Below are 72,089 nucleotides of genomic sequence, written 5' to 3'. Positions count from 1 at the left end.
TTTGGTAACAGGACTATTTCCTCCTGCCTTTAATTGGCCGAGACCCCACACTGGAGGGAACCCAAGCCTAGGGACCCAGAACCCAGCCAGAGCTGCCTCACGGGAAGGAAAAGCGGGCTTCTCCGGTGGGTGCCACAGACACCCCATGGTCCCTGCATTTCCTGGTAAAGGAAGGTAAAGCAGGAGGCCCAGGCCACACCAGATGGAGTTGCTCCAGCAGGAAGGGGAACCAGCCCCTTTGTAAAGTGCTTTGGGCATAGAGAAGTCCAGTCAGGGTGACATGGGCCCGTGGAGAAAGCCCAGGAGATGGGGAAAGCAGGGGAAATTTCCAGCGTTCTTTTCTTGTCTGGGCAGATCTTATGGCCTGAAGCTCACAGACCTCTGTCCTGTTGGAGAACTGTGGCTACAGAAGGGGAACCCAGCATCCATCCCTGTTACCTCTAGATGACAAAGACAGCTCATTGTCTTTGATTCTCATAGCAATTCTGGGGGCAGGGGCAGGGCAGGGGCCATCATTATCCTGGGTTGGCCGCAGGGTCTTTGGGCTGTTGGAAACTTGTTCAAGATCACACAGTTCATACAAGGCATGTTCAGAGTTTGGAACAGGATCTTCTAACTTCAGAGTAAAATCTCCTTCCTGTACTCAAGCTGCACGGCCCCACATACTCTAGAGAAACCTGGTACACTCTCCCTCTGCATGAGAGGCCCCTGTTCAGAAACAGCTTCATAAGGCCTGGCATCCTTTGGTGAGAGGTGCTGGTTGACTATTGCCACAGTATCTGTTGGGCATACGGGCTTATGGAAGCTCAGAGAAGTTAAACAACTGGGTCAGAGTTACCTGGCAAAGTCAGGGCTCAGTGCAAATATGTTCATCTGCTCTCGAGGATCATGAAGAACATTCTCACAGGGTAAAGGGTTTCACCTGCTTCTGCCTCTGCTTTGTTTATATGACCCCGCTCTGTGTTTTGGTAGGAGCAGCTTAGTTCTGAGAGGCAAAAACAGAAGTAAGGAAGCAAAGTGAGGTAGACAAGCTGGTGGCTGGGAAGGGGCCTCATAGTGGTCATCATGACCCCCAAAGCTGGCAGCTGTGGGCAGGTTTCTATGCCAAGATGCCCTCAAGACCACAGCTTTCTGTGAAGGGAAGGGATGGAAATGACTACCCAGCCCAAAGTCAGGCTAAAGGTGAAAATCTTCAAATATTTTCATTCTCTTAAAGAACAATACAAGACCATTAGACCACTCGGCTTTGCTTATTTTAAATAAAGTAAGCAAGCAGCCGCCTTTAGTATTATTTCTTTAAACTGGAACAAAAGTGACTTGATAAAGCAAAAGTCACTATAAGAACCCCAAAGGGAAGTGAGTCATTACATTATATCCATGGCTGTGGGGTAACATACAAGGTAATCCCTTGAGCACTGGAAGAAGATATGGACTGTGTGATCTTGGACAAGTCACTTAAACTCTCTGGGCCTCAGTGTCGCCACTGTAGACATTGTGCCTTCTTCGTGGAATGATGGTGACAAGCATATAACAAACTGATTCCCCCAGAGGAAAAGGTGAATGCCATCACCAACCACCCAAACTCTTTGTTCATGTGTATAATGTTCTGTTCACCCACAGGCTCTCCTCCTGCTGGGGACCCTACCACCTGCCACACTGTGGTGATCAATGAATGTTTTATGAATGAACAGAGAAACAAACATACTGACAAATCTGAAAAGCACAATGCAGGCTCATTATTAAAAATGCCTTTTTTTTTTTTTTTTTTTTTTTTACATAGAATTTGCAAGTGGGTCACAGAAGCTCATTCTCCAAACTTCTGGTAATAACCAAAAGCCTGAAAGCATGGAACAGTCTTGGGACTGGGGTGGCCTGTAGCATTTCACACTCTTGCTACTTTGGCACAATAAACTTTGGCCCCTGTGAGGTTTTGAGTCCCGCAAAAGCTTCCCGATGCTCAGTTCACCAAGACGCCTTGAATGGGCACTAGGGTGCCAGCTGCTGAGCCCCCAGGCTAGCCCAGGTGGCATGGTCCTTGCCTCTCTATCTCACAGACAGGAAACCGAGGCCTTGGGGGAGCAGCAGCTTGATGCAGTGATAGCTCAGGGTGCCAACAATGCACACAGAGCTCTTTCGACCCCAAACCTGCTTCTCAAAGTATTCAAGGGCTACCAGAAGGCCTGAACTGCTCCAAAATCAGGGACTTTAAGAGTGATCCATTAGGATGCAGAATTCACATGAATTCAATAAGTATTTACTGAGCAGCTCTCAAGTTCCAAGCAGGCACTTCATTTTTAAGATAAAATATGAGGATTCACCAATTTTCTGTTTGGTTCAGACTACTTCAGAGTAGTCCCCCTGACCCGTGCCCTGGGGCTTGCACCCCCCAGCGCTTGGGGAATGGGGCTGACAGCTTGCTCCACACCGCTATCCTGTGGCTCCCTGCTCTGGTCTCCAGGCTGCACCCTGGGAGAGCCACTCTTCCTCTTCCTGGGATTGTCCCTGCTGCTCCACCTCCTCTTCTCCACTGTGGCAATAAGTGTATACTTCCCCTGTACCCTGAGGCACGCAGAGGAGCATGGTGGGGAGGGAGAAGGTCACACCCTGTGACGCTGAGGACAAGACCAGGCTGCACTTCCCTCCTGCCTGGCAGCAATCTAATACTCGAACCCAAAGGCTCCCCCTTCACGCTTATGGTTCTGGAGCCCTCCAGAGACCATGGCCCAGAGCCAGGCCACCATGGTCACCCCTGTGCATCATGGTGCTCCAAGTAAGGCAGTTGCCTAGGGAAGACTAGGAAACAAACAGAGCCAACCAAGCCCTTCTGTCCAGGCAGAGAAGCACATAGAATATGCCAGAAGAGGAAGCAGATGCAGGGACCCAGTGGAGCAAGAGGAAGTGTCTGGAGGCGGCTCTTCTTGGCTAATTTGTTTGCATCTATATAGGATCCAAGGCAGCTAGGCGTGTGGCCAAGCTGAGAGGACACCAGTGATCCACTCAGTTCACCTTTCATATGGGTGACCACAGCCTAGAGAGGGGAAGAGACCTATTCAAAGCTGCACAGTAGGTTGGACAGGGCAGGACTGGGATGCAGTGGCCCATGCTCTGTGTATGCATTTAGGGCTGGATGTCCAGGTGCCTGGGGAACCACCATCTTCTTCTCTCTCTCTTGACCCCACTGCTCACCCTGCTCTGTGTCACTGATGGAAAAGCAGCATTTCAGGGGACATTCTCAAACTCAAAACCCAGTTGAAAAAAAAAAAAAAAAATCCTGTTCCAATAATGTGCCAGAACTCAGTGCTGGAATCTGCTAAATCTTGACTTGAAATTCTGTTGAAGGAACATCCAAATCCCCTAACCATGGGCCCAGGGTTGTGTGGCTAAGGACGGGCTCAGCCTCTGCCTGTTCCAAGAGTGTTGGCCAGTTCTCCATCACTGTAGCAGAATACCTGAGAGAGTCAACTTAGAAGGAGGAAAGGTTTCTTTTGGCTCATGCTTTCACAGATTTCAGTCCCTCATCATTTGGCTTCACTTTGGGCCTGCGGTGAGGCTAAACATCGTATTGGAGGGCACCTGACTGGGCAAAGCTGCTCACTTCATAGCAGCCAAGAAACAAAAAGAGGAAGAGACTGGCTTCGCTCTTCAGGACATGCCCACAATGACCTAACATCCTTACATCCTTTAAGAGGCCCCGCCTCTTAAAGGTTCCATGACCTCCAATAGCATCATCTGCTGGAACCAAGCCTTTGTGCTCTCCAGTCAGGAGGATCAAGATACAGCTAGAGCACACAGAGGTAGTCCATGATCAGGCAGCCTGGAGCAGCACTGTGCTGATACAGAATTGAGGAGCCTGCCCTCACCAGGGGGGGTTTGGTCTGGACACTAACTTAAAGCCCTTTCTCCTGGCCCAGTATTGTAACAAACATCCATCCCTGCTCCTGGGGTTTGATGTCAATGAAAGAAAGGACAAAGGAAGAGAAAAGAAATCCCTGGGTTTTTTCCAGCTGTGCTCTTCAAGAGTTTTGTGACCTTGGGCCAATCTCTTCACCTCTCTAGGCCTCCTTTTTCTTGTTTGTTAAATGAAGGTGTGGTCCAGATGACACCTCAGATCCTTATTGTCCCCAAACTCTCTGCCTCACATGAACTTCAGAAAGTCCAAGCTAACCAAATTTAGACTAATTTTTTTCTGAGGAGCAAAAAAATTAGCTTTTACTGCATCTCAAGAGCTTTGGAAATAAACCACATAGTTTTTTGACGATAAGGAAATTTTGTATCTAATTCTCAATGTTATTTACTTCCTCATTCTTATCACAGAAACTCTTTTTTGATACCCAAGGTATATGTATGCCTGCACTTGGATTTTGCAGATTTATTCTTGAATTTGGGGGAAGGGGACAGGGAGGTCTTTACTTTCTCTGTCTATATGCATCTCTATAAATTCATCTTACACTGCCCCTGCCCAGGTGCCTTCATGCAGTGCACATCCTGTGTAACTGAACATAGCAGCCCTGGTTCTTAGAGAAGATGAACTTGTTCTTTCCTTAAACAAAAGTCTGATTTCTGTTTTTTATGAATCTTTGGCCCTGGTAGCAGAGACAGAAACCCTTAAGAGTTTAATCATTTATATAAATCAAGTGATTCCCTTAAAATGTGTGATCTTCTGCCCTTCCAGGCAAGAGAGAAACGTTCATGCCAAGCATACCATCATGTACAAACAGGAAAGCAGCTCTTTCAGTCATGCCTGGACCTACCTCAGTCTGAAGTCTTTCCCTTCTCTCCCTCTCCTTCCACCTCCTTCCACAGGTCAAAGCCCAATGTCATGGGGAAATGTACTACTTTCATGAGAGAAACTCCAAAGTTTCATGGCAAAGGGACACTGGGAAGGGTAAAGAATGGGGATCAAAATGCAACCAGCCTACCACACCTCTGACCCATCCCATTTCCTGTCTGGTCATTAGCCCCACCCCTCCCCATACCATCAACTGCTCCCTTTCTCCTTGGTCAGATCCCAGCCCAAAATATGTTTAAATCTTCCTTTAAAAAAAGTACTATGTATCCCTAAAGCATTTGGTGCCTTTCATTCTTTAGAAATTTATCTTAAGGAAAAAGAGTACAAAATATAGAAGAGACTATATAAGAAGAATGTAAAACAGAACAGTGCTGTTCCAAACAGGGAAATTGGAGGTGAGGTAAACGTCAAAAGAGGGGAAAAGAATTTGGCCAACTCTCATGGTGGGTAGTTGTTTGTTATACAGTCATTATAAATGGTAGTTAGAAACATTATGTAAGATTTAAAGATTCATACAAAATAAAATTTTAAAAATACGATTTCACGTGTATAAGCCCATTAGAACTATGTTAACAAAAAGTCACAGTCTGTAAAACATAAAATATAAATAAAATCTGAGTATTGGAGTAATGTCATTTTCCAGTTTTAAAAGCATACAATATTTATGTAAGAGGTCACTATTGGGGGGAACTGGGTGAAGGGTACATGGGATTTCTCATTTCTGTTTCTGCAGTTTCCTGTCAATTTATAATTATTTCAAAATAAAAAGCCTTTTTAAAGTCCTAACACTTACACAGAGAGGGAAAAGCCCCCCCCCGAAACTTAAATGGCAATATTATATATTAGAAATATGGGTCACTGACATCTCAGGCATTCAAAGGTGATACAGAAAAACCATATAGGAATTTTCCCTTTTCCCTAAAGGATGCTTTCCAAGATCCCAGTGAGTGCCTGAAACAATGGATAGTATCAAACCTATATATACTTTGTCTTTTCCTATACATATATAGTATGATAAAGTTTATTTTATAAATTAGGCACAGTAAAATATTAATAACAACAACTAGCAATAAAATAGAACAATTATAATAATGTGCTGTAATAAAAGCTATTTAAAACTTACAATTTTTTTTCTATTTACTATTTTCAAACCATGATTGACTGTAGGTAATTAACACTGTAAAGTAAAACCACAGATAAGGGGGGAAACACCATATTATAGGAGGAGGAAACATGCTCTAGGATCAGAAGCATGCTCTGGGACTAAGTTCAAAACAAAAACAGACTTGTCTGAACAAAGAATAAAACCAAGGCTGATAGCATCAAAAAGGATGTGCTAGTAATTTAACTGATTCCCATAACCTTTAAAGGAAGATAAGAAAATCCAGGCTCCCTACAAAGTATCATGGACAAAGTCTAGCACACAATCAAAAATTACTAGACATGTAAAGAAACAGAATCCTCATAGTCAAGAGGACAAGGTAAGTAGTCCCCAAAGGAAGGTGTTAAAGAGTGAAAAAGGCACTCGTTGTATATTTTAGAAGGGCTAATCAGGTTTTCAGTGCTCTAAGGACCACTCAGGAAGGGTGCGCCCAACAATAGACATTGAATCTCCTAATGACTCTACAGACTATGATAAATAGCTCAACTACAGTTAGTTCTTCAGTTGAGTTACCCTAAAGTTACAAAATACCAGAACTGAAAACACCCTGGATAGCTTTCTACCTACATTTCTCATTACATATGAGAGAAGTAGAACTCAGAAAAGGTAAGTGATTTTTTAAGATCCCACAGCCTTGGAAGGCTCACTGGCATTAGAAGCCTCATAACTTTCCTATATCACATGGACTCACTGTGACTACCTTGTGCTAAAACAGAGTCTCTGAGATGACTAGTTATATGCATTACTGCTGGGGAAATCCCTAGCCATAAGTTTCTGAGATGACATCAAGGTATCACTTCTTTCTTCTCCCACAAACAATGAAGAGATTTCCAGTAAGTCATCAGATAGGAACAGAGGAGTGACAACGTCACCATAAACCAGACGCTTGATGCCCACTCATGTGAGTGATTCAAATTTAAGTCTCTGACATTGGATTTCTAGAAATGCATTGCTTTAAATTCACATTGCAATTTGTTCAGTTGTTGCTTCATGATAAAGTCATGACTGTGGCTTTGATTCAGGGTAGTGTCCAGTTAGTATCGACAAAGGAAAAAGAAAATATGTTCAATGGCCTCATTTGTACTTGCAAATGAGGTTCTCAGCAACACACAGCAGCATGTGGTTGGAGCATGCCCTCTTCCTGATCCTGGGAATAATCATAAAGTCTCATCAGCAGTTCTGCAGGTCATTCCCCTCCCAGAATACAGCCACCAGCACCCTTCACCAGCACCCCCGCCCTCTGGGCAGCACTTGTCCAGTCTTCTCAGGCAGAGTTTTCCAAGCACTAGACATGTCTGACAGTGAATGAGGTCTCTCCTGAAGAAGGAAGCTCCTTCCTAGTCCCCTGAGCTGGTGTAAACTTGGGCTGTACATCCAGAGTTCAATCCAATTGGGTTTTGCAGCCCTTCTTTGGGTGTCTGCACTCACTGGGACTTGGCGTTGGTTCTCAGCATTGACTGACAAGAGGACTGAAGAAGCCCAGGTGGGGAATTGGCTGTACCTTTAAAGCTCCTAAGTACTCTACAGAGGATGAAATCCTCCTATTGGTCACAGAGGGAGAGAGGCTACTCTTTAGTCGGCACCTCCTGCATGCCAGGTAGTTAGCACTAGTTTTATAAACATCATCTCACTTAATTCTAACCACACCCCATAGTGGGCATCATCATAGCCACCATTTTTACTAACAAGGAAACTGACTGACACTCCAGTGATTAAGTCCCAAGGTCCAGTGACATGAATCATTTTGATTTCAAAAGCTGCTGCAACACACTTCCTCCAGAAGTATGAAGGAGACACATGCACCTGGGGAAGCTTTTGGATCCAGGAACTCATAGCTGAATGCCTTCTTGACAAATATATCGGTAATGGGGGGAAGGCTGGGAAAACAAAAACAAGCTAATGAGACGTAGAAGCTAACACTCATGAATTTTTAAGTCACATGTTGTGGTAATATGCAAATTTTTACAGTAACTTTAGAAGGTGATAAGAAACAAGAACAAAAGGTTGGGGTGCGTGTGGGTGGTTGTACATGCACACACGGACATCTGCATAAGCATGTGTGGTGGTGTTCCTTACACACAGGTACAAATGTGCACGAACAAACTATGCCAGTTTGTCTCCACAGGTAAAGTAAGAATTTTATTTACATCATCGTTCAATGCACAGAAAAATAAAAGCCAAAAGTTCCTGTTTTTATTTACCAGATAGTTTCTGAAGGTCTTTACGTATTTTGTGACTTGCAATCTTAACTTCTGTGTTTTCAAAACATTTAGTTAACCAGTTGAGGTGAGCCCCTAAGAACCAATCAGAAGGACACACACATCATGACTCACCCAAATGAGCAGTAACTAAGTTCTTCCTAGTCAGGTTCTCTGAATATTCTTATCTAAGTGCTGCATGTGTTGGGGCTGGGAGACCAGACCTGTTCACTGGGCACTGGGAGGAGTGACTGAGGCCTGCAGAGGTGACCTGGTAGATTTGGAGCCAGAGAACCTTCTGCATTCTTGGTCTGCTTCTTCTGGAACTTCCAGAACAAAGCAGGACCCAGGGTCAGTCAACTTATTTTTAGCAAGGGCATCGCATCCTCCTCCAGTGTGCACAGGTCTTCCAGAGGTTACTAGTCCAATGGAAGCTGTAAACAGCCCTAGAGTTAACCCAGGAAACCTGCAGCACAGCCATGAGAAGGGCCCCCTGTCACTGAAGCCATGAGTTCTATGAAGAACTGAGCAAGATTTACTCAACCACCTGCAAAGCACATTCTGGTCTGTAGCAGAATTTCTCTGACTCCTCAGAGCAGGGGCGTCTTCATTGCCCTCTACCTCAGCAGAGAAAGGGCTTCATGAGAGTCCCCAGATCCATCACACACTGTGCATCCTCAGCGCCCAGCACCCAGCCCACACTCAGCCCTTGGGAGACACTTCACAGAGAACTGTTGAATGAATAAAGGCAGCTACCTTCCTTCTTGTTCTGCCCAACAGTAAGATTTCCTGGGATAACTCCAAAAGCAATTTCTCTTTTTCACCAGTAAAGTCATCCAAGGAAGTATGGGATCTACTGAACACTCATGGGGAGGGACATTCTAGGTGGATTAAACTTCCTTGCGCAGATTTTTTCTGGGTACCCACAACATTGCACAGGGGGTCTGGGGACCAGCTGAGTTGTAGAGAGTGCCCTGACAGGCACGAGCAATTGACCACAGCCTCTTTCCTACAGAATCAGAAGTGGCCTAAGAACTCTGTCCCAGCAGAGTCCTTCAGGCAGTCCCTTCGTGCCAGAATTGGCACTCAGAATGAAACCTATTTGCCATCCTGGTAGAGGGTACATGCACAGGCGGGGCTTCTGTACCAAGTTCAACAAACAAGGTATGAACAAAAAGCTCCCAAGAGCTCTGAAAACCATACCTGGGGACAAAACAAACACCTGCAAAGGCCATGGAGCCCTTCCTCCCTCCCTCATTGGTGCAGGCCGCTTGTCCTCCTGAGGTTGTGAGCAGGATGTTTTTCAGCCCAGGAAACTGGGAAACCACACTCATCCCCACAGAACCACAAAAACAGGAGCTCCTTGCAGCTCTGCCTCCCTGCTCTGCTCAGCAAGCCCCCGAGGTCTGCCATTCTCCAGTGGAGGCCAGTGCCCCTCCCCCTCACAATATCACACTTAGCAGGCCCCCCTCGGAGCTCAATGACCTCATCAGGTGGCCTCTTGCCCTTCCTGAAAGCTGCTGGATAGAAACCGTCTGGAAACCATTTCATGTTGCTCCAGGAACTTCTTTGAGCCTTCCTTCTCAGCACAGCTCAGCTTCCCCCAGAGAATGTGTCTGTGCTGGGAACACAGAGCCACTGGCAGTGTCTTCAATCTCTGGAGTGTGTATTTCAAGGCTCAAGGGCAACGTGAATAGCCAACAGCTCTGGGGACCTTTGCCAAGAGCATCTTTCCAGGAGATCTTGTGTTACCAGCAGAGAGCCAGAAGTGCAGTGTGAGGAGGACACTGGGCACTTCAGCAGCACTGCCACTACAGCCCCCTATCACTATTACCTTTGTTATCATCTGGAGGCAAGTAGGAAGCCCCTGGTCAGTGCAGGCCGGGGGCCAGGCCTGGTACATGGCTTCTGTTCAGGCAGACATGGCAGTCCTGCTGGGGAAAGGGACTGTCCACACCAAGTGACAAACCCAACACAACACCTGCGCTCTGAGTCTAAGTAGCAGCACCCACACTCCCAGGATGATTCAAGTTCTGGGAAGCATATTAAGAAATAAAATTAATATTAGTGGAGCTGGGGTTGTAACTCAGTGGTAGAGCACTTGTCTGGCATGTGTGAGGAACTGGGTTCAATTCTCAACACCACATAGAAACAATAAAATAAAGGTCCATCAACATTTTTAAAAATATTTTTTAAAAAAAGAAATTAATATTAGTGTTTGAAACTAGTTTACTCATGTAGTTGGTGTTCTTCGTGTTGCTTTAAAACACCCATATTGAATGTGTTAGGCCCAGGCAGCAAAGACTTAACTAGGCAAGATTGTTCAATATTTTTAGAGGAAAAAAAAAAACAAAAACAAGTAAATAATTTTATATTTTAAATAAAGATTACATTGTAAGTGTTGAGCTTCAAGCATCACCTTAAAAATAACATTCTGTTCCCCATAGTCTGTGACCTGCATTTTTTTGAATGACCTGAGTGACTCAACCAGAAATTACCCGGAAAAACAAATGGGGATTTTTTTCATGATTTTGTCCACACCTGCGTCAATTCACCAACTTATACAAAATATCAACTATACTGTCTCAGGATGGATATGGGCCATCTGGATCACGGAATGGGATCAACAGTCAGATCTCTCTACTAATGAGAAAATCAGACATTCGTATTGTCTACGAGAGTCATACCCCCCACCCCCCTACAAAAAGAAAAAAAAAAAAAAACAGGGTCAATTCAGCAGTATCCATATTACCCACAAGTGGCATTTAAAAACCTGTCACTTGAGGCTTCTTTCCCAGCGTGATCACTTGCTGCCTTGCCTCTGCCCTCACTTCCACCTGGAGGTGTCCTGTTTTACATTCCTAGCTGTCACTCATCCCACTGGCAACCCCAGTGCCACTAAGCTACAAGCTTTGCACAGATGGGGACTTGTCTGCCTGTCTCACCAACACTCAGTACGGTGCCTATCACATGGAAGGTGTTCAAAGATATTCCACGAATGCATGCATGAACGATCAGGTCATCCTTGAGGACTGTGCTCTCCCCTCTGGCTTTTTAGGCATGAGGTTCAATGTCCAGGCACATCAGGGCTCTTCTCCAACACATGCTGTCCTATGCAGGCACATATTCTCTCCCATAAAGAGCGGGAGCAAACAAAACTGCTCTAATAGGCAGTTCCCAGTATTCTTCTAGAATAGGACTAGGCAAACCTCAGTCCATTAAGGTTTTTCCTTGCCATGTTCAAGCATTTACATATTGTCTGTGGCTGACACTACAACACATGACAAGGGAACAGGTGACTAGTCGCAACAGAGATCATCTGGCCTGCAAAGCCTGAAAGATGAACTACCTGAACCTTTTCAAAAAATGTGCCAAGGCTGCCTTTAGAATCTCCATGCAATTGAAGGCAGAAGAGGACTCAGGGAAAAACAGATGTGGAGACAGAGCAGCAGTTGGTGGGAGAGGCATCTGTGATACTGAGCATCAGGGGAGGGGTGGCACTCCAGCTGGGACAGTGTGGGTGGTACTGTTAGGAGGGAGTCTGTGATAGACACTTACACCGTGTGCTGAGGACTGTGGGGGTTTGGCAGAAGATAGACAGACCTGGGATGAATTTCATATTTCTGGTTTGCTGACTGCATGCCTAAGAACGGATTTTCCTTGTAGCCCTGAACTTCAGCTTCAGCTTTAAAAGAGACACTGCCTATATCACAAGGTTTCCAATGAAATAAGTCATGTTAAGTGAGTCTCTAAGAGATTTCCTGTGTGGTATGTGAGAGTCTGAGCTCCCAAGACTCCAGCACAGTTCTCAGGTATCCAAGTTTGAGTCCTGACTTCTACTTCTTGCATATTCTGGGGACCTGGGAAGCACTCAGCACCTGTGGGCCCATTTTCCCACCTCTGGCAGAAGGGTACCGGTTCCCAGACAAGGATTAAGTGACATATGCAGGAAAAGTTCCCAGCATAGCTCCTGACACCAGGGGTTTCCCTTTGCTCTTACTACTAAATTGTCAAGCACAGACCCCAATCCATGGCAGGTGCTCAGTAACTGTGATTTCCTCCCATCCATCCTCTACCTGGTTAGGACAATGAGTGAGATGTGAATCCACATGTTTGCCCTGCTACCAACTTCTCTTAGATTGCTAAAATGTCACTTATTAAAATGAAGTGGTTGTTCTAGATTCTGTGATTCCAAACTTGGCGGGTGATAAAAATCTCTCCAGAACCTAAGACACCAGCCCCCCCAACCCCTCCCTCAAGGATTCTGGTTCTGGGGACTGGAATGGGGCCCAGGTTGGAATTTATCATTTAAACGAGTACCTTGGGTGATTTTTACCCTCAAGGCAGTTTGGAACAAACCAGGCTCGGCAAACTCTGATATCCCTTAGAACTGCCCAAATCCTGCAGGCTCCGGCCCCAGAACCCATGACGTGTGTGTGTGTGTGTGTGTGTGTGTGTGTGTGTGTGTGTGTGTTGAGAAAGAGACAGAGAGGAGGCCTGTCTCTGAGCTGATGTAACTGTCAAACAATTAAACATCCCATTTCAGAAAGATGTGAAACTGTCAGCTGGCCACTGCAAGATCATTTTGAAGCCCAGACAGCCAATGTGCAGGTGGCTTACTTGTCTCTCTCTTATGACCCATATTTTCTTTTCTTCAGAAAGCCCCGCACCTCCTGAAGAGCACAGAACCAGGCCTGCAATATCCACTTGGCCATTCTCCAAGTCTGCACTTTGCTGAATCTCTAGACAACTTTCCATTTTTCCAGGCTTTGCTATTAAAAAGGCAAACACAAACGTTCACAGAGGTACACAAGCACACAGTCAATGCCCCTGGAGTGTCCATTCCCATTTTCCTAGGCCCAGGGTAGGGTAGAGCTTGCAGGGATGGGGACTGCCCACCAGTGGCAAAGGCAGAGCCAGTGTGGGTGGAGAGACAAAGAGGCTTTGGAATCAGAAGACCTCTGGGAAGCCTGAGTCTGACCCCAGGTCTTCCATTACAGACCACATGCCACGGGGCAAGTCACTTCACAAGTCCAACTCTCCGATTTGTCATCTACACATACCTACGCAGAGGTTCCATAGGATCCTTCCGAGAATTCAATGAGATCACAGTCAGCCTGTTTTGTGAAGAGCGAAACTGCCTCAGTGTCACCTACGTCACCAGTTTCCGGTTCTCTCGAAAGCTGCACCTGCGTCCCACCAAGTTTCTAGTGACTAAACCCAGGTTTTCTCAGACCCTTTTCTCAGACTGTGAGGATGCAAATACTGCAACATCTGGAGAGTCTTGAAAGTTATTCTCCCTTCCTGCCTGTTTTCAACCTTGTCAGCAAAGACATTAAAATCCCCAGGGCCCAAGTGCACAGCCTGGGGGTTCATTGGGATCAGGAAGGCCCAGAGTGTCAGAGTGAAGAATGCCCTAGAGAGTCAGGGGTAACAGAGATGGGATGGACGCTCCAGGGGCGTTGACTGTGTGCTCATGTACCTCTGTGTTCCTTTTGTGTTTGCCTTTGTCATTGCAAACTTGCATTCTGCATACAAACACGTTGTCTGGGTTTACGTGACCATCCACAGTACTTATTCTCCGGGAGTCAACACTCATGATAAACTTGCTGGTCCCTTGAATTGAAGCCCAAGCACTAAAAATGCAAAGCTGTGGTTTCCATTCTCCTGTTCCCAGCTCCTGATCTTAGGCCACAAGCAAGGGCTACAGGTCCTGTGGGCATCTGGGGAAGAGCCTGGGAGTGGGCCTCGTGGTGGTAGACACTCCAAACTTCTGCATGCTCCCCAGCCTCCTCTCCCTCCCCCTCTGCTTCCCCAAGTTTTCCTGCATTCATTGTTCAGTAAGTACTTAGAGTAAACTTGGACAGACACTAGAGGTAAAGGGCCAAAAGATTTTTCAGAACTAAAACGATCATAGAGATGCACAGTCTTCCCTCCCTTATGGAGAAGGAAACACCAAATCCCAGAGAGGTAGAGTGACTACAGCCAGGTCACACAGCTAGCTGTGGATGTTCATTTCTCATTTATTCACAGACGGACGTTTGTCGAGCCCCTATTTTGTGCCTGCGACTGTGCCAAGCACTGGGAAGGATAACAGGGAGCCTAACAAAGGACACCTCTTTAGGGAGTGACATTCGAGCCATCTTGTCCCTGAAGGGTGGCTGAGGAGGAGATAGCAAGAAAATGGGTAGTTGGAAGAACAGCCCAAGAAGGGGAAACTCCGTACATATAGGCCCTGAACTTGAAAGAACTTCTCAAGTTCAAAGGTGGTAGGACCAGGGAGTGAGAAGATGGGAAGGTAAGCAGAAGTCAGCTGAGGCAGGGATTGTGAGTGTTATCCTGCATGAGAGGGAACATTTGAGCTGGGGAGTTAGATGGATGGAACGGTCATTTTGGAGGAGAGACTGGGATGAGCAGGAACAGGGAAGAGCTGGGCTCTGAGCCACACCTCTGGTGCTGTCACAGGCACCCCCTCCATAGACTTCACAGCAACCCTGGGAGAGGGACCACTTTCCCTGGTTCTGTGAGAGGTCAAGGTGTGCCTACAGGCTGTGGACTGCGGAGCCAGCACTTCTAGCCCATGATGCCCACAGGAACTGCAGCCCCTTCTTGTGCCCACTAAGCTGACTGCTCTTACTTGAAAAAAGTCAAGCTGGGGTGGAGCTCGGTGGCGGAGCACTTGCCTAGCATGTGCAAGGCCCTAGGTTCTACCCCGGCACCGCGAAACAACAACTCATTACCTCCCAGTAACTCCTGAGCCTCTTGCAACAGGGCTTTGTCCCCTTCCACTCCTGACACCTGACTTCACAAAGTCACAGACATGGGCTGTGTCCATTCTGCAATATGCACTAAACTTTGACACTGCCAACCACTCCCTCTATCTCCTGGGACTCTCCTGGTTCTTCCCCTGCCTCTCTGGTGTCTCCTCCTCAGCCTTCCCTGGCATTTTCCATTTTACCAGTTCTCCCTGAGTGAATGCTCCTCAAGGAATCCATCCTAGGCTGTTCTTGTTTTCCTGGGTGGGAATACACAGAGGAGGCTTCAGCTACCACTTCCTCACAGAATTCCTGACTGTTGATCCCCAGCCCTCACCCTGGTTGAGCATTAAAACTGTTCTGGTGATTATCAGCATCCTCTTCTCAAAATCAGCATGCCCAAGGCACCTGAACCTCCTACCTAGATTTTCTTCTGTTGATTAATGACACACTAGATACCCAATTTCCCACTGTAGAAACTCATTTCCACACCTCCTCCCTGCAACCTTTACCCCCACATTCAATGAATTAAAAGTCCTACAATATTGCTTCTAAATCTTCTTCCAGTCTTTCTTTCCCAACCCTATGGTCACCTAATTTATGGCTTCATCAATCTCATCGGGAAAGTGTACAGGACCTCAAGGTGGACAGTAGGGCAGAAGGGTCCACGCCCCATCATCACAGTGCATCAGAACAGCAGGCCTCAGCATAGCCCAGAGGCATCAGGCCTCCTCCCACAGATAGCGGGACATCCCAGGGGCAGAGTGGGTAAGAACCTGCATGAGCCACAAAATGCCAGTATGTGCAAGTCTCCTGGGGGGAGGTTCCCTGCTCCTCTTACGCACTCAATATAGCACTTCACTCTCCAGAGGGACCCATCACACCTACCCAACCAAATATACACACAACTTACCATTGCCGAATGAACAATTCTAAGTTGTGATGGACAGATTCTAAGCTGGCTCCCAGTGTTTTCCTACCCACCTCTGGGTACTCATGCTCTTATTCAATCTCCTCTCTTGAGTGCAGGCAAGACCTATGTCTTGCTTTTAACCAGCAGAACACTGCAAAATTGACATGATGTCATGTTCATCAGGTTACATAAATTTATAACTATAGTCTTGCTAGAAGACTCTCCATTGCCTTCTTGGCTTGCATACTTCCATGGAGCAAGTGCCACTTTGGAGGGCTTCATATGCAAGGAACTGATGGCAATCTCTGGTTGATAGTGTCAGCTCTCAGTCCAAGAAAGGTACTAAATTCTACAAGCAACTAGGAAAGTGAACTTGGAAGTAGACTCTTCTGAAGTAGAGCCTCAAATTAGACCCCAGCCTTGGAAGGCACTTTGCAACTCTGTAAAGGACCCTGAAGCAGAGAACCCAGTTAAGCCAAGTTCTGATTCCCAATTGCAGAACTGGTGAGATAATAAACACAAATTGTTTTAAGGTGCTAAGTTTGGGCTCGGGGTGTGGCTCAGTGGTGGAGCACTGGTTTTGTATGCAAAAGGCCCTGAGTACAAATTCCCAATAGTGCAAAAATAATAATAATAATTAATAAATTAATTAAGGTGCTAAATTTGATAGTACATGGCCACAGAAAATGAATATACCCACTACCATTGAACCAGACAGGTGAGCTCTTTCATGGGTCTCTCCTGCACATCTTCCACACGTTGGCTTTTCTATCATTCCCTATACCCATATTATCTCTGCTTAGAATATCTGCTGCTTTTCTTGAGCGTGAAGCCTAGCTGGATGCACCAGAGATTGACCCCTCCACTGGGATTTCATGGCTCACTGTGATTCCCTCCAACCTGCACCAGCTGGTGTCCCACGTCATCTTGAGCATCATCTCATACCCAGGACCTATTAAGTCATAAGTATGCAATAAATGTATGCTGACTGTATGCATTGTTCAGGCTAACACACTTCCTCCACCAGGAACATCACAGCCAGTCAAAGAGTTGTGTTGAAGACAAATCTTGCAATGGCCATGGTGGCCCACTTTAAGAGTGGTATGATATCTTTGTGAGCAGAGAGAACTATCTTCAAAAACTGGTCTGGGTGAATAAAAAGCCCTTTTGTTGTGCTCAGAGCCAGAATGAATTTAGATACGCAAGCTAACCCGCCCCAGGACAAAGGAGGGAGGGAGAGGAAGCAGAACAGAGTAGAGACTGAGTTGGTGGGAGCTGGGGACCACAGAGGGGACACAAGCAACAAGAAATCCCCAGCAGAGGGGAAGTCAAGAGGTTCTAATGTTTGATTTGAAGTCGTTGGCATTGCTGCTAGGGCTGCCAGATTGAAGAGAGAGAGTCAGACAGACAATGAAAATAATTATTCATTGTTTATCTGAAACTCAAATTTAGTTGTGTATCCTGGATATGATCTGAAAACCCTAATTGCTGTGACATAAATCTACCCTCCTATAAATTTCCAGTCAAGTCTATAATGAGTGTCATGCCGTATACAAGTGAGGGTGTTTTGTGGTATTATGGAAAGGGCTGAACCGGAGCTGGGGCATCATAGGGCACAGAACAGGTACTGCACAAGGGGTTCAGGGTTATTCCTAAGCTGAACAAATTCCACAAAATCAGCAGTTCAGATACAGGAGTAATCACAAATGGGAAAATGTTAGAAAGGGCTTGGAACTTTTCAAAAGCAGAGAGGGAGGGCTTGGAGCAAGCTTATCTGGGCAATCTTATCAAGAACTCCTGGGAGAGGGAGGCCAGCAGGCACCTGGGCTATATTTAGAACACCTGTAGAACTCTGAATAGACTCAAGAGTAAAGACTGAAGGTGTTCTCTTCCCACCCTTCCCCCACCTCGACTAGCAGTTTGGGATGAAGGTCCCCAGCAGACTGGGGGAGGTGCAGAGGGGTGATGGGGGCTGAAGTACATTGATAATTTGAGAGGGTGTGAAAGCCCTAGCTGGGCTCACAAATGCACATAGATATGCACACGCATCTTCCTGGGAGAGAGGCTGGGTTTCCCACCAGGTCCATCAAAAACCCAGAAAGAGTACTGGGGGAGGCTACTCAGCACTTGGATATAAGCCAAGTCTCCATGGGGCAGCTCTGGCTGTGCTGTCCTAGCAGGGCACAGCTGGGTCTGGCTAGCTGCCATTGGAACAGGGATTGTTGGCTCACAGAGCAGCTCCCTTCACCCGCCAACACCTGCTGGCTTCGAGACCTCACAGCTTCTCTGGGGCCAAGTCCTTTTGGCAACCAGCCTGTGTGGCCCCATTAGGGTCCCACTGCCTATGGGTTGTAGGTCTAACCACATTGCTACTGGGCTTCCAGCAAAGTACCAAGTATACCTACTGAGTGTGCACTGGGTGAGAGACAGCGACCCAAACTCTTAGCCCCATGTGAGGCTGCCCAGAGGGCCAATCTGAGTCCAGGCCTCATCCCCACACAGCCACACTCACCCACTGTACCCACTATGGGCGTCTTGCCCCTCTCCACATTTCCAGAAATGTCCATACCCCTTACCTCTGCACATTGTGATTGTTTTAAGATATGACCACAAATTCTTTAATATTTCTCCCTTCAACAGGTGGAGCCTGCATCCCTTTTTTGAAAGTCATAAGAGGCACTGCAACTTCTTGCTTCTCCTCTCCTGCCAACCCTGTGGAAAGCCAGAGGACACTTCATGAAGACACTGGAGGAGATTATGGAGAGGCCCAGGTGGTAAGGAGCCAACAACAGTCATCAGAGAACAAAGACTTTTACCATCTGCACAGTGAGAATGCTGGGAAGCAGATCTTCCAGTTTCAGCTTTCAGATGCCTGCAGACCCAGAGGACCTCCCAACAGCAAGCTCAGGAGAGGTGCAGGGCCAGCTCCACCCAGCTAAGCCGCTTCTGAATTCCTGGCCAACAGAAGTGTGAGATAACATTTGTTGTTTAGGGGCAATTTTTTATGCAGCAATATAGGACCAATATGCATGTGCTTTTTCCTGGACTTTAATACCTCCTTCTTACCTGGCAAACTTTTCCTTATTCTTTAAAACACCATGAAAATACCACCCTCCTGCATCACCTTCTGTAGTGCTCCAAGCCCGGTTAGCAGTTTTTGCCCCTCTGATTTAGATAGTTTGTATAAAACTCCATTACAGCCCTTCCTGTACTGAATTATAAGATTTGCTTATTCTCTCTCTCTCTCTCTCTCTCTCTCTCTCTCTCTCTCTCTCTTGAGGGAATTGGAACCTCTTGAGGGACCATATTTTATTCACTAATGCCTAGCACAATGTCTGGTATTATACAAATAGAAACACTCACTTCATAGTTGTTTATTTATTTAATTAGTGGATGTAGAGAAAGTCTGCCTAGCATGGTGCCCACTCTCCTCTTACTCCCAGAAATACATTATCATTTCTCTGTGTTAGACCAATGAAAAGAACTTTAGGGTTCATAGGAAATTATTTCCTTCTCTCTTCTCCCATCCCCCTGAGTGATTTGTGACCCTGTGTTACATTTATCTTATCTCCTCTCCAAAAAGACAGAAATCGGGAGCAGGCTCTAGAGCCATTTCTGAACCAGTTTCTGATGAGGCAACTGGAGGTATCAGAAATGTTACGCCTTTGATGATATATAATGGGGGTGTGGGATGGGGAGTGAGAGAAGAATGGAGGAACTTTAGATTATGTAGAAGGAAATGAGAAAGGGGGTATGAAGATGGTGGAATGAGACAGACACTGTTACCCCATGTACATGTATGATTACACAAATGGTATGAATCTCCATCGTGCACAACCATAGAAACAAAATGATGTACCCCATTTGGGTACAATAAATCAAAATGCAATCTGTAAAAAATAGATAATTAATTAATTTTTAAAATGTTATGTAACACAGAAATGACACATGCAAAATCCTCTGTAGAAGAAAGACTTCATCCAATCACCCAGGTGAACCTTACAAACATCCTGGTAAAGAAGCAAGCTCTACAAGAATGAAATGATGATTTCACTTCTACAAAGTTCAAAAACAAACAAAACTAATTGACTATGTTCAGAGACACATACACAGGCAATTCAACTACAAAAAGGAGAAAAGAGAAAAGAAAGAAAGGAAAAGAAGAAAAGAAGCCCAAAGGTCCCCGGAGGAGAGAGAATGATGACTGGGGCCTGGAGGGACTTTGGTGGCACAGCAGTATGGTATTTGTTAAACTGGGTGGTAGTTACACAAAGAAAGAAAAAGTGAAGTATGAATCTTCTCATCTCATTCATTGAAAAGCAAGTTTTAAAAAAATCCATTGGGATCTACCAGTCCAGAATGAGTGGGAAATTCAGAGATGGAGCATGAATGGTGGGATGGGAGACAGTTTTGCTCACAAGGCACAGGGGGATGTGGGCTACTCTGGGCACTGCTTCCTTTGGCAGTTTACCTTCAGTTTATCTTTCTCTCATTTTACAGGGCTTTCAAAGCACGGGCCTTGGTTCTGTGGAGGCGGACCAGGCCTTCCTGAAGTGGTGGCATACAGCTGGGCAGGACTGCAGGCCCCACGCCAGCCCCAGCACAGCTACCCTGCTTCCATCTGCTTTAGAAATCATCCACCAGAGATTTCATGCAATGAATGGGTTTCGATATGAAAAGAAAAACATAGAAAATCCCTGGAGTATTGAGTCCTCCTTAAGTAATAGATACAGCATTTTAAAATACTAAAATTACTTTTCTTCTAAAATGAATTCTTCATTTCATACAATTCACTGTGACAACTTCTTCCAGACTTTCCTCTGCATCCAGGATCCTGAAGTCCTACCTTCTGCTCCCCCTCCCCAACTTCTGTGCCAAAGAAAATGGTGCTTTCTTGGGCATGTGGACCAATTTCAGTGACACTGGTTCATCCTTTAGGGAGGGTATGGTTTCTAGCAGGTGGAGTCCCCCTCCACCTTTGTGCTAAGCAGCATCCACTGCTAGACCAGAGAATAAAGCAGTCTGGGACTAGTTGCCACCATGATAGTCTGGATTCCCCTGGACGGCCAGGTTTGATGTGCCTATTCTAGACTCTGAGAGTCTCCAGTTTCAGACCTCTAACCTCTCCTCAGCCCTGTGTGCTTCCAGAACTGCTCATATAAGAGTCCTTCAATGTGCAGACTGCTTGTTCCCTGCCAGAGTGAGCTGGGTACAGTGAGGACCTGTCATATGACTGCCCAGAGCCATGCTCAGCAAGCCAAGGCCTGGGGAACAAAACAGACAACGTTGTGCTTAGTTAGGCTATCCCTCGGTCTAGGAGCATGAGTTGGGGCTGGACAGCCAGCCTCAGCCCTGCCACTCACCGCTCAGAGAGCAAAGCTCCCTCCAGGGAAACTTTCCCACTGTGTGCCTCTGAGACTAAATTCAAAGTCCTGAACAAAATGGATTATGTAACCAAAGGCAACTGTTCCTCTGGGCTTCACACTGGCACTTCATTTCTGGGAACAGCTAAGACCATTTACTGAGTTATTACTACATCCCAGACGTTCTGCTAAATACTTTATATACGTATCTGAGTCAACTCCAGTCTAGCATATCTAGATTTTACGTAGCATTTTGCCTTTTCCCCCATTTTATTGGTGTGTCAGTTAACACACAGCGAGGTCAGATAACCGTCAGATCACTCAGTCAATACAGATGAACCAAGTCTGAATGCCCTCTTCAATCCACTAAAGGAATAATAGCAATCACACTGCTTCATGCTCAGTAGAAGCCCCCTCACGGCTGTCATTCATGTACCCCAATGTCCTCCCACCCCACCCACCTTCCCTGCTAGCCTTTCCAGTTCCCTGCTTTTACCTGTCCTTATCAATCTCCCCACCCTCCTTTTCCAGGGAGCACCTCCACAGCCTTTTTCTCTGGTGTTCCCACATAGAACGAGTGCTACAGACACAAAGCCCTCCATGATCACAGAAGGAACCTGGCTTGGAGAAACCTCAAAGCAGTTCTCAAACTCCTAGGACATTCTCTGTGCGTGTGGCATTCCTGGCTACAGTCCAGTGTTTGGTGATCCCAGTGATACCTCTGCATTGCCAAAAATAGTTATCATTTTGCTGTGTGATCTGTATGCCTTGCGCGAATTCTTAATCTCCTCTATGTTTTCTCATCTATAATATAGTGATAATACTTGTTCCTGCCTCACAGGGTTATTGTGAGGATTCAGTTGATTGACGCAAGTAAAGCACTTAAAACAATGCCACACCCATGTGTGTGCATTTTCAGTAGTGGTAGTACCAAGATTTTATTACTCTCCCAAAGGCAGGAAAGTATGTAATGGATTTTAGAAAGAATTCCATCATGAAGGTAAATGTTTTGAAGGAATGGGGTGCAAAGGGCTGGTTTTTGGTTACTTGAGAGACAAACTGGACCCAGCAACGCCAGCCTGAGCTGCAGCACAGCACCAGAAGGTAATGGAGATAAGAGGCAAAGGACCGGGAGTCCTCTCATGAGCTGATCTTTCTTAAACTGCCAAAATAGATCCACTGTTTAGCAATACTTCTGCTTCCAGGGCTTCAGAAAGATTGAATAACAAACAGATAAAGAATTTTAATAAGAAAAACAGCATTGAGATTATGGCCAATTTTCCAATGGTTACATTCCTCCCTACTCCATACCTTCTTGTTCCACTTCCCAAAGACAGAGACTGACCTCTGGCAGTCTAGGAAATCAAACCCATCTTCCACTGAAGATTCACTGACTCCCACCATGGAAGGCCCCAATCTAGGGAAGAGTAGTCAGATGACAGAGCAATTTCCAAGAGATGACGGCCCCAGGTCCTGGATGCAGAGTTTTCATGCTTCCTTCCTAGAAGGAAGAAGGGAGAGGAGCTGCCTTTCAGAGAGCTGGGTATCTGAGGAGGCCAGAGCCTCTGGAGAGTGCAGGGTGGAGCACCAGGGAGAAGAGACCTCCAACGAGGGGGCCCCAGAGCTTTGCAGAGGGCCTCCTGCAGGGTACTAAGACAAGCCAATATGTAGGGTGGAGGAAAAACAAAAGCAAAAATACCCTAAAAGTTTTTAAAAACAAACCAATGTGCTGCACAGAAACAGGAGTTATTTCTATTCACAACTACAACCCTACAATTTAAGGGGCATCAACTAGAGATCTCAAAAAAATCTTGCCTCCTTAGTGGGGAGATAAAACACTATTCTGGTTACATCCAATAAAGTTTAAAGTCCCAAAGTCTCACACTGTTTGCATGTAACTATATCCTGAACCAAGCTCAAGAATATGTATAGAAATATAAAGTGTCTAGCAGACTGTGATATCAGATTCACATGATCTGGAATTGAATTAAAAAATCCTCAGGAGAGGACATATAAGGGGGGGTAGGAGGGGTTAGCGTTAGGGTTAGGGTTAGGTTTAGGGTTAGGGATAAGGAGGGTGGTAAGAATGGAGGAAGGAAGGACTGTATAGAGGGAAAAGAGGGGTGGGAGGGGTGAGGGGGAAGGGAAAAAATAACAGAATGAATCAAACAAGATTGCCTTATGTAAATTTATGATTTTTAATAAAAATAAATTTAAAAAAAATCCTCAGGAGAGAACCAGCCTGTTGCATGCTCCAGCACAGCACATGGTTCCCCATTTACCAATGCATTGGGATGCTTCTGCCGCCATCTTGGATTATCCCTGCCACAGCTGCCATACTTAACTGGGGCAGCTTTCATCTTGGGACATGTCAGAAACTAGAAGTTCATTATCAAGGTACCTACAGGTTAGCCGCTGCTGCTGCCACCAACTTGAGATGTGGCCACTTACATCCAGGGATAACAGCCAGGACCTGAAAGAACATCACCAAGGGCCCTGTAGGCTTGGTTGCATCTGAGCTATCCCTTCTAGGTATGCTAATAGCCACCATCTTGCTTCAGAGAGAGGAGAAAGCATTGCAAGGGGTCAGTAGGTGGGAAAAGTGTGTGAGGGCATCTTGATCCCGGCTCACCCAGCCAACCAGCCTGGCATCTACCTGAATCCCAGAGATAACTTGGGAATACTTGTCGGGACCTGACATCAGTCTGGTCCATGACTCCATTGATCACCTGGTCCCACCAGTTTGGCAATCAACAAGGCCCTCTAAGGGCTCCTCAATTCTCAGTTTCCTAACCATCCTCTGGCCAAACCAGCCCAGTGCCTGCAGTGACATGGTTGTCCCACATCTTTCAAATCTGAGTCCTGATTTTCCCAATACAGAACAACTTTCCAAGACAGGTACACAGGTCTTAGTGATCAGCCCTCAGTATCTCTGGGGAGAGAGTTTCCTGATTGGGAAGTTGAAAGGGCAGGGGTAGGAGAGATACAATTTAGAGACTAATTTATAGACCAGGAATTGTGGGATCCACAAGTGAGAGAAGGGGCTAAAACCAGGCTCCTATGTCACATGAGTGGACCCCAAAGGAGAGTCCTGGGGTGTAGTCTTCCAGAAGGAGTGGAAATTGCTATACCTGCCTCCAGGAGTCCCACCTCCAAGTCTAATCCTCCCACTTAGTAACTATCATCGTCCTGAGGGTGGAGGTACCAGCAAACTCCAGACAACCCTGCCTATCAGAAGAGAAGGGGGGCAGGGAAGATATTGAACTCCAACAGAAACAATTGTTCAGTTTTACTTCAGATTCCTTTATTTTCTTTTCCCCATTTTTTTTCTTTTTTCTTTTTTGTTTCCTGCTCTCACATCCCCATCATTTTTGAAATCAAGTACCTTTCATGCATCAGGCTACTGCAGAACAGGAGGTTTGAATAGTATATTACAGTTTGGTGGTAGATTCTTTTTTTCTTAACTCGCTCTATTTTCCTCTTATTTATCTGTTTCCTCAGAGTCTCTTTCTCCCTTTTCTCCTGCTAACAACCAACTTCTTTTGATTCTGCTTTCACACTTCCTATGATCTAGTACCTCCATATTCTCACTTCTTACCTCATTAACTTTACATCCTACACCCCTCCCCTGTCTTCTTTGTCCACCATTAGAAATTGTAGATCTTATTGCAAACCTACTGTTTATGCTGTAGATAATAATTGAACTCATCAACTCTGTTTATTATGACAATACTGTCAATATCTTAATGGGGTATTTTGTTTGAGCCTGTATATTGTTTGAATTGGGTGCTGTTAATATTCATCTCCCCCTTAAAGGCAAGGTATTGAAAACCTGCAGGGGCACTATAGATCTATAGGGTGTAAACTGTAATACCTCGGAACTGCACTGTTAGAGGGGAAGATACATGAACAACATGAAAAAACAAGGGAAAGAAGCACCTCAAACAAACCAAGGTGCTATATTAATAGAATCCATTGACAGCACAGTAGAAGAAATGTCAGAAAAGGAGTTCAGAATGCACATAATTAAAATGATCCATGAAGTAAAGGAAGATATAAGAGAGCAAATGCAGGCAACCAAAGATCACTTCAATAGAGTTAAAAGAACAAATGCAGGAAGAAAAATATTATTTCAATAAAGAGATTGAGATTTTTGAAAAAAAAAAAAAAAAACAGAAATCCTTGAAATGAAGGAAACAATAAACCAAATTAAAAACTCAATAGACATCATCATCAACAGACTAGATCACTTGGAAGACAGAACCTCAGACAATGAAGACATAATATTTAATCTTGAGAATAAAGTTGACCACACAGAAAAGATGGTAAGAAATCATGAACAGAACTTCCAAGAATTATGGGATAACATGAAAAGACCAAGTTTAAGAATTATTGGGATTGAGGAAGGCAAAGAGATCAAACCAAAGAATGATTAATCTATTGAATGAAATAATATCAGAAAATGTCCCAAATCTGAAGAATGAAGTGGAAAATCAAATACAAGAAGCTTATAAGACACCAAATGTACAAAATTACAACAGATTCACATCAAGGCACATTAAAATGAAAATGCTCAACATACAAAATAAAGATGGAATTTTAAAGGCCATGAGAGGAAAGTATCACATTGCATATAGAAGGAAACCAATACAGATATCAGCAGAATTCTCAGCCCAGACCCTAAAAGCTAGGGGTGCCTGGAACAACACATACGAAACTCTGAAAGAAAATGGATGCCACCAAGAATCTTATAGCCAGCACAACTAACCTTCAGATTTGATGATGAAATAAAAACCTTCCATGATAAACAAAAGTTGAAAGAATTTACAAATAGCCTGTACCACAGAACATTCTCAGCAAAATATTCCATGAGGAAGAAATGAAAAACAACAACGAAAGTCAGCAAAGGGAGGAATTACACTAAAGGAAAATCCAATTAAAAGAGAAACCAAGTCAAGTTAAAAACCAAAAATAAGCCAAAATGACTAGGAACACAAATCATATCTCAATAATAACCCTAAATGTTAATGATCTAACCTCATTAATCAAAAATCATAGACTGGCAGATTGAATTAAAAGAAAGGCTCAACAATATGCTGCCTCCAAGAGACTCATGGAAAAGGCATCCACAGAATAAAGGTGAAAGGATGGGGAAAAACGTACCAGGCACACAGACTCAGTAAAAAAGCAGGGCTTTCTATCCTCATATCAGATAAAGTGGACTTCAAGCCAAAGTAAGTCAGAATGGATAAGGAAGGACATTTCATACTACTTAAGGGAAATATAAATCAGCAAGACATAACTATAGTAAATATTTATGCCCCAAATGACAACACATCCACATACATCAAACAAATCCTTTTCACTTTCAGGGAACAAACAGACCACAACATAATAATACTGGGAGACTTTAACACACCTCTCTCACCAATGGATAGATCTTCCAATAAAAACTGAACAAGGAAACCATAGAACTCAGTAATACAATCAACAATTTAGACTTAACAGATATATATAGAATATTCCATTCATCAGAGAGCAAATGTACTTTTTTCTCAGCAGCACATAGATCCTTCTCTAAAACAGATCATGCGTTATGCCATAAAGCAACTCTTAGCAAATAGAGAAAAATAGAGATACTACCTTGCATTCTATCAGATCACAATTGAATGAAATTAGAAACCAATGATAAATTTAAACATAGAAACTACTCCAACACCTAAAGACTAAATAACATGCTATTGAATGATGCATGGATAGAAGAAGACATCAGGGAGGAGATAAAAAAACTTCTTAGCAATAAACGAGAAAACCCATACAACATATCAAAAATCTCTGGGACACTATGAAAGAAGTCCTAAGATACTAAGAGGAAAATTAATTGCATTGAGTTCAATCAATAAAGAACAAAAAGTCAACAAATAAATGACCTAACATTATATCTCAAAGCCCTCAAAAAAGAAGAAAAAATCAACACCAAAAGTAGCAGAAGACAGGAAATAATTAAAATCAGAGCTGAAATGAAAGAAATTGAAACAAAAGAAATAATTGAAAATATTGAAGAAACAAAAAGTTGGTTTTTCGAATAAGTAAACAAAATTGATAAACCCTTAGCCACACTAACAAAGAGAAGGGGAGAGAAAACTCAAATTACTAAAATTCATGATGAAAAAGGAAATATCACAATAGACACCAGTGAAATACAAAACATAAGTAGAAGCTATTTTGAAAATCTATACTCCAACAAAATAGAAAATCTCAAAGACATTGAAAAATTTCTAGAGACATGTGATCCACCCAAACTGAATCAGGAGGACATACACAATTTAAGCAGATCAATTTCAAGTAATGAAAAAGAAGATGCCATCAAAAACCTACCAACGAAGAAAAGCCCAGGGACCAGACAGATTCTCAGCCAAGTTCTATAAGACCTTCAAAGAAGAACTAATACCAATACTCCCCAAAGTATTCCATGAAATAGAAAAGGAGGAAACCCTTCCAAACTCATTCTATGAAGCTAGTATCACCCTGATAGCAAAAGCAAAGATACATCAAGGAAAGAAAACTTCAGAAAAACAGCCCTGATGAACATAGATGCAAAAATTCTTAACAAAATTCTGGCAAATCGCATAAAAATATTTAAAATGATAGTGCACCATGATCAAGTGGGGTTCATCCCAGGGATGCAAATTTGGTTCAACATCTGGAAATCAATAAATGTAATTCATCACATCAATAGGCTTAAAGTTAAGAATCACATGATCATTTAAATAGAGTCAGAAAAAGTATTTGATTAAATCCAGCACCCCTTCATGCTCAAAAACACTAGAAAAAATAGGAATAGTAGGAATATACCTCAACCTTGTAAAGGCTATCTATGCTAAGCCCACGGTCAACATCATTCTAAATGGAGAAAAATTGAAAGCATTCCCCCTAAAAACTGGAACAACACAGGGATGCCCTCTTTCACCACTTCTATTCAACATAGTCCTTGAAACTCTAGCCAGAGCAATCAGACAGACTAAAGAAATTAAAAGGATACAAATAGGAAAAGAAGAACTCAAACTATCATTATTTGCTGATGACATGATTCTATATTTAGAGGATTCAAAAAATTCCACCAGAAAACTTCTAAAACTAATACATGAATTCAGCAAAGTAGCAGGATATAAAATCAATACACATAAATCTAATGTATTTCTATTCATAAGTGATGAATCCTCTGAAAGAGAAGTTAGGAAAACTACCCCATTCACAGTAGCCTCAAAAAAAATAAAATACTTGGGAATCAATCTAACAAAAGAGGTGAAAGACTTCTACAATGAGAACTACAGAACACTAAAGAAAGAGATTAAAGAAAACCTTAGAAGATGGAAAGATCTCCCATGTTCTTGGATAGGCAGAATTAATATTGTCAAAATGACCATACTACCAAAAGTGCTATACAAATTCAATGCAATTCCAATTAAAATTCCAATTATGTACATCATAGAAATAGAGAAAGCAATCATGAAATTCATTTGGAAGAATAAGAGACTCAGAATAGCCAAAGCAATCCTTAGCAGGAACAGCGAAGCAGGAGGTATCACAATACCAGAAATTCAGCTATACTACAGAGCAATAGTAACAAAAACAGCATGGTATTGGCACCAAAACAGACAGGTAGACCAATGGTATGGAATAGAAGACACAGAGACAAACCCACATAAATACAGTTGTCTCATACTAGACAAAGGTGCCAAGAACATACAATGGAAGAAAGATAGCCTTTTCATCAAATGGTGCTGGGAAAACTGGAAATCCATATGCAGCAAAATGAAATTAAACTCCTTTCTCTCACCCTGCACAAAACTCAACTCAAAATGGATCAAGGACCTAGGAATTAGACCAGAGATCCTGCACCTAATAAAAGAAAAAGTAGGCCCGAATCTTCATCATGTTGACTTAGGACCAGACTTTCTTAACAAGACTCCCAAAGCACAAGAAATAAAAACAAGAATCAACAAATGGGATGGATTCAAACTAAAAAGATTTTTCTCTGAGAAGAGAGAGCCTATAGAGTGGGAGAGAATCTTTACCACACACATATCAGATAGAACACCAATCTCCAGAATTTATAAAGAACTCAAAAAACTTAACACTAAAAATACAAATAACACAATTAATAAATGGGCTAAGGAACTGAGAAGATACTTCACAGAAAAAGATACACAATCAATCAATGAATATATGAAAAAAATGTTCAACATCTCTAGTAATAAGAGAAATACAAATCAAAACTACCCTAAGATTTCATCTCACCCTAATTAGAATGGCAATTATCAAGAATACAAGCAGCAACAGGTGCTGGCAAGGATGTGGGAAAAAAAGGTCCACTCATGTATTGCTGGTGGGAATGCACATTGGTGCAACCACTCTGGAAAGCAGTGTGGAGATTCCTCAGAAAACTTGGAATGGAACCACCATTTGACCCAGCTATCTTACTCCTCAGCCTATACCCAAAGGACTTAAAATCAGCATACTACAGAGATGCAGCCACATCAGTGTTCATAGCAGCTCAATTCACAATAGCTAGATTATGTACCAAAATATCTAGATGCCCATCAATAGATGAATGGATAAAGAAACTGTGGTATATATGATTTAAAAAATCAAAGGCCAACTATTTTCTCTGATAAGTGAGTGCTAATACACAATGAGGGGTGGCAGGGTAAGGGAGAATGGAGGAACTTTGGATTGTGTAGAGGGAAATGAGTGGGGAGGGAGCTGGGAAGGAAAGATAGTGGAATGAGACAAATACGTATGTTTACATGAATGGTATAACTCTACATTATGTACAACCAGAGAAATGAAAAGTTGTACTTCCTTTGTGTATAACGAATCAAAATGCATTCTGTTTTCATGTGTAAATAAATAAAACAAACAACAAAAAAATGGTTTTTTTTTAAAAAAATCATCAGATATGTAGAAAAATGGCAGGAAGACACATTTCATAATGAAGAGAAAACAGATTAACTGCAGCAGAGCCAGAACTGATCAGATGATGGAACAAGCAGACAAGGATGTTAAAAATGTGGTTATACTGTTAGAATGGCTAAAATCCAAAACACTGACAAGAACTAATGGCAGTGAGACATATAGCAGGTGCTCCCATTCATGGCAGGTAGGAATGCAAGATGGTGCAGCCACATTGGGAGACAGTTTGCAGTTTCTTATGCTTCTAAACCTAGTCTTACCACACGATCCACCAGTCTTCCCCCTTGGTTTACCCAAATGTACAGAAAGCTTTTGACCGCACACAGAATTGCACATGGATGTTTATGACAGTTTATTCATAATTGTCAAAACGTGGAAGCAATAAGTTGCCCTTCAAAGGGTGAGTAGACCAACTGTGGTCATCCAGGCAATGGAATAGTATTCAGCACTAAAAAGAAATGAGCTGTCAAGTAACAGAAAGACATGGAGGAATCTTAAACACACATTACTAAGTGGAAGAAGCCAGTCTGAAAAGGCAATAGACTGCCTTTACCTTAATCTCAAGAAAATGACAGAAAAAGAATAATAAAGAGAAATATCCATGATCACAATGAGAATGGAAAAGAAAGGGGCAGCCGGTGAGAATGGGCCACACTTTGGGAAGTGGAGAAGCAGTGAGTAAGTGGAAACTGACTTAGCAGAACTGAGAAGACTGAAATCAAAGCCAGGAGGGGAGAAAGGAACTAGAAGCAAGCAGGGGATCCTGGAAGCCTCAGACAAGCTTAGGTCAGAAGCACCAGGCATCCTTGAAAGTCAGGATGTGGGCTGAAGGGGAAACCAGAGGATCTGGAGAAAGTCTTCCTACAGACCAGCTACCCATCAGCCCCCTCCCCAGCCTGCACTGTCTGCCTACTGCTTCTGCCCCACCCAAGTGGCAGACGGGAGGTTTGTTTTCTGCAGAGAGTGAGTTGGAAATGCTCTGGATCGGAGGATACCAACAACAGCAAAGGGGAAGGTTCGCATTTTTCATTTTAAAAGTGAGATTAAATGAAAGTCCATATACTTCACTGTGAGGCAAGCATGTGCTTCCAGCTCTGCATGTGACTGAACACTTGGAAGCACTGACCAGCCGAGAGAAAATACCTACCTACATCCACATCTGGGGGTCTCCCCACGAAGCACAGCTGAGTACAGAGAAGGCTGGACAACTGTAAGATTCGTGTACTAAGGAGAGCGCATAATTAACATCTCAGTGACTTCTTTCAAAATAAAAACAGACAAGGGTCGCCTGCCTTCTGAAGAAAGTGATAAAATGAAGAAAGTCATGAAATACAGAAACTGAGAAAAGACATTTGAAAAAGAGAGAGTACAGGAGCATATGAAAATGCCAGCAAGAGTTATAAATGATATTCTTAGAGCAATGATGGATGGCATTGCCATTTGTGAAAAAGAAATACACAGCTGAAACAAAGAGCATTAAAAAGGACTTTTGAAAATTAAAAAATTGGTACCAAAAGTGAGAAATTCACCTGAAAGCTTAGAAGATATTGCAGAAAATCATTCATGAATAAGAGAAAAAGACAGAAATGAAAGAGAAAAAGAGAGATTGATTTTCAAGGAATGAGTCAAAGTCCAACATCTGAACAATCAAAATTCAGAAAGAAAAAAACAAAAGGAGGAAAACATTTTTAAATAAATAAGAAAAGAAAAATTTCCCATAACTGAAGGATCTGATTTTCAGATTAAAACCATCCGTGGAATGCCTGGCCCAGTGAATACAGACAGACATGTATACAGGCAAATGCACACCTGTGTGAGCACACACAGACTCATCACACACACATGCACACTCACACACACTCGCAGAGCAGGGCACATTATAATGGAATTAAGAACATTGAAAGTAAAGAGAAGACCTCTAAGTCTTTTTTAAGTGTAGAAGATAGAAAGAGAGGTCACAGAGAAAGGGCAGAGTCAGTGTGGCATTCCAGTAATTCTGGAAGCTAAAAGCAACGAAGAAATGCCTGGACAATCTAAAGGAAATAACTTCTGAAAGAAGCGCAGGGAGCCACAATCCAAAGCTAATTATCGGAGAAGTCCTGTTTTAGTTTAAAAATGCGCACACTTATATAAGGCCAGGAAGAGGCTGATTGGTTGGACCATGAAACGGGGTGAGAGTTGATTGGGAGAGCCTTGTTGCTGGGGGACGGGGCAATGGTTGATTGGGTGAGCCTTGTTGCTAGGGGTCTGGGTGGGGTGTCAAGCACCAATTGGGTGTGAGTTCTCGCCGGCAAGAAGTTATGAGGAGTAAAATCAGGAAGAGAAGCTCAGCCAACGCCATGTTGACACCTAAAGCAGGGGGGTGAGCTTATAACTTCTAGCCTAGAAGTCTTTGCCCAGCCAGATTCAAGCAAGTGGGAGGGTGGAAGCGAGATAGTTCAGGCATGCGTGCCCGCTGACAGGGTGGGAACTCTATCCTCCCCATCTCTGGTGATGGAGAGGTGGGAAGGTAGATGATACACCACTGGGAGCTGGTCCGATGAGACCGTCTGCCTACAGCTGCTACCTGGGAGACATGACTCATGTGTGGGGGCACCAACAGTAACCAATCAAGCACTGCCCCCACAGGGGAGTTTGGTTGCCATAATTACTTGGAGATGCTACATCCATGTAATCACTAAGGGCAGTGATGCTAAATGTTCTGTAATTCTTAGGACAGTCTCTCAACAAGAAGTCATCCTCCCCATAATCCCAAAGGCACATCCTTGAGAAATACTAAGTTAGAGGCTACTGTGGCTTTCACCCTGGGCTGATGAAGCTTGAAGCAGGGCTGAGAGGGTGCAGGATGGTTTAGGAGTAGGGTCCAGTGAGGAGCAGAAGAAAGGAAAGAATATTCCAGGTAATAAAGCACAGTGAGTGATAAGTAAATGTGTCTTCCATGTTCCCGTGAATCTGAAGAACAAATCATTTTCAGCGATGCCCACATTTTTCAAGGGCTCTATAATGGTTCTGTGCCCAAGTTCAAGTCCACTTGCTCTCGCTCCCAGAACATTGCCTGGACCACTGCTGCAGCCTCCATCCCTCAGGTCTCCCTGCTTCCAGATTCACCTCTGTCCCTTCTTCCACCACACAGCCCAGCAAACGTTCCAAAACTTAAACCTGAGTGTGTCACTTCTCTGCTCAAAAGCTTTCACTGTATCCCATCACCTCCCCATTCTCTGGAGTGCACAGACTCATCCTGCCAGGTGCAGCTCCGAGGCCCTAATTTGGAGGATTTTCCAGTCACCTGCTTCCAGTGAGACCCTAGGAGCATACTCCTCCACTACTGTACTTGTCTACAGCACGACACTGGTGTGTTTTTATATAGTACTTCCCAGCACTCCATGAGCTCTTTACAGGCAGCGACTGCTTCTCATCTCCCTCTGATTCTCCAGCACCCACCACAAGGTAAGCACCCGTCAAGTGATTCTGAATGACTTTGGCCTGTCTCTCCCTCCCAAGAAGGCTCACCTCAGAGAAGGGCCCCAGATTCACTTCTGTCACTGACATGAGTCAAGGTCCCACAGTCTTTCAAGCGTTCTCTGGACAATTGAGTTCTTATAGTTTTTCTGAGTCACGAAGGTCACTGTGGTATTGGACTGTGCAGGGTGGTGCAAGGAAATGTCCCTACAAATGAGTTCATCCAACATCTACAATTTCAGATAATGAAACTGAGGCCTAACAAAGGTCAGCACCTTGTCTGAAACTATAAAACCACACATGCCAGAATAGGACATGGTCTCAGTTCACTGTCTGTTACTCTAAGATAATTCCTGAGACTGGTAATTTATAAGCATTATAAGTTTATTTGGCTGATGGTTCTGGAGGCTGGGAAGTCCAAGAGTATGGCGTTAGCATCTGGTGAGAGCTTCGTGCTGCATCATCCTGTGGTAGAAGGCAGAAGAGCAAGAGTGTGTGAGGGCAAGAACACAAGAGGAGGCTGGACTCACTTTCACAACAAATCCACTCTCACAATAACAAATCCACCCTGAGATGATGATATCAATCCAATCAAAAGGGGAGCCCTTATGACCTAATGTCCTCTTATCACCCCACCGCCCCATACTGTGGCACTGGGGGTTACATTTCCAGCACGTGAACCTCAGGGGATGCATTCAAGCCATAGAAGACATGGTCTGGAGTCTAGGTTAGGGCCCACCAGCTCTCACATAATGCCAGATGAGACCCATCATAAAGTGAGGGCTTCACCACCTGCTATGTCTTGCATCTGGTTTGAATGTGTCTCCCAAAGATGTGTGTGTTGGATGCTTGGCGCCCCAAGCAGCAGTTTAAGAGATAGTGGGATCTTGTTCTGGGATGTAGGCCAGTGGCAGAGCACTAGCCTGGCATGCATGAGGCCCTGGGTTCAGTCTCAGCACTGCAAATGGGGGTGGGGGTGGAGAGCAGGATCTCTAAGGGTTGTAGCCTACTGGGTGTGCACTAGGTCACTGGGGCCCTGCTCCTGGCAGGGATTAAAGCAGCTCTCTTGGCACCCAGTTGTGCTCTCACTTTCTGTCTTGCAGAATTGCTCTCTCCTCTCACGCACTCTCCTGCCGTTGGGATGCTGTCGTCCTTGAGGTTGGCACCAGAGCTGAACTAAGGCCGCCAGCATCCTACCCTTGATCTGCTACAACTGTGAACTAAATAAATCTCCGTTTTATCTTTACCCAGTCTCAGGTATTTCATTACACACAAGAAACATGCAAGGACACCACCCAACCTTCTCACCACCCGGCAAGCTGAGGTGGGGTGCGGGGATGTAAGGAATGGGAGAGAGGCTTGGAAGGTGGTTTGAGGATGCTGGTAGAGGATCCTGAGCCCTGTCCCACAGGCAGTGAGGAGCTCTTGAAGGTTTCTGAGAGCAGGGTGACTTGACTGAAGCAGGGCTTCGGACTGAGAAGAAATTTGAAATAGAGGTCATTAGGGACACATGAGGAAAGGCCACCCCTGGCACTGTAGGTGATCTGTCCTTGGCTTATGAATGTCATGGCTAGTGGTGTTCAGGGAAGAGGCAGAGTGTTTCTTACCAGAATAGTGAGGTGTTTACAGGAAGTCTCTCAGCAAATGGAAAAACTGAAAGGGAAGATCCTGGAAAAAGAGCAACAGGGAATCTGCCCCTGGATTCTGTGATCTGAACCCAGGAAGGTCGAGAGGTTAAAGAGGTGGCTCTGGAGCAGTGGAGTAACTGTGGGTCCCACCAGTGCAGGCTGGCCTGAGAGCCACCCCTAGGAGTCAGAGAACACAGCACACAGCACACACCCCAGGGATAGAGCCCCAAGGACCTGGTTACATCAGAGCATCAGGAGTCAGTACTCCTCTGATTCTTTTCTCTCTCCACCTATTTAGCTCTTGTTCTTTAATCATAGTAACATACCTTGTTAGAGCATCTAGTTTGGCTCTGCTGGCTCTGGAAAGCCAAGGCTGCTTGGAAGTGCTCACGCTGGGGCAGTCTACAAGGAAGACCAGTTTCCTGGGGTCACCGAAGTAACAGGGCCATTCAAAGGAAGGCTCTGGAGGGTTCTAGAAGGAAGAGCTGCTTGGTCATAGCCCATCCCTGCTGAAAATTCACCTTCCAGAGTGAAAGCTTTCATATTGGGGATTTCATTCAGGGAAGTAAAAAATTTCTTGCCACTACCTCCACCCCCACCCCACCAGACATAAGTGGTTGGACTCAGTTTTGTTCTGTAAACTATGAATTCTATTAATGCTATTACCATTCAGGCACAGTAATTTTTTTCAAAATCTGAAATAAAAATGTAATCTGATAATGATAGTAAAATAAAAATACAAAACCAAACTGTCTTTCCATACCCTTATCCAATAGTCTAAAAATATTTTGACAAATTTGTCATTTGTCTCTCTCATTGAATTCACATGGGTTATCTTTTAATAATTCAAAATAATCCAGAGTTTAGATATCTGGCTTATTAGGGTGATGTTTCTGGTTGCCTTTTTTCCTTGTTAAGATCTATGAAGAGCCAGGTGCAGTGGCACCTGTAATCCCAGCAACTCAGGAGGCCGAGGCAGGAGGATCACAAGCTTGAGGCCAGCTTCAACAACCTTAGTGAGACCCTCAGCAACTAAGTATGAGTCTGTCCCAAAATTTTAAAAAATAAATAAAAGGGCCGGAGATGTGGCTCGGTGTTAAAGTGCCCCTGGGTTCAATCTGCAGTGTCAAAAAAAAGAAAATCTGTGACATGTTCAAGTGTTTTTGGTCACCTGAATGTCATTTTCTAAGACTGGGCCCCTTGTTTTCTAGCTCTCAGTGTGCTGACTGCCCCTGCTTCTGTTATGCCCCTCCTTAGTCCTTATGGCTGTGGGGTCCAACCTCCAGGGCTTGTGAGAACCATCAGGCATGATACCCTGGTGCTAGATCAGACCTAATGAATCAGAATCTGGAGGTGGGATCCTGGGAATGTGAGCTTCTACCTAGCACCCCCGGCAGTTTTAATCACTTTCTGAGTACTGAAAGGAAGACCATGACACTACTGAGGAATCACCTTGTTTAAACACACACAATCACATCTCTAGGTATCATTAACTAAATACCTACTTAGACTAAGGTTTTTACTAACTTTATCTCCCTTAATCCTCATACTAAGCACAGTAGTGAAGCATCCCTGTTTTCATAAGCACGGGAACAGAGAAGCCACTTGCCGAAGGTCACGGAGTTAGAAAATGGTGGTGCAAAGTCCATCCGACTCACCTGCGCTCTCACTTCTCACTCTCACTGCCTGTTCCTTCTCAAACAGAAAGAAGAATCCCAGGAGGAACCGGGCACTTAGGCTGTCTTCATAAAGTCATCTGCTTCAGGGTCTCCCTCCCCAGACAATGACGCCCTCCCTGTGACGCCTGACATTTTCTAGACACCTGTCTTCATGGCTTGTGCCTGTTTCACTTTTTCTCGGCAGAGGGGAGGCACCGTCCTATGGTCTTCCTTCATCATGTCCACTGTGAGCCTGGAGGACCGATAGAGTCACACTGATTTTGCTAGAGCCCATCCTATTCCCTTTTAGACTCATCAGAGATGAATCTGCATCGATAGCCCTCATGTTGGGAACCTTCAACCCTCTTCCATCATGTTTCCCATCCTCTGACAACTTGAGTGGTTGGTGCAGAAGCCCAGGCTGAGCTCCTGGGGCAGAGAGGCCTGAGCAGGGCAGGGCAGACAGTGCACAAGGTGCAGCCTAAGGGCCGGTTGGCTGCAGCTTTAACACAGTCCCAGGGCCCTCTGAGACAGGTGTAAAGGTGTCTGCAGTCTGAGGACCCGTGTCCAGATGCCAGAACCAAGGGTTTGTCTCAGCCTTGGAGGAGCACCATGGGCCCCTGGAGGCCTATGTGTAGGAAGGATACATTTGACTCAACAACGAGAGGGGCAAATTGTAAGTTCCAAGAAATTATCTGGGTTTGTTTGTTTGTTTGATTGATTTTTATTTTTTGAGAGCATCCCTAAAGAGCAGAGCCAGCCTGCCTAAAAATTATAATATCTGGGAGTTCTATAAGGAACTGAGGGGGACAATTCATACTTGCTGAGGATACAGAAGAGATTTTGACTCTGATGGGGGAGAGACTTCCCCAGCTGGTTTAGAAGTAAGGGAGAAGGTGGACCAAGAGGACTACCTGGGCCAAAGGACAGTGATGTACACATAGCTGGAACCTCTATAAGAAACCTCAGAGTCACAGTGACAGCAAAACATGACAGCGAGTGCAACCAGCAGCCACACCAGACCCTGAGGAGGTTACAAGGGGGTATGGGACTGGCAGTCTGTGTTCCTCCTGTTGAGGGCATGTTGCAGGAGGTGCAAAATGCAGGAGGAGTGTTTTGCTATGAGGCAGCCTGTCATCCAAGCTGGCAAACTACAGTCAGTGGGCCAAGTCTGTTCTTGACCCATTTGCACATAGCCCATGAGAATGGATTTTAAATGGTTGAGGAAATTTTATAAAATAATATTTCATGTACATAAAAATTACTGAAATGTGAATTTCAGCATCCAGAAATAAAGTTTTATGGGAACATAGGTGTGTCCACTTATTTGCATATTATCCCTGACTGCTTTCATGATACAACAGGCGGAGTGGCTGTGATAGAAACCATATGGCCCACAAAGCCTAAAATGTCTGCTATTTGGACTTTTATATATAAAAAAAAATATTGCTGACCCTTGATCTAGAAGAATCCTCACATGTCCCCAGTAGGTTACTTTTCTAATTGGTTTCCACGGTGGTGGGGTCAGAGACTCACTGGTGCCATGTGACTGTGCAGCATCTCTCCACTGCCCTTTGCCACAGCCCCTGGACTGCTGACTCCACTGAAGTCACTACATGTCCCCAGGGTGGGGGAGGCCCTTTTCCCACAGGAAAACACAATCATGTGGGGGAATGTGAGTCTGTCCCCACCTGGGGGAACAGGTCTGCGGGGGGACATCAGGGACCGGCTCCGGGGCTCTGATGGTGGAGGAATATCTGAAACAGCAGCTTTGGAGAGAGGACACGCCCCTGCCATGCAAAGTCCTCTTTGTTTATCATCACCATTATTAGAAATGTGCACATCCCAGCAAAACCAGCAGGTCACACATTTACAAAAGCGCCTGCCACACTGGAGCAGGAGGGTTCTGGGCCTTTTCAACGTGTAGATTCTAATTCCTGGTACAGGGAAGTGGTTCAGTGAAAGCACAAAATGACTTCATTGTGTCGTGAGTTCACCGCAGTCCTTCAGAACAGTATCTTTCATTCTCTGCTTACAACCAGCACGGGGTGGGAAAAGTAGGCCCAAGTTCTCAGGAACTGTGTGAGTTGGAAATACCTTGGGAAAGAGGTTCATTGGTCGTGCGGTGGGAATTATGATGATAGTGCAACCCATGGGCCAATGGGCAATGGGGCAACCTGCCAAGACAGCACTGGCCAGAACCCCAGCTCCCAAGCCAGCAGCTGGGCCTGGTCCCTGCGGTCTTGGCTCTGGGTATGGAATAGGCTAGGCACCTGTGGGAACTATAGAATGTTGCTCAACCTCTCTGAACTGTGGTTCCTCGTCTGTTAAGTGTGAGGCATAGGGGAGTAAGCAGAATCTATCACTCTTCCATGGCAGGACTGTCTTGACCATCACCGATGATGCCCTTAAGTGATCTTTATAAGTCTCAATAAAGCTTAGCTAGTGTTTTTACTTCTTAATAGATCCAAAGAATTTGTGACACATGTATCTTAGTGCTTCGAATACCACTTAGGAATTTAACTCCTCAAGAACAAGGTAAACTCCTGGAAGGCACAGAATATCAAGTCATAATAGATATGTCTGTGACACTGGGCCTGGTGCTTTATATAATAAACACTCTGTTTCTCTAGTTCTTTGTAACTCCAAAGTTGGTATTAGCATTGCCTGCATAGGACCCAAGAGGACAGATGAACTTGGAGCAGTGCATGTGATCACAGGTGGGGAGGGACCTGCTGTGTTTGAACCTCAGTTTCCAAAGGCCCTGCTGGTCTCACTCTTACTGTCCTATGGCCTCCCTCAGAAGGGATCCTCCCCTCGGATTCCTTGCATCTTCCAGGGTACCCAGCTGTCACTCAGAGAAGAGGCTGCAAGCATGCCCCAGGGCAGCCCCAAGTCTCTAGTAGAACATGACCTGGAAAGGGGGCTGTGGCCAATTCAGTGCATCCAAAACTCAAAAGGCAAAGTTAAAGAATCATTTTCCTTTCAGGAATATCTACAGTAGGGTGGGAAATTAGCCTGCTGAAAGTGTGCTGTCAGAGCTGGAGAGAGAAGGGCCTCTCTTCCTGTCCACACTCAGATCATGTGAAGTTCAAAGAAACTGGCCTGCGTGTTGGGGGCAGGGGAAGAAAGGCACAGGGACAATAGGTACGCAGAGTTGACCTAAGAACAGGGAAGAACCGCCATGCAACGCCTGGCATGGGAATCTGAAATCACAGGGTGGCTGCTGGGCAGCCATTCATAGCCCCATGGTTGCTTTGCCCAGCCTGGGCTTACGTGGGCCAATGTAAAGATACTTTTCATGAAAGTCTTTACCTCACTGTAGTGTTTATTTAAGGATAAGATAACCCAACTTTCACTATATTTAGTACATGAAAATCCACAGGTGCTTGACCTGAGCAACTGCTTTGGGTTTTGCTATTAGTTTTCTAAGTCTCTCCCTTCTCAGTTTCAATGTTCCAGAACCTCGCAGGTGAGCTGGTTTCCTGACTTTTGCATAAGCACTCCCCCACCTCCTCTTCAACCCACAGATAGTTTAAATACCCCTATATTCTACAGCATATACCTGGTTCAAGGAGGTGAGGGCGGGGCAGGGAGGATTGTTTCAATTTCAATTCTAATTTAAAACTTCATGTCAAACACAACAGGGAGCCTATCTTAACTTCATTGGCTTAAGTTTTTGATTTTAATGAATCAATTTAATCATTTGCTTTGGCTTCCTCTTTATTACTCTTCAAAGGCTTCTGTTGGAAGATAGGATATTTCTCCCTTGTGCCTCTTCTGCATGTGCAGGTTATAAAATACAGGATGGAGACAGAGCAAGCTGTAGAGGGACTCAAAGCCTGAGCCCTGGCGTCAAGCTCCAGAGCGGGGGGGCTGGCCTCTGACATTTTAGTTTCCTCATCCATAAACAACTGTCCCATCTCAGAATTGTTGGGAAATTTAAAACTAAGACTTTGCACAGGACTATTCCCCGAACACATGAGCACCCGCAGCAGGTCCCTTTGATTCACAAAGGGAAGGTTGTCTGAGAAAAGCTGCTGTCCTGTCCAAGGAATTCCTTTCCTGCCTAAGTGGAAACGGATCTATTACCAGGCAACTCAACACCTCTCAAGCCTCTAAGAGGGGGCTGGCATAACAATAAACATTTGCATGTGATGTAGGGTTTACAGACTGCCTTCAGGGTTGTAAGAGTGCCCAGGCTTTGTGCACAGTCTGGGCTCTGACAAGATGTGCAATCTTGGACAACTCAGAAGCACTCTGAGCTTCTGGCTCCTGGTCCATCCAGTGGGAATGTGGCTCTCTATCTCAGGTTTCTGAGGTCCGCTAGCCAACATGTATGTAACGGGTGCTCAGTGAACCCTAAAGTCCTAGTTACATACAAGAAATTCCTTTTTCCCACAACTTTAGTTTCCAACAGACCTCTTGAGCAAAGATTCAAGTCTTATCCAGGTTAAAGAGATGAATTAGAATTGTCTAGGAACAATCTTGCCAAAGTCGCTATGGTGCTGCTGGTCTCCATTTCTTTCTGCAACAAAGTTTGGATACCTCCTCCCCAGGTGAGCATCTGAAAGAATTCAGATGACCCTTGTTTCTCATGCCTTTCCCCTAAGGTCCCTTTTGAGAAAGGCAGCCTGGGGGCCGACCTACTTTGGGGAAAATGCCCCTAAGTTGAGATACCTGTGATCCAGGCAAGGCTAGAATAGGTGGGCTGGGTTGCGCTGAGCTGGTTCGGGAATGGCATGAAACCAAACCTCCAACATAGTCCAGCTTCCCTGGATTTTTGGCAGCACTTACAGAATATCTGTTTAAGAGAAGGATTCCAGTCAACAGGCTGAGAGGTGTGTGGTTCATCTGCCAGGGCGGCACATTTTTTTAAATAGCACTTACCCCAGACAAGCAACACAGCCTTGTGGTACAGGAGAAAACATGGAGCCAGGAGGCAAGGTACCAGCACTGTGGGCCCAGCTCTGCTGTTGTCACTTGGGGCAAGAAGTCGCTTGATTTCACCAATCCCTGCTCAGCTTGGAAGGTGGTAGACACCATTGTGGGGCAATCAGGCTCCCTTTTTACATCTCATTCTGAGCACAACCCTCAACTTACCTCTGGTTCTGTTATAGGTGCCTTCAGAGCTGAAGTCACTCATCAGGTAAGTTAGTAGAGTGGTGTCATGGCACTGCAGCCATAGCCTTTGCTTCTTTCTGATGTTGTCTGGGAAACTCTCTCAGATCCTATTAATACTCTTGGCATTTTCCAGCAGATAGCAATCCCAAATTACAAACAAGTATGTTACCAGCCCACCCAGGTGACGCCTGGGGCAGTGAAAGAGGGAAAAAAATTCTTGCCCATTCAGAAATCCTAGCTATTTAGTGGCAATGGGCAGTGCTAAGGAATTCACACTTGCAGGTAACAAATGAAAAGATCCACTAGGTCCAGAAGGGCAAGTGTGTTGTGGGGATCAAGTGATGGAGAGTCAGAAAATACACCCGAGGGTGAAACCTGCAGCCATTAAGTAATGACCTTGCTCAGGAGGCCAAAATCTTATGATCAACAGGAATATGATGTCCTGGACACAACTACTCATTCCAGGGAACTACGCACCACCACTTCCCACGCAAGTTGTTCTGTGTAAATATTGGTCTGGACAATGCCTGGGATGGAAACGTTTTCTGGCACCAGAATAAGGCATTACAACACATCCAGGTACATATCCAGGATTCAACCTTCTAGTTGCTAGTGGCCCAAGACTAAGTGCTCTAGGGACAAAAACACTAAGTTCAACGCACCAAGTCTCAGGCAGTTGTGTGGGAGACAGGCAGAGAATGAAATGGACAGGTGTTCACAGCGTAGGTGAGGAACTGAGGCAACCGGGTAAAGGACACTAACAGAAACTGTAAGAAGCAGGCGGGAGAAGGGCCAGGGCCAAGCCGAGAAGGTGAGATAAGTGGTGACACTTGGCTGAGGTTTTAGAAACCTGCTGGGTGGTGGGATGCACAGGAAGAACTGTGGGCTCTGACAGCAGTAGAAGGTCAGCTTAGTGGAGGAAGTAAAAAGATAGGATGGTAGATGGCCAGCTGAGGACTCCAAACATTATGACTTTGAGTCTAATTTCAGCTCTTGCAGTGAGAGGTCTTGAGCAAGTTTTAATATATGGGGGGTAGGGGGACATCTGTTTTAGAAAGATCCCTTGGAGGAGTCAAGAAAAAGAGACAAGTGACAAGATCCCAGTTCCTGGGATCATGGAGGGAGGAAAGAGAAAGTCATGAGCAGTTCTAGATCCAGACAGTCTAGACAATGCGAGTAGATGGCTGAAATAGAGGTAGTCAACTGCAGGCCTACTGGGGAGGGGCAAGCCAGAGGTCAAGACTTCCCAGGAGAAAGAGTTACTGAGAAAACACACAAAAGAAGTGATCTGGGAGAACCCTATCCCTCCTGGACTTCAGAGGATGTTCATCCTTGAACTGAAAGGCTTAAGGAGGACAGTGACAGTCAGAAAGCAAGAGGGTGAAGGACATTACAGCGAAAGACATTTTCCTTGGTGAAGACCATAGGAGTTAAGGAATTCAGCACAGGAGGCCACAGAAGGTGCAGGGCAGGTGGGGCTTAGAGATAGGTGCTGGAGATGGGATCAAAGGCACCCAGAAGGTGGGTCACCACACAAGGTCTGCAGAATCGCCTCATTCACTTCAAACGTCGACCAGCTGCACAAATATCACTTGTTCCCATCTATGTGAAGAAGCTTATGATAGGAGCTGCCTAGAAAATGGCTGGGGTTATTCAGTTCACTTACTGAAATGGGCTTGCAGCCAAGAACACAGGATCAAACCAGATGCCAGGGAAGGCATATTTCAAGACCACAAATATGGTAGGGATCAGCTAATAGACTGAGGTCCACAACAAAACCCAGTTTAAGTTAAATGGGCCCCTCGGAGAAGGGATTTATGGCTTCCAATGTAACCACACTTGCCTCCCATCAGAGAGCAGCATTCATAATGATAATTGCCCATCCTTGTGTGTGGCCTGAAACCTAAAATAAGTTTACCATTGAGGAGAAACAAAGCAATGAGCATCACTGACACGTTTTTTTTTTTTTTTAAATATACCTTTATTTCTCAAACTCAAAGCTTTATTTCATCAAGTTCTAACACATTTGCATTGACAAGTGATCTCAATCTGCATCAAGAAGATGAGTGATCATGACCAAAGAGGAAAACTACACAGCCTAGGCACAGCTAAGAAATACTTCAATGCTGTGCAAATAATATATAACAAAAGGGCTTCCAATTTAGCCAGCTGGGCATCTTACTTTTAATCCATTAATTTGGATATAAATAGCTGCTTTAGGAAAATAAAATTTTCATGCACACACACACACAAAGAAAACAACAGATCAGATAGCTAGAGTTGGAGTTTTTAAAAATGGTCACAGATTCAGGTTATTTCACTACTTCCTCTTTAGTAAATGGTCATCTCACCTTCTTATGTGCGCACACACACAAACACACACACACAAGAAGTTGTACCAACTCTCAATAATAACCCAGGCAAAACTCCAAGCATTTTCTTTAGCTTACACTTAAACTATTTTTTTTTTTAAGTGATAGGTAAACAAGATGTAGGCACCTGAACTCACAAAAAGGGCCTTTTCTTTCCTTAGAGATCTCCACAAATAATCCCGAAAAGATGCCAGGTCTTTTAAAATTCCTCTCCTCTAGATCCCTCTTTTGGTCCTCTGAATTTAATTGGTTGAATAAGAATATGTTCCAAAGTCAGCTGTGAAAGTCTGTTCTTTGCCAGATTAAGGATGTGAATCTAACCTTGGAAAATGGAAATTCTTTCAACTCACAGAATCCATCCAAAGAGTTTTCCCTAGTGCAGGGCCCCAGTCAGAAGCCAGGAAGTAATGGCTGTGGTGAGCACCAGGGTCTCTTCTCAGATTAGATCACTATACTTTAAGCCACACTCTAGAAGAGGATGTTTGATCTAAGAACAGAGCAGCATGCTAAAATCAGGCACCAATACCAGAAAGTTCACCAGAAAGAAGTTATTCCTAAAGTTAGGAAGTTGTTTGTGAGTGGTACCATCTCCTGAAGCTAAGCAGTGCTAGTTAAAACCCTAACCTGAAGGTAAGGAGCTAGGACCAGAGGTGAGGCTGGACAAGCAGGGGCAGGCCCTTAGCAATCTGATTATTAATGTGTCTCCACAAAACAGGTTCACACAGAGCTTGCTGTGACTCAAATCCCCAGTGTAAATCAAACTGGGGGGCGGAGGGACAACTGAGTGCCAAACCAACGTGTACCATATGTCAGGAACCAAACATCATCTTCCATCCCCAACTTGCCCACCTGCCAGGCCCCCAGGTGCATTTCCCACGAGCAGTCATCAGGCTCTCTGGTTTGAAGGCAGGAGTGATAAAGAGTTTCATTTCAGCATTGAAATTACTGAGTAGGAAATAGTATCTTATTGCTAAGGGAAGGTTGAAGGGTGCGACTGAAACTCCAGACCAGGAATCTAGTGAGTGCCTTTCAGCCATCATCAGGGGAAAAGGTACATTTTCACCCTGCTCCACTTTACTCCAAGGAGGAGGCTAAGAGAATGGGCACCAGAAAGCAGTTCAGAGTTCCAAGGCAAATGAAAGACTGCTTAAATTTAGATTAGAGCTTGCTCTTGAACTTTAGTGCCCCCTGCCACTGCCAAGTTTCATGTTACTCAACACACACACACAAATAGGAACCACTGGACTCAGTACAAGTTCAGGGCATCTGGTGCTTGTGTGAGCAGTATGAAAGGCAGGTTTCAGATGGAATTTCCAGACATCTGAAAGTCAAGGTTACCTGGCTGGCAAAAGGCTCAGAGAGCAGATGGAGACATAGCTAGCCCAGGGGTTGTGTTTTAAAAATGCAGCTTGGATCCATGCAGCTTTTTACCCTGATGGTTCTAGAACACATAACCTATTCTCAGACTACAAAAATATAGCTGGACTGACTAAAAAGGTCAGGTGGAGAGACCAGCAAGACCCCACCATACAATGGTGGTGAAGAACTGGGGGGCAGGGAATTCTTCTTGACTTCTATGCCTGTCTTTATCCTCAAAGAAGGACTGTTACAGATTGGAAAATATGTTTACAAGCAGAAAGAACTCCAAGGACAAACAAAATTTAATTAATTGATGCAGATCCTATCTTCCTCTGGTGCCTCACTGGTTCCCAGCCCTCATAAGCAGAAGCAATTCTGATTTCTCTTGGCAAGTGCTTATGTTGGTTGCAGCTTCATCACACTCCAAAAGCTTTGGTTAAACAAGTCTGTCATGTTTTATGCAAATATGTTGTCATCTGACCATAACAGCAGCATTTTAAGGTCATGCATGACCAAATAGTTTTCAAAGTTGGGACCACTTTTCACTGCCCACCTTTTAACACTGAAGCACTCCAGGTCCCCCTCCTAGCACTGGACTTGACTCGAAACCAGTGAATTCAAATATAACTAAGGCTCACAGGAAAACAGAAGCTGGTTATACTAAGAAGTGGCTTCTTTTCATCTAATGTAGCACAACATGGATCCCAGCTAAGCCTGGCGTTCAATCATGTCAATCATGTCTTAATTAAAAGGACCAAGACTTCATATTCCAGAAGAAACCTGAAGACACATCTTTAGAAAAAGGTCAACCACTCATTTCTACTAAGCATTCTGCATTAAGATAACTTCATTACTTAAAGCAAGGAGAAAGCAATCATTTAGGGAATTGGATTGTTATGGCCACAGGAAAAACTAAAAATCAGGAGCATGGAGTTGATTAAATCACTTGATAAATCAAGCTGGTAGGCAATACTGAGTTGTCTTTTGCTCTTGATACCATAAAAAAAAAAAAAAAAAAAAAAAAAAAAAAAAAGAAAAAAAAATTCCACAAAAATAATTTTTAAAGCATAAAATCTAAAGCTACTGTGGAAAGCAATATGTAGCCTAGATCTCTTCCATTGACTAAGCTTGCTTTAGACTAGAGTTTAACACTGTTTTCCTTCTAAAGTGCAGAATATAAACAGGTATGGTCAAATCTACCAGAATAAGGAAGATCATTCTTCACTCACTCAATGTTTTCTCAAATACACTGGAATGATTTCAAAGTACCTTGAGAGCACCAAAGCACACAAGGCCAGACTTCATGCTAAACCCCTACCTTCATGTGGCACAGGGACAGGAGATTATAGAGTCTAAGCAATTCCACAGGTCACTCGATTCTACTACAATTCCTGAATGCATTTGCTGTCAAAGAATACCTGGAGAAGGAAATCACTTTTTGTTTTTCAAAAGTAAAGAAAACAAACAAAAAAATAGCCAAAGTACTCCAGAAAAACAGCTTGTCATACTTGGAATGTGACCAAAAACGGGTTTCCAATTAAAACATGGGAAAACCCTGACATCAGTTACAACAATGAGTCTAGAAGCAGCACAAACCACACTTAGGAAGAGCAACACAAAAGTCAGCCATGAGAGAGCTGAGGAGAGAAAGTGTCATTCAGTAAGAATTCCTTAAAGAAAGAAAGAAAAAGGACATTCATGTTTCCTATTTACAATCCACCACCCCCCTCACCACCACCACAATTCTACTTTAACATTATGTTCCACATTTTATTTTGTTTTCAAGTTACATTTCAAGAAAAGGTCATCTTTTTTTTTTTCTCAGCAATATTTCATAATTCCTCAAGATAGCACAGCATCTAAACCATAAACCACTTCCAACCAGATCTCAAGTCTCCAGCTATTGGCTTTGGTTTATTGATGAAAGAAATTCTCAGCTCTGCTGACAGGAACTAGACATAGGCAATTTAGTCCTGTGAACAAAAATTAAGTCACAAGAGCACCCTCAGGTTTATCATTTTCTGCCTGACTAAAACTGACACAAGAAGAGAGACTATCAGCACAACAATGGTTCATGTAATTGCTGAGAATCCCGAGTGAGGGCCAACATAGCCTCCTCCAGGCTCAGGTGAGAAGAAAAGTAGCTTAACACTTCTCATATGCTGCCCAAGCACTCCCAATCCCAGTTATTGCACAGAGCTCAAAACCCCATGTGCTGATGTTTGGGATGTGACATGTTAGTGTCTATCTTGGAAAGATGTGGATAGGTCACACTTCCTATAGCATTTTCCAAAGTGGCACTGTTATATGGGTCTTTTTAGGGTTGGCTCATGATATACTGCAGACCCATTCCAATGGGTACACAAAGGAAAAAAAAAAAAAAAAAAAAAAAAAAAAGCAGAATCAGAGCTGAGTCCCCCTTGAAAAGCCAAACACCTACATCTAGGAGGAGGCTCCCCTACCTGAGAGCCCTTGCCCTACTGGGTTCCCACTGCAGGAACCCTCAGGTCTCAAGGTTAGTTACAGGGCAGCCAGGTAGGGTAAGGTTGGCTGTAGGTAACTGGAGGATGGGCAATGTAGTAGTTGTTGAAGTTGCCATCACTGACGTAAGGAGCTGGCTGGTAGTAACAGGTGACGTTGGTGGCGTTGGGGATGATGTTCTGTTCTGCCAGCACGCGCAAGGCCAGGAGGGAGATGAGGTTCAGGGTCTGCCTGCGTTCATGCCCCATTAGGCACACGGTGCTCTCGTTCACTACCCTGCGGAGGATCATGAGGTAGTCATACTTGCTTCTCTCTTCTTCAGCGAAGTGGTTTTGAAGGTAGGTCTCCAACTTCCTTTGCTGTTCCAGGATGTCTGGGAAGTCAATGAAAAACCTGGAGCACATGTAACGCTCAAGAGTTTTGATTTCCTCCTGGTCTGTGGGCCTGAAATCCCGCACGAGAAGGTTGCTATACTTCAGAAGTCCCCCGCCTCGGATTTCTTCGGGGTTCTTGGTGGCAATCAGTCTGTTCTGCAGATGGTCAAAGGCTTCCTCAAAGTCCCCATACACACTCTCCCCGATCACTGTAGGGTGGAAGTGCTCGGAGATGGGGTTACTGGAGCAGTCATAGAAAAAAAGCAAAGAATCCAGGATGATTTGGAAAGAGTCCACACTAAACTCAAACTGACGCCGGATGGAGTCGACAAACTTCAGCTCCACGTTCCTCCCATTCTTGTTGGAGAGGGAAATCAGGCTCCAGCGGTCTGTGTCCGTGCAAACCTTCACCAGCTTCTGCACATATGCCTCCTTCAGAGTGACCGGGCTGATCTTGAGCTTGTTCACGCCCTCTGGCAGGAAGTTCAGAAGGGAACACAGAACCACATCTCTGACCAGCTGAAATTCTGCCTCTGTGGGAAGAGCCACGTGGAAGATCAGGTCCAGGTCTTTGCAACCCAAGCCGTTGTCTTTGACCAAAACGTGGCCAGCTGCAGAGCCATTCAGCCGGACATCCTGCACTTTGATGCCCGCCTCCTCCAGCCGGCTGCGGACGGTCTGGACGATGTCCTTCAGGGTTATCTCCAAGGTTGGAAAGTTGCCTCGTCCGTGGATGGGTACGACCTCAGTCAGGACCTCGTGCAGCCGGCTGACCTGATCCCAGTTGAGCACGCTGAAGGACACGCACTCCCTGGTACTGCTGCTCTCCTCGGCCATCTTGGGGGATGTTCCGGCCGGGGAAACTGAAAGTGAGCAGTGAGAAACAGAGTTAGGATTCACTTCGACATGGCAAAGCATCTCAAAGCACTCACAGATACTGATTTATCTCTGAACATTTTCCTGTGACGTTGCGATCAATTGCACCTGACTCTCTCGATGTGAACAGCAGGGACTAAATGAATTCAATATGTAAAGAACGTTGCCTACAGAGGGAGGACAAATGCATAGACTCCATCCTATACCAATCTGGATAATGTAATGACCTTCTTTAGTGTGGCTTTCTGGTTTTGCTACTGCTGTTTTGCTAGTTTTGTCTGTGTGGGGGTGGGAGGTGCTGGGTTTGTGTGAAGAAAAAGCAGACAATCTTAGTAAACCAAGTAAACAAAACATTCTTCAATAAAAAGCCCGTAAGAAAAAAAATAAAAAGAGTATATGGTTTGCTAATTTTCTCTGGCTTCTGTGGAAGTCACCCCTCCTGCGTTGGGCTTCCTAACCACATCTTGAACTGGTTGATATATAAACTATACAGAACACCCACACAGAACACACACACACACACACACACATACACGCCCACACTCATGTAGTCTTCACCCCATGAAAAGACAGTCTCAACTCTGAATTACAATCTCACCAAAAAGTGGGAGTCTGACCATTCCTGCCACAACAAAGCACACTCCCTTAGCAAGATTCCTGTGTCCCTTTCACTTAAAGGAGTAGCCTGTCTTATAACAATTACTTCCATAATCTAGGAAAGATCTGAGGAGTTGTTTGAAGGGCAAAATTTCCGGTCAACCAAAGGTCAGTGTTGTACTGGAACCATCCTTCCCAGCAAGGATGCTCTGCCTGGGACATTGGCAAACACCCTCTGGGCAGGGGGATCATTCAACTGTACTTTGAAAAAAAGCACCTTGAAACTATGCAGGAAGTTATCACCGAGTAATATGAGAAAAACATTGCTTCTACACTGCACATGCTAGAACCACAAAGTTTCCAAAGTAATTTTCAACTGTGTTGCACTTTTCAAAGAAATTAAACACAATGGGTCCCTAGAAATCCTCATATACAGAAACAAATACTGATATGTTAAAAAGCTAAAGTGCCTGTGGACCCATGTGGGTAGAATGTTAGCTAGATGAATATAAAAGCTGAAACAGTGCTGTCCTCAGATTTCACAGTGAACCGTTTTCCCACCCTTGGGCTTTCTGACTTGCTACACACACACACACACACGCACACACACACACACACGCACGCGCACACACACACAAATTCATCCCAATGCAGTTTCATTGTTTGGAAGTTGCTGCTTTTGAATGCACATCAGTGTGCATTCTCCTGGGTTTCAACATGAATTTCTGGCCTTGCCCCAGTGCCAGGGATTCCCCTGTGGCTGCCACTCAGTGTCAGGGCACTACTGGGCACACGGAAAAGAGACTTCTGGTAGCTCCCCATCATGAAATAAATGTAACATGAAGGCAGAAGACAGAATGTCACTTGATTGGGGTGAACAGGAAGGCCACAAAAGAGTTCATTTCCGGAGATGGGACACAAGCCAATAAGAAAGACAACGTGAGCTTTCAGCTGGGGCTGAGGGAAGGAAAGCAGCACACAGCTGGAAATGGCCAAGTGTCCAATGGCTCCATGAGCCACTCCTCAGGCCAGATCATGGCAGCCCTTTAGGATCTAAGTTAAGGAACTAGAAATCTACTCAACTGGTAATGGGAAACTTGATCATAAGATTAAAGCAGGCCCCAGGAAGACCCTAGATGGTCCTTGCTGGCTACAGAAGAACATGCCAAAAAGATACAAGTTTACCTCAAGCTTCTCTGAACAGTTTTATAAAGCTCCAGGCTATTTAGATTCCTTCTACCAAGACACTGCTAAGTTAGAGATACCAAGTGAAGTCTGTGATGAGATACTTAACATTTAGTATGGCTGGCATTTGGCTTCAAGTCAGATTCAGGACAACCGAGTTCTCTTTTTTCTATATTCTCTGTATAGTCAGTAGTGGCCCCTTTTATGATAGCATATAACACACCTGTGCCTCAAATGATTCAAATGCTTACAGGAAGGCAGGGTTCAGGCTTTGGTTTGAGCCACAGCTAGACTCTCCACGATTTGGTGACATGTGTTAGTGGACCTACAGAAATACCACCTCCTTTCCACTGTCACTGTTGAGTGTTTGGGGCTCCCATGTATCATACAGGTATGAGAAGAGTATTACAGTCTAAACCAGATCCCAAGTCTGAATTTACTAAAACTTCACAGATTTTAAAATATTTGAAAATTATTCACACATGTACATTTTACCCCCAAAGAAAGAACTGTAGCTTCCAGATTCTCTCTGGTCTTAGATGCTTTCCTCTCAGATTGAGAACGTGTTCTAGCATAGAAGTCCTGACTTTAACCATACATGGCCTCTTTATTTTTTAACAATATCTTTTTTAAAAAGCATAAGTCAAAAGTCATTCCTATGGTTCTCTGCAAAATTACTGAGGTTCTTCCTGAAGATTTTCTTCAGTTGTTAACTGATAGCACTGCAGCTTCTCAGCTTGGGATCTGGTTTAGACTGAGATTTCGTAAGGTTCAAATGGGAAAAGGGACAGGAACAGCCAGCAAAAAGTTAGGAAAAATGTCAGGAAACGGACACTAATCTGTAAGAGGTATCCTAAGGCCAGAATGACTGAACAGCATAGTACCAGCACAAAAAGATAAATGGTTAGGACAGAATTTAAAAATCTAGACATAAAATCAAATACATGCAAGGGTTGAGTATACCATGAAGGAGGCATTTCAAAACAGGGAAGGAAAAACAAAGCCCCAGATATCTGAGTGGGTCATCTAGAGTTAAACAAGACAAAATAAAGGTGACTCCCTATCTCAAGCCAAACTAGGATTTAGATGGTCAAATCAAAAACTTAAGTAGAAAAGGATGAAGTTCGAAGAGTACTGGGGGTGGGGGAAACCCACACAGATTTTATATATACGTACAAAGAGTAGGGTGTCCTTTCTAAAGGACATAAAACTGATAGATTTGACTATATAAAAAAATAAGTGTCCAGATGGTAAAAAAAAAAAAAAAAAAAAAACACCATAAATAAGCTAGGGACATAACTAGAAAAAATATTTTTAATGTTAGGCAAAATATTCATTTCCTTAGTAAGTAAGAAGTTCCTACAAGTGAGAAATACCAGAATCCAACAGACGAGAGCAAAGAACATGAACAGTGGCTCAAACACATAGTACCTCCAACCTTACTTAAGGAATGGGTAAATTAAAATCCCAATGTATCATTCTCATCTTTCATATTGGCAAAGATCATTAAGTCTGTCACGTGGAAATGCAGACACCTCCAGCACCCTGCCAAGAGGTTCTCTCTAAAGAACGGGAGGCTGCAGACGAGACTACACAACCAGTGGGCTTCTATGTCATGTGTAACCAGAAGAATGAGAACTTACACTCCATTATATATGCTGTATCAAAGTACATTCTACTGTCATGGATAACTAATTAAAACAAATTAAGAAAAATTTAAAAAAAAAAGAATGCAAGACTCAAGTAGACATACTCTTTGATGTAGCAATTCAATGTGTACTAAGACGACTTTGAATTCTATCCTCTGGGTGTACTTGAAAGTATGCACAGAGATATTCACTGAAGAATTATTTTAAAAGTTGCAAGTTATTCGTCAATAAAAGATGGTTAAATGAGTTGATGCACATACACAACAGTAAACAGACTTATGCAGTTGTTCAAAAGAATAGTAGCTACTCTATCTCCCTGAATGTGAAATGCTCAAGGCTCATGAATAGAAAAGCAAGTACAAAACTGTGTGTGTAAAAGTTTGTGTTTATATAAGTATATAAAATCTCTGGAAAGATACACAAGATGGAACTCAGTCTCTACCAAATGCTACCAATAGTTTGGCAGATGGGGGAAAAAACAACTTATTTTGTACTCTTTGAATTGGAACCTATATATGTGTAAGCTGATGAAAAATAAAAATCTCATAATCTAAGTTCTAAAATTTTCCCTTACGAGCCGTCCAAGCACTTCTACCTTATTTCATTTATTCAGTTCCCAGTCCACCCCCACCATTCCCATATCCATGGACCAAAAGTCACACTCGGAAGCTCTCCCGCCAGCCCATAAATGTTGATCTCCACAGGTGTGGCAGCAGGAGGGACTGTTTTTCCTCTAGAAGAGCTTTTAGTCAAGTTTCTACTTATGTACTTTAAAAAAATACCAATTGTTTATTTTTTTTAAAAAACCCTAACTCAATGTAATGAGTAAGTCATCTCGTCTAGCCTCCTATATTATTCAACAATGTTCTCGGGGCTGGGGAGATAGCTCAGTTGGTAGAGTGCTTGCCTTGTAAGCACAAGGCCCTGGGTTCGATCCCCAGCACCCAAAAAAACAAAAAACAAACAAAAAAAAAAACCATGTTCTCCACTTTCATAAAACTTTTATTCTTACTTCAAGCATATTATAACTTGCCTTGTGATACTATTGTCGATTACTGGGTACATTTGCAAGAACTGTAATAAATATAATAAACACTTTTCCAGAAATCCAAGATGCTAGTAGCTGGAATCTTCCATGCCAACTTCTCCCATACAGATGATAAAGGAGTTCACTTTTTGTTAAAAAAAAAAAAAATGTAGTCCATATAAAAACACAGTGCGGGACATGGACAACGGCCAAGTCATGGTGTAGTTTTCAATTCTCTCAATTTATTATTATTAAGGTATAGGGAAGCTGAACCAATTGAAGAAATGAGTTTAGACCAGGTTCATTTTAAAATCTTAGTTCTTCAGAAAAGCTCAAAATAAGTAATTTGTATCTATTAAAGAAAATTCTTCATTTCCTCTCACTCAACCAAATGACTTCAAATACCACAAGTACATTTTCAAGTTACTTGGACAAACACTGGTATTATAAAAATAAATCCAAGTTATAGGCCCTTAGTGCTTATATAATAAACTAGAGCTTAGTTTAACAGTTTTAGTTTTAATTATCCACTTTAAATCAACCTTGATATAATCCCCACATAAAAGAATCACATGAAACACACATTCCCAACTCCTAAAAGGCCCCAGTTAAAGGCAAATTCCAGTTAGCAGAATTTAATAAAATAGTGGCTAGAAAACAAATTAATTGGAAGTCTAATAAATTCAGACTAGTATTTAAAAAGAAGATTCACTGCAGTTTTGCACAGAAGTTGGCAAAGATGGAAACCATACTTGTAAATCCAGGCATTTCACAGAAGCTAGACCAAACCAACTGACTACTCAGTTCAAGCTAGTTAATCTTCTGCAAGGTTTGACTCCTGATGAAGAACTCTTAGGAACCCTTGGGTTCCCTGTTATCTGGCTGCAGCAGAAATGCAAAATACACACATCAAAAGAAAACAGTTTTGCAGAGATAGCAGCAAAAGTGGAGAGGAAGAGACAAACTAGGCCAGAAGGTTAAACCAAGCTCCCCAAGCACAAGGTGGATGCATGTTAAACTTAATATTTCCCACTGCTCGGGACAGAGCTGCGCAAGGCAGGTTGATCTAAAAATCTATGTTTTGAGCATTGGTAGGGGGAAAAAATTATTTCTATTCTGTGACATAGCTTACACAGGTTCCCTGAACAGCCAATTAACTCCAGAAACAAGGGTGACAGAGACTACAAAGACACCAGGGGACTCAGGTAAGCATGAGGGACAGGCAGATGCACTAGCTGGAGATAAGAGTACTAAGGACATTACTGAAACTGATTTCTCTTCTGTGCCTGGCATTAGACATGGAAATCATCCAAAGGTTTTGGGCACATGTGGAGACACGAACCTATGAAGGATGATAATATTTAAGTCTGTCATATTTAACATGAAAGCTGCAGAAATGATTGTCCAAAGGTTCAGGGAAACTCAGGCTTAAATGGAGGTTCTCAGATATTGGAGCCCTCTATCCAGCCCAGAGGCAACTAAGCAGCACCCTCTGCTTCTGTCTCTACTACAGGTTTAAAAAGAAACACACACACACACACACACACACACATTTCAACATTCCTTTGGTGACAAAATTCCTTTTCACTATTATGGATGTGATCTCAAATATGTGGATCTTCCTATTAAACTTTCCAGTCCAGGGTAGGAGCCATCCATGGGCAGTGAACCAAGCCTGGAGAGACTCTGGTGCATCTAAGGAAGTCTATGCATGGAAAAAAGATACCTACTGGCCCTGACTCCTGGCCCAGAGGGACCCTGGTGCCTATGGGTCTTCCCACACATCTTGCACAGATTCCTCTCCCCATGTACAAGAGAAGACCCTCAAAGTAGCAAAAAACTATTTCATTGCATATAAAATCCTAGAGAATTTAAATAGAAGAGTGGATGGCAATGTACTTCATCATAACCATGCTCAATGTTCCTTAGTGAGTCAGTAAATGGGTGGCACATCTCCAGGCCTATTTCTTCTTCTTTTTTTTTTTTTTGGACCAGGGATTGAACTCAGGGGCACTCAACCACTGAGCCACATCCCCAGCCCTTTTTTGTACTTCATTTAGAAACAGGGTCTCACTGAGTTTCTTAGGGCCTCACTTTTGCTGAGGCTGGCTTTGAACTCATGACCTCCTGCCTCAGCCTCCCGAGCCCTGGGATTACAGATGTGTCCAGGCCTATTTCTTATTCACTTCTAAAACGAGGCATGTAGAGGTGTGTAGAAAAGCAAACTATTGAATGAGCCACTTCAAAGGATTCTCATTTAGTCATTTAATATGAGGAAGCTACAAATGTTTCTTTTGAACAAATTGATAAGTTTCAGAAAAGGCTAAGTGTATTGACTCCAGGTCCTTGGTTCCAAACCACTCTTGAAACTGCTGACTCCCCCTGTCAAGCCCATGGTGCCATGGTGGGTGGGGGGAGGCATTGGAAAGACCAGTTCTTGCCACAATTGAAGTGGTCTTTTCTAGAACAAAGATCGTATTGGTCCTAACCAAAACAAGAGAAAGCAAACTTCTGTTAATTATGACTGAGGCATCTCACCTTTCCACTGTTTCCTGTCCCCACTATCCACATGGAAGACAGCAAAGCTTGAGTCAGCCACCCTCCACTCCTTGCTTTTGTGCAGATTCTAGTGAAGCAAAAAACACCATGGTCGCTTAGAGGTGGCCCTCAGAGAGACCCCAGGGAGAGAATTTGTTGGCCACGGTGTGTGGGAAATCCTACTTCTCAATAGGGCTGCACATTGGTTGTTTCATAACATAAACATCTTCTAGTTCTACCCACATCCTTTCCCACAGGGTGAATTTTACCACTTCCCCAGAAGCTCCCTTCAGGTACTGACAAAGGCAGAGGCTTCAGAGGCACTTTGCATAGCCCTAGCCATGGCCAGGCAATACCAAGGGTGATTCAATGTTTGGCCAGGAAGCTGTATTTGACAGCATTCCAGGTACTCAGTGAGACAGAGCTGTCAGGGCTCTATCAGGATCAACCCATTTGGTTCCTACAAAAGCCCAATAAAGGAAATGTCATTATCCCCTCCTTTACAGATGAGGAAACTGGGAACAAAGAAGATATGCAAATTGTGAACTGCCGGGGCCACACTGCTGGTAAATGGCAGAAAAGGATTTGAAGCTGCCTAGAAAGTAGTTAGCTTTGGCAGGTATACATTCCGAGAGGGGAAGGTTTTGCAGAAAAGCTAGCTGCTCAGGCAATCATAGAAGGAGATGGTAATAAGCAGAAGGAAAATATGAAGATTATTTAATAAGATTTAATTTATTTAGGGAAGAAGTTTGCTAGATAGGTTAAGTTCTCCCGAGTGGAGTGGGCCAGGAGCAGGTGCTACAGGCAGGGCAGCATTTGGAACTGAAGTATCTAAGAGCCTTCAGAACAGAAAGTGGCTCTCTCACAGATTTGGGGGTATATCTAGCCTGGGTAGAGCAATCAGATTTAAAATCAAGGGTAGACATGCTAATAGTGAATGCTAATGTTTGTTTTAAAGGAACATGGCTGGTAGATCAAGGCCTAGGATACCAACTTCCAAGGGAGCACCAACATGCTGTTGTGGGGCAAGAGTGATTTTTGAGAAAGCAAGTCCCTGGGAAAGAACACAGAGGTGGAAGCAGCCAGTTGGTCCGCTCGCCTGAGAAGCACTGAGAGGGGAAAAAATTAAAATACTGGCACAATAGGGAGGTTTTTAGGAATGGAACAATTCTGATTCTGATACCTAAGGTACATGCTTTGTTCACAGAATAAAAGAACGACTCCTGGGATTCCTCTGGGGGCTGGAAGATCAGGAGTGTTGATCTGTTGATAAAGCAACAGAACAGGACACTCCCTACAGACCTGAGGGTAACTTTGTTAGATCAAAGAACCTGGTAACTCAAGAGGAGCTACAAAGAAGAGGGAGGTAAGTTTGCAGGGACTCACCAGGACTCCAAGGATAGCCCAAAAAGGAGAGCTGGGGCAAAACTGAAACAGAAACAGCCTGGACAGACAATGCTGGGAATTGACACTTGTCACTTTCCCTACCTGCTTAGAGTTTGACTCTTGAGATTCTTCACAGGAGAGAAAAGTCATGCACTTGGATGACCACAGACATCAGACACACTATTTCATATATACAACAGCAGGTAAATTGGAGGAAAGGAGAAAAACCAGGATCAATGTGGATTTGGCATTCTGAAATCTTCCTTCAGTCCTTGAATTCCCTGGAGGTGAAGGCCAGAAATTATCAAGGATCAGGGCAGGCTGACAAAGACTTTTGTCTGACTGCAGCCAGCCCCTCACCAAGCCTGACCCCACTAATGGGGATGGGGTCACATCTGGAGATTTCTCCACAGCCCCCAAGCACTCTAAAAAGTTACAGATAGCTGGGTATGGTGGCACACACCTATATCAAAACAATTCAGGAAGCTGAGACAGGAGGATCAAAAGTTCAAGGTCAGCCTAAGCAACTTAGTGAAACCCTGTCTCAAAATAAAAAGGGCTGGGGATATATCCCAGGGGTAAAATGCCCCTGGGTTCAATCCCCAGTACAAAGAAAAAGAAAAAAAAAAAAAAAAGGTACAGATAATAGAGGCACTCACACGTGTTTTATATACATGAAACAAGAGTCAGATGATAGATGATCCAAAGCAATAGAGCCAGATAAAATTATGCTTTATTTTCAAAAAGACAAAAAAAAATTCTATGTTAACTTTTTCCTCAAAAAATTATTTTTACAATTGTCCCACTCAAATACCCAAAACTCACTCTACCTCAGCTCAAAGAAATAACTGCCCGTGCAACAAAGCTAAGACCCCCAAAAACATTTAGAAGCTGGTATCACACAGAACCTCACAGATGGTCTCTTCTCCCTCTCAGCTCCATTACATTCAGCTGCAGGCCTCAGTCTATTTTTCTCAGAGTTATCAGCAACCTCCCAGTCATTTCACCCTGATGTTTACTAGAGTCAAAAAGAATTGGTTAGATTCCCACGGCAGAGTCCTGGACTGAAACCAAGGCAGGGTGCAGAACCACGTGCTGCCTCGTTATGCAGTGGACCTTTGGAGTCTGAGGGACCTTCGCAAACTCTCACTTCCCACTGATGCCAACAGCCACTCTGCATGGTTATCGTGACAGGGCTGTCCCTAGACACCACCCAAAGACGACTCCAAACAGAAAGTGTCTTCGCCACTTTCAAAATAGGATGCCTAAGCAAGTGTGGGTGGAGAGATAACGCTGGAAAAACTAATGCTAGGGCTGCAAAATAGCACAAAGCAGAATCAAAACACTGGCCCAGATAGTCCAACCGGGATGTTTCAGAAGTGCAAATACTGAAAGGAACGTCTTAAAGCTGTTGCAAATGTAAATAGCAACAAGGTCAGAACACAGACATCTTTAGATAGAAGCTAGGCATAAAGTCCTTGATTTTTTTTTTCCCCATATACAAATTGAACAGGAAATAATCCTTATTGTTATCTGGTACTCCCCAACATATCTCAGTCAGAGATATTACTGGTCTGAACTCATTTAAAGAGCTCCTCAGAACTGGCCTTTTTATTTCAGAAATGGACCAGACTGAGAAAAACAGGAGGTTCCTAAAGAGGAGACTATTTACTGTAAGGATGATCAAGTCACAATTCACAGGGTGTAAGAGCTGACAGTCTACAGGTTTTGTCAGAGGTTGCTTCCACAAGCTCTTTTACCATCTAACTCTATAGCTTAGAACTTCAAATGGTTGTCAGTTTTCCAACACAAAGACTCAGTCAGCTAAAAGTTCTGTCCAGTCACTAGCAGCCTCCCTGGGCTTTATCAGGAAAAGGACAAGCAATGCTCAGATCCTCAAATGCAGCACTTATCATAGTTAGGCACATATACACACCCATTCACAAATGTCTAAGAGTGAGTTGGCCTCAGTTTCATTACAGATGTTAATTACGCAAACAGTCCATCCAGTTTTGTTTTGTATGAGGGTTTTGGGGGTACAGGTATTTGATTTCTAAGTATTGAGCATGGCAGTAGGCTGAGTGAAATATTGTCCCTCTGACATTAAAGTGTGCTAAGTAACAGAAATTTGTGTATGATTACAGTGAATAAGCAAGAACATAAAGGTACTACCTATCTGCACCCATGCCGCATGAGGGGGTCAAATCATCTCATCTTTGGTATCCTATCTGTGTGGAGTCCAACAAGCCATGAATATAGCTCCCTGGGATGACTGTCATTAAATAAGCCTTATTCACATAATTCATGTGTTGTCACTAAATAGCTCATAAATACCTTTCCTCTTGCATATTCATTCAAATTTTAATTGTCAATAAACTGTTGGTAAAATTGAACTGTTGATAAACTGAGCCCTGACCCTTTACCTTTCTCAGAAGATTTTGTGTGTTCTTTGAGATTCGCTTTCCATATGGTCATTCTCTAAGAAAGTATAAGAAAACTAGAAGGGCACTAGACTAGGAATCAAATATCCTTTTTTGGTGTTCAAGTATGACTCAGGGTGAATGATAATTGGTAAATCAGGTACAATAACTGAATTTCCTCTCATTCTTTTAACCACCTGAGTGTCTACTGTGTTCTGAGCACTGTCCTAGGAGCTTGTGCTACATCAGAAACCAAGAAACAAAGATCCCTGCCCTGACAGAACTAATATTCTGTTACCTATTCTTCTTCCATAAGCTTGAGTTAACTATAGCTTCCCCAACACGGACACCCAGAATGTAAGAAATGAAGAGTGAAACTTTTCTTTTTTTGTATCACGGATTGAATCCAGGGATACTTAACCACTGAGTCACATCCCCAGCGCAAGCGCGTGCGCGCGCACACACACACACACACACACACACACACTTTTTTTTTTTTTTTTTTTTTAATTTTGAGACAGGCTTTTGCTGAATTGCTGAGGCTGGCCTTGAATTTGCAACCCTTCTTCTTCAGCTTCCCAAACTGCTGGGATTACAGGTATGTACCACCATGCCCAGCAAGAGTGAGACATTTTTGCGAATGGTCCAGACCAACACTGCCCAGCACAGTAGCCATGAGCCATGTGTGGCTCTTGAGCACAAGTGTGGCAGGTCCAAACAGAAGTCTGCTGCAAGTGCAGAGACACATTGGATTTCAAGAACTCAGTATGAAGAAAGGGATGTTAAATATCTCCTTCATATTTTATTTTAATTATGTATTAAAATAATTATATTTGACATGGTGGGTTAAATAGATGTATTATTTAAATGAATTTTACCTATATTTACTCTTCGATGTGACTACTAAAGAGTTAATTTTGCCTTCCATATTTCTCTCAGGCAGCACAGGTCTAGGCTATTGTCTTTATTATAATGAACAAACAGAAGCCTGAAAAAGTAAAGACTCTGCCAGGACCAGAATCCAGGTCTTCCCACAAATAATGCAGCATAAGAGGCAGAGAGAAAATGAATAGAAAGACTATGAAGGACCCAAACACGGGACACATTTGCAGAGCTGGTGTCTAGTGAACATTTGGTAAGCACCTAGACACACAGCAGGAACCTAATTAGTGTCTGCTTCACCTCTACTTCTGCTCAATCCTCCTACTGCAGCCCCATATGGTTACTCCACATGAAAGACAGAACTACCCGAGACCACACAGGATTAGGCTGTGTGGCTGGTCAGCAGTCCCAGTGCCCATCTTAAACTATGACAAGCAGAGCAGAGCTCAAGAGAGCGTGCTTAGAATGCAAGGTGGGTAGTCAGGCAGGTAGGGATTACCTCTTCTTCCATCTTGACAAGGCTAAGCAAGTTGAGAGAAGCTTATGGCAACATGAGGCAATGATGGCAAGGATGGTTCAAGATCCAGATCTTTTATTCATTCATTTTTCAAAGATCCAGATCTTGAAGGGTGGTTTTCTCCAGATCTTTGTTGTAGAGGGCTAAATATGGAGACAGATATGGGACTTTTGGTGCTCATTCAATTGAAGATTAAATTTTAAAAACTAGAAAGTATTGTGCAAGAAAGATCTGTGAAGTAGTGAAGAGGAGAGGTGTGGGACAGGAGGAATCTAAGATAGGATAAAATCAGAAAACTGTGTAAGGAGCCCAAAGTTGGATTAAAATAAAGTGTGGTGAGGAAGCAGTTGTAGTCACTTGTTCAAGAATCTGAACACTTATTCCACAAAAAAAGACAGGTCAGCTAGGAAGACTTGTGCAAGAGAGGCCAAGAATAGTCAGAAAAGGACAGATTCTGGGGAGGGAGTCTGGGATGCTAGAGAGAATGGCAGGTCCTGGGTGCCCTTATGCTGGCATTCTGGATACATGGGAACACAGAATTGGCCAGAGGTGACAAGCTGTTGCTCTCACTGAGCTGCTGTCTACAGGCCCCTAAACCAGGTCAGTGATGACAGTGGGAAACAAAAAATAAAAGAGAGAAAGAATCAGCAGAACCAGCAACTGAGTGAACATGGAGAGAGAAAGGCTGAGCGAGCCCTGTGGGGCTGGTGCTGGGAGGGTGGGAAGTGGGGAAAGTGCTTGAGGGCATCAAACTGGAGTGGCTTAGGAGTTTCAGGGTTGTTGAGTTAGCAGTCCCTGCCCCTCAGCTCCAAACCTGCACCATGAGGCCCCTACTTAAAAGAAAACCCTGAGATTGCTCTGCATTTTAGGCCAGGAGCATTTGATCCAGAAAGCTACATCTGGTGCCTTGACCACCAAGAGAGCACCCACTTTCAGTATCTCTCCATTTTTGCAGGGAATGGCAGTTGACCTTCATCAGAATGTGTAGCCACATAAAAGGAGCATTCTATGCGCAGGGCCATGCTCTCTACAGGCAAGGGGACTCTGCTACTGAGCATAGGGCCCATATGCCAAGGTCTCAAAAACCGAGAAAACTGAGTTCTCCCAGTGTTTTATGAGGCCAACCCAGCTTCTCCTGAAACCAGAGCAATTCCTCAGGCTTTTTTACACATCGTTCCGTTGGTCTCCTCAGTACCTGGCATGAGGCACTACCCAGGAAGCACTTAACTACTTACTGACTCAATCACTGTCATCCAAGAAATGAGCACTCGACACAGTTTAGTGATCAAGACTCTTAAATGCTCTGGGACTAAAAAACATCCTACATGGAGAGTTGCTTAACATCAGCAATTATTTCTTCATATTGGTTTTTTCCTGTTGTTCCAAGAAGTTCTGCAAACAGTTCTAGAACAAGCCACAGGGGCCAGCTGTACAAAATCTATTAATTTGAAACAATTCATAAAGTTTACTAACATAGGTTATATAAAGATGCTTCTTATAAATGATTTACATTCCAAATATGAACTTCCTTATAATGTAAGTAGTAAAAAGAGTTGGAGAAACCGTAAGTCCTGATAATGTCACAAGAGACCAGCTCTGCTGATGTGCCCAAGTAGCTTTAAACACATGATAACTTCTTTGGAAGGGCTAACTTCACCATAATATGATTTATGCTAATTTAATGTACTATAGTTAAAACACCAAGATGTCAGAAGGCATTTTTCTATATTGCCATTTACCTTAGTGACAATGAGAAAAAGCAGCAGACCTTATCTATTCAGAATATTGTCTTGGCCCAAGTAATACCTCAGATTCTGCTTTGCTCCCTCTTAACCCCCAAACACCCATACATGCACACAAAATAACAGATACTACCCAGAGGCAGGTGGGAGACCAAGAAACCCCAGCAAAAGTTTAACTTAACTCAGGCACCTAGGTGGGCTTCCTGGTAATGCAAATGGTTAAACACATCCATTCAGAGCTCTCAGGTTGACCTTTAGTGGCTCACTCCACAAACACAACATATCAAAGAGGAAAGATAAAGACAAGGTACTACTAATTGGAGCAAGGGGAAAAAAAAAGTTTTCCAATTTTGTATCAAATATGTCCAGTTAATGGTACTGTGAGAACAAGGGCACCACAGTTCACTTTTAAGTTATCTTTATTACTGAGCTGTTCCTTGGACTTTCAGAAGTAGGAGGAATTCTCTGTTCTCTGATGGGCAGTGCAAGATGTACATAATCTGCCCTGACCTTGAACAATGGGGGATGTAGGCTAAGTGTGTGCACTACTGGAAGATAGGGGTAGATGGGGGAGGCTGGAAGTCTGAAGACACTAGAGAGAGCCCCTGGTGCTGGACTAAGTCATGCTAATTCTGACAAACAGGCCCAGAGCCAAATCCTTTCCTTCAGAGTTACAGGAATTTAATCTCTGGATACAAGGCAGGTATTGTGGGAGAAATAACATGAAGAGCGTGGCTGTTAGTTCTATGTACACAAACTAAAGTAACTTATGAAGTTATGAAGTTTTGTTTGGTAACAATTTAAGGGTATCCTAGCAGGAAAAAAAAAAACTTCAAAAACTGTGATGTTATGGGACACTCCCTGAAGCTACCTTAACAATTATATACAATATATCAAATCTTCATTCTAAAAACTTATGGAGCATATATGTACTCTAAAACTATGAGTATACTTTAAGAGACAAGGTTTCATTTACCTGAAGTAAGCTGAGCTTGACTCCAGCTAAGTCTTCCCGAGATACTAAGTTTACCAACTTCACAAGCAAGAATGTCAAAGAATAGAACCACCGCTGGTCCAGCTCACACCGCTTCCCAGAAAGCGAAAAGTCAGCACTGTTTAAGCCCCACCCACTTCAACTGCAGGGTGTAATGGGACAGATCTCAATCCCTCAATAATACCTCTGGGGATTTAAGGCACAGTACAATTCTTGGTAAGCTGTCCTATCACAATCTCCGTCTCCGCAGTTTAGCTTGCTTCCTGGCTGGCTGCCTTGCCAAGTTATTCACGTTGAAAGGTTGGTGTGGCCAACAATGGCCACCCTCATCCCCCTGCAGCGCAGCTGGGGCAGCCAGGGGTCTTCTTTAGGACGATTTAATAATCCTAACTTTATTTCATAGGATGGTTCGGTCTCCTAGCCCATCTACCAAATATTTGTCACAATACAAATGAAAGCTCCTGTAAGAAGACTTTAAGTACTTCATTGTATCCATTAAAAAACAATAAAAAGGAAGTAGGTTCCCCTCAAGACAAGGAATTGGTCAGTGTCCTGCAGAAGCCTTCCTCTGCACAAAAGATAAAAATTAAAAAATAAAAAAAGGCGCAGCGAGCGAGCTGAGGTGGTCCAACTCCAGCAGAGAGTTCCGACGTCTTGCACTCTCAAGGAAAATTCGCCAGGCATCTCCCCTGGAGCCCTCCCTTACTTGGAGGGGAGCTCTTTGGTTTCCTCGCCCGCCGGCGTGTTCCGTTTAGGTACACAGGCTACCAACCTGTGCTCTTCAATTCCTTGCCCTCCTCCTACTCCCCTCCCACCCTGCTCCTCCTGCCTTGCGATTTGTGCGAAAGGAGTTCGCTGAATGCGACACCTCCCGGGACAGCCGCGCCTCTATGCCACCATCTGCACCGCTATCCGAGTCAACTGACTCGTCACGGCCTTTAGTCTACGCGGTAAGCAAGTTTCATTCCCAAAAGGGGAGGAACCAGGTTTCACAGACACCGTATTCTCCAGAACTTTCTGAGAGATGCGCAGTGCACAGGTCACTTGCGTGGCTCACTTTGCTGCACCCAGTGTCCATACTCAAGTGTGATGAGTCCACGAACATTTCAGGAAGGATCTCTACCCTTTCCTTAAAACTCTGGCCTTGGAACCAAGCCTAGGAAGCGCCCCTCCCCTCCCCCGCCAGATGCAAGTTCCAGACCGCTGCGTCTTCAACTGCGCCTGCCGAAACCGCCGGATTCGAATTCGCTCTCCGCGGATAGGTCAGAGAAGGGTGTGCGAGTCCGCGAGAACGCAGAGGCGAGCCCGAGAGAGCGCAAGCAAGGAAAGGGTGGTAGGGGGCGTTGTCTGATCCTGGAAAGGAAGGAGCTTAAGGCGCCCATCATTCGCTCCCTGGCCGCTCCGCCTGCGCCAGGCCAGCGCGCAGCCCGCAGGACTAACAGCAGGAACTTGCTAAAGTTTGCCAAGCCCCGGGCGCAGTCTCGAAAAGTTGTAGCGCTCTCTCGGAGCGTCTTTTCTAGCTCTTGGGAACGCGATGTGTAAAGGACTGGGTATTTGCGGCAGGAGCAGAAGGGTAAAGTGGCAGTGGGTCCTGGCACCTGTCCGCACCTCCCCTCCGGTCCTCGCGCTTCCCAGCAGGCTCCGCAAAGATTTGAGCACTGTTTGGTGGGAAAAGACCCTCGAGGACCGCCGCTGCATCCAAGCACCTTTAGAGGAGGAAACCGTGGACTCACCTGGGCGGTGGAAGAGAAGGCAACAGAGGCTGGTCCTTGGCGTAGGCAGCCCCAAATAGGAGCGGCGCGGTCACTACAGCCCCCAGGCAGTGGCACCAAGTGAGCCGTCCAGCCGCCGCCCCCTCCGTTCTTATTCGGCCTGACCACGCCCCCACCCGCCGCCCCCGCCCCTGCCCCCGCCCCAAGGCCGGCCCTCCCGAGGGAGCCAGTGGCGGGGCGAGGCGGAGCCAGCCCCTCGGGATCCTTCCGCTGAGGCGCTGACGGCGGGGCAGGGTGAACGGAGCTCTCTGATTGGCTGCTTAGCTGAATGGTTGCCGAGAGACAAGTAAATCTTCAGCGGCGGGAAGGGGCGGGGGGGTGTAAAAGGAGGTAGCATCGCGCAGGCGCAATAGAGAGGGGCAGTGTCGACACAGCTTTAACTTCGTAGTTACTCGGACACCTCTCTTTCTACTTTCTTTTAATTATTTTCCGCCATTCCTTTCGTGTAAACCCCCACATTCCCTCCCTGGCTTTTCCTGCTCCCTCGCAGGCCTTTTTTTTTTTTTTTTTTTTTCTTCGTTCTGGGGATTTTCGCACTGCTTCTCCTTTGCTGCAAAAGTAAGGAATGAGACGCTCACGCCTACCTCCGACGTGTTTGTGAGGTCGGAAAAAACTTAGGGTTTCTGGGCGCCGGGAATCTTTCTGATTCCCCAAGCAAATTGGCTGGAGGTGAAAAAGTGGTCTTGGGGAAAGCGTGCAGTTGGTTCCTTGGCAACAGGGAGCCACTCACCTGTGTGCAGTTAGTGGGACTTAGAGCCTGGGGGAATCCATCACCAATCCTGGCAACCACCACAGCTTTTGCCCTGCTCAGAATGCCACAGGGCTTAGTCGTGTAAGTTATATAACATGCAGGCGGGGCCTGGACGCCGTCCATTCATTCTGTAGCAAGGGGTTGACCGCCCAGATTCTGAATTCAGATGAACTTGAGATCTTTATTCACCATTTTAATTCTCTGTAAGACCTGGAACATAGTTAACTCTATAAACCGTCATTCCCTGTCTGTAGAATGGAACGAAGAGTCGGACAACTTTGTAGGGTTATGTGTTATGTAAGAAAATACTTGGAAAGGTATTAATTAGTCCAGTGCTTGATACGAAGTGTGTGGTAAGTGTTATTTATACCTAATAGTAGTCGTTGTTTATCAGTAAACTTTTATTGAGCTTTTGATCTTCTACTAGGTGCTGGGGAAAAACATTTTCAGAATGCAGTATTTCCTTCTCCCTGCTTTCCATCTCTGTCTGAAATAAGTGTGGCTCTCAGTGTCTGCCAGGCTATGAAGAGTTCTCACATGTATGCCTTCCCCACCGAAGGGGAGAAGGGGAGTCTTCAGGAACTTTAGTGGATGGGACATCAGGACAGATTTTGAAAGGAAAACCACAATAACTCTATTGTTGAATGCAAAATCAAAATTCATGGTCTGTTTTTTTGTTTTTTTTTTTTTTACTTTTTGTTTTTGAGGTATAACATTCAGAAAAGTGCACAAATCTAAAGTGTGCATATTGATGGATTTTACATATGCTCACATCCAAGTAAATGCCTTTCAGCGCAAGATACAGAACATTTCCAGCTTATTAATGCCCCTTTCCACTCAAAGTCCCACAATGGTAGGAACTATTCTGACCTATAAGGTTTACCAATGTTTGAGCTTGATATGGAGGTAATGCTTTTTTGTCTTTTCTGGCTCAGCAGTGTATCTATGTGATTCATTCATGTTTGTAGGTCATTCTTTTTAACTACTATGTATTACTTAAGTATGTAAATAGTCAACATTTTTTGCACTCATTCTACTATTGGTGAACATTTGAGTTGCTTCAGTTTTGCCTTTCATGAATAAAGCAGCTGGAAATGTACATGTGCATGTCTTTTGGTGGACGTAGCATGCATTAATGTCAGATATATACCAAGAATTGTACTTCTTGGTTCATCAAGTGTGTATATATATATAATATATATATTATATATATATATATTAAGCTTTAAAGATACTCCCAAATAGTTTAACTCTTTATAGCCTGGCATAACGTTAATTACAAAAGAAAAAAATTGAAATATTTAGAAAACAAAAATCATAAAAATATATTTGTGGAAAGGAGGAAAAAAATAACAAAGTGATATAATAGTTTATGTTTCAACTAGTGATATGAAATTGCTGGTTGTTCCAGTGATGGTGTTATCCATTTTTTAAACTAAAAAAAGGATGTATACTTCATTGTGATCTAAATCTGCATTTCTATGATTGTTGAACAACTTTTTAGATGCTTGTTGGCCATTTTGATATGCTTTTAATGAAGTGTCTGTTCAAAGCTTTTGTCCACTTGTGGGGCATTGGCTGTCTTAATGACCATAAGAGTTCTTTACATACCTTGGATGGTTCTTTGTCTAATATGTATATTACAAATGTCTTTTTTTAATCTGTGACCTCCTTTTTATCATTTTAATATTATGTTTTCATGAACGGAAATTCTTAATTTTAAATAAGTCCAATTTATTGCTTATCTTCTATAACTAGTATTTTTAAGTACTGTTTAAGAAATCTCTGCCTATCCTAAGGTCATAAAGATAATATCCTCTTATTTTCTTCTAAAAACTTGTTTTAACTTTCATTGCCTGTAAGCCTTGTGCAAGTAATAACCATCCTTGCATAAACTTCCAATCACAATAAAAATTAATGAAAATTATTACATTGTCCTTTACTATTTCTACCTTTTCAATGCCTCGTGGATGACATTTGCACAGTTAGCCTGAAGGTAGAACACAGGGCAGGAGTTCTTAACCTAAAATTTGATTTTGCATGTTTTAGGTCCACCTTTGCTTAGATGAAATTTTGTACAACTTCCTGAAAAAAAATTACTCTATGGTGGGAAGGGAGAACCAAGAGCCAACAATAAATTTCTTATATTCATACATGAGTATATTTTTTCCCTTGCTTCCCTTTTAGTCATGCCATTACTTGACTTTTTTTTTTTTTTTTTTTTTTTTTAATAAACTGTCTTCTGTCTACCCTATAAAACTATGGTATCCTGCAGCTGGAAGAAGTCACAGAAAGTTGTCAGGTCCTGCTCATTGGACATGGAACCAGATATTAAAACTATATTTCCAAGATTGTTGGTGCTTTCTTGCCAAATTCCAGCCCTTTGCTGCAGCCTATCCAATCAATATGGTTTAAAGACTTTTCTTTTCTTTTTGTATTCTTTGTAATTCACTGATTTACACTTGAGAAAGCTGAGGGAGGGGAGCCAGTGGGACAAAACTGTCATTAAAATGCAAGTGTACCTCCTTTGTAGCAATGACTCTGAAAAATATTCATGCCTCAATATTTTATTTGAAATATTACAGTGAATCAAAGAAATTCTGCTGTTAGTTTTTTTGTCAGGCAAGGCAGACCTTTTGTGTAGTGCTTAGTTTTCCCCTAACTCATCAGTTTCTCAAATCTTGAATTTTGTATTACTTTGTCTCAAGATGGATCACCACTATAAACATTTATTCAAATGCTCTCCACTAAACATGGTTTTTATGGATTTTAAGTACAGTTTTTATCTATATATACATAGAGTAGAAGTACACAGCTCATAAAAGCACAGCTGAGTGAATTTTCACAAACTGAACAAACCTGTGTTACTAGCATACAGATCAAGAAACCAAAGAACATCAAAGCTTTGTGGACCTATTTTAAAACCTCCACAGTGGCTTTTTCTACATCCTAGTGAGTTTCTGGGAGAGTCAAACTATGACTTACATTTCCAGTGACCACCTAGGACTCTCACCAATAAATCTGTTTCCTCTGGCTTCTTGAGGCCAGTATTTTTCTTGGGTGTTGGGCGGGGGGCGGAACTAGCTTTGGCGTAAGAAGGTGTTAAGTTTTATTTGGAGCAAAGTCCATGATTAATGGAACCAAGGACTGGTGGATTGGATAGAACAGGAGTGGGGGATGGGCTGCATCTTGTACTTGGCTGTGGTGGCTGGCTCAAGCATAGCATGTCAGAGGAGACACTGTTCAGCGCCGTGTGAAGGGGACATAGTGGGGGCTCAGAAAGAGGGAAGGTGGTAGCCCTACCAGAGAATAGAGGATGCCAAAGATAAACAGTGCTGACTTCGTCCCTCCCACTTAGGCGTTTCTAGACTCCTTTCCCTGGTGGTGTTGCCCTGGAGAAAGGATATAGGGTTGAATCCAACAGGCTGTATCTCTATCCCAGCCAAGGTGTAGCCTTGGACAAATGGCTTAACCTTTGTGTCTCAGATTCTTGATCCAAAAATGGAAATGGTAATGTCAGTTAAGCCTACTTGCTTCATGGAGTTATGTGCCAGTCAAGTGAGGTAATGAATACACGTAAAAGCAGTGGCCTCATCCACAAAGTGCATCTCTTTGCCACCCTGGTACCCTTTTCTCATGTTACTATCAGGACAGCTTGGCAAGCAAGTCGGATGAGAGCAGAGGAGTGTAAATCCTCCTCTTCAATCCCTTGCTGCGGCTGCCTTCATTTCTAGGACTCCAGATGTCTTATCTAAGGATTAAAACTTTTCAAATTTCCCTTCTGAGAAAAGGGAATCTACCAGTTTATATAGTTAATTGATCATTTCACATGTTGAGACTAAACACTGGATCCACTCTGAACCTGCCAAATAGAGGCCCAGGATATGTTTCTCACCAACCCATCGTAGTGCCTGAAACTCAACACTGGAGTCTGTTCCTGTTGGGAACTAGACCCCTGCTGTTTCCACATAGCTGTCAGAAGAAAGCTGCCAGGAATAGCTAACTCACCTTTCAGGTGTAGTTCTCAGTTAATGGATTAGTTTTCCAATCCTTGTATCAGCCTGGATTTTTAGTTGCAAACAATCAAAAGTGACTCTGGCTGATTTACACAAAATGGAATTTATTTCAAAGATATCATGGAGCCCACAGAATTATCAGGATTGCTGGACAACATGGCCAATCAGTTCTGCTACCAGGAATATAGCCTAAAAATCATTTTGTGTACTGGTGCAGGAAAATACCTTGTTGTCACCAAAGACACAGGCCAACATGGGTTGCAACTACTGCCTCTGGAATCTGAATGCATCTGTCCCCACCACCATTGCCACCATCACTCAATAATCAGTCTTTGTGTCTCTGTGTCCTTGCTTCTTGCCATCACCAGTTTCTGATTAAAAATCTGGGGTGGTGGGGTACATCTGATCCACAGGGCCCAGATGGAGCATCTAAGCCCTGACTTCAAAGAAACCTGGGAAAGATTATCTGCTAACTTCAGTTTTAAACTTGGGAATTGGGCTCTGGCTTCTAAGGCAGAGGATTCTTCAAACAGAGGAAGGTAGAACACATGCATTTCCCTTCTAGTCTCATACTTCAATCTCTTGTGAACACTGTGTGAACAAATTAGCATCCTTTAATCCACCTAGCTCTGGGACACAGACACAGGCAAGTTTCTGAAGCTACAAGTCTGAGGGCCAGGAAAAATGGATTCTTGAGAATCTTCTAGGATGGCGGTCATCCAGCTGGCCCAACCCGGCCATACTCTCTGCTCTTAGCCAGGCGACATTTTTTCCTTTTCAAAATTCTTAGAATAGGCACTTGGTGTTTTTCTGATGGAAAAAAAAAAGAAAGAAAGAAAGAAAAAATAATAAAAGGAGAGCAAAGAAACTGAAAGGAAGGAAATGAAAATAAAAAGGAAAGACGCGGTCTTGGATAACCACCCCTCCCTCAAGTCCCTGGCTGTGTGTTATATCGGTCACTTTACTGCTTTGGGCCTCAGTTTCCCCATTGGTTAAGAAAAAGGAAAACAGATCTGGGCTGGCTCACTTCCAGTGCCTCCAGCTCCAGCCATAAGTGTCAAGGAACTAAAGGGTGCAAGGCTGTGCCGCCCAGGGCACATCATGGGGTTGGCTGCACATAATGACA

At 43.9% G+C, this 72,089-nt stretch overlaps 1 protein-coding gene across 2 annotated transcripts; it reads right to left on the bottom strand.

Moving 5' to 3' along the window:
- Window positions 1-46,760: 46,760 nt before the first annotated feature.
- Window positions 46,761-66,303, bottom strand: TENT5C (terminal nucleotidyltransferase 5C). 2 transcript variants are annotated; one of them, XM_079106456.1, is made up of 2 exons: window positions 66,158-66,303; window positions 46,761-49,474 (listed from the first exon to the last, which is right to left on the bottom strand). In XM_079106456.1, the coding sequence occupies exon 2, from the start codon at window positions 49,446-49,448 to the stop codon at window positions 48,273-48,275; it is 1,176 nt and encodes a 391-aa protein (XP_078962582.1). In that variant the 5' UTR covers window positions 49,449-49,474; window positions 66,158-66,303; the 3' UTR covers window positions 46,761-48,272. The 2 variants fall into 2 exon arrangements, with proteins under 2 accessions (XP_078962582.1, XP_078962583.1); XM_079106457.1 differs by lacking the exon at window positions 66,158-66,303 and adding an exon at window positions 64,407-66,145.
- Window positions 66,304-72,089: the final 5,786 nt, after the last annotated feature.

Source organism: Sciurus vulgaris, assembly GCF_902686455.1.
Source record: "Sciurus vulgaris genome assembly, chromosome: 1".
NCBI lineage: Eukaryota > Metazoa > Chordata > Mammalia > Rodentia > Sciuridae > Sciurus > Sciurus vulgaris.
Note: the sequence above shows the minus strand (reverse complement) of the source record. Positions and strands in the feature narration are given on the sequence as shown.

Excerpts from the sequence above, each read along its gene's own strand:
- TENT5C (XM_079106456.1), bottom strand. The coding sequence starts at position 49,448 with ATGGCCGAGGAGAGCAGCAGTACCAGGGAGTGCGTGTCCTTCAGCGTG.